This window comes from Trachurus japonicus, chromosome 8 (assembly GCF_045865225.1).
Source record: "Trachurus japonicus isolate A0001 chromosome 8, Traja_1.0".
Classification (NCBI taxonomy): domain Eukaryota; kingdom Metazoa; phylum Chordata; class Actinopteri; order Carangiformes; family Carangidae; genus Trachurus; species Trachurus japonicus.
In genome coordinates this window covers 4724886-4796974 of record NC_140914.1, presented here as the reverse complement: position 1 = coordinate 4796974, position 72089 = coordinate 4724886, and the positions used below count along the sequence as shown (strand labels likewise).

The following is a 72089-nucleotide window of genomic DNA, read 5'->3' as shown; positions in this document are numbered from 1 at the left end:
AGAGTTGCTGAAGAGTTTCTCTGATGACTTTAGGTGGAGGCAGGCTAACACTACCCATGCGCTTCCAGCATTTGAGCTAAGCTAATTAGCGGTGCGCCAGCTCTGCCCGTATCTCCCTTGTTACTGCACGCACAGTCGAAAGGATGGTGTCTATCTGCTTGTCATGGAACTCGGGAGTGAGGCAAGACATGAAAAAAAAAAAATGTTAGCGTATCCCTTTAAAAGATATTATTACAGCATTGCATTCACTCACTGCCATGTCTGATGATTGCTTTAAAACAACAGGCCATCAGGGGCGTAAAGGGTTTTTTTCTTTTAAAAGACTCAAATGTTCAGCAGAGTGATTTCATTTCCAGCACTCAAGGCCAGTTGTTGCTATGGAAGACAGCGCAATTATTATCGTTTTTGTCCTTTTTTTTCTTTCTTTCTTTAAAAACAAAAACATACAGCATTAAATACAGTTTTTAAAAAATCAGCAAGAAGTCACATCTAACATCATTTACTAGACAATATGTCTTCTTGCACCTGTACTTCTCAGTAAATAGGAGGCACCCAATTTCCAACGGGGACGATTAAGAAAATAAAAAATGAAACGTTCAGTTCTGCCAGCACATGTGACAAACAAAAAGGGTCTAAATGCAAATACAAATTGTCGGTCAGCCATCTTGTTTTTTTTTGTTTGTTTGCTTTTTTTTTTTTTTTTTTTGCTCATACAGGATGCGGCTGCCACGGTAACAGCAGAAGAAGAAGAAACAAGTCAATCACTATAACACATTTTGTCATCAAATTCAATAGGAAAGCAAAAAGCTGCTAAAGTTGGGTATAAACAAGTCAAACTATAAAACTAAAGGCGGGGGGGTCGAATCACATTTACAATATCCCGATTAACATGTTACTGGATTTTAACTCCCACCCTCCCACTTACCTCCCTTATTCCCTCCCCCCGAGCTAACCCCTCCCTAAAAGTAAGGAGAAAGAGAAAATGTTAATAAAAAATCCCACTTCCACAAATCGACCATCCCTCCCCCCTCCCCTTCCTTCCCCCCGACCACAGAGCCACTTGAGCTTCACCTTGATCCGACTGGGTTTGTTTGTTTGTTTTTTAACATTTTACATGAAGTATGAAAACGGCTCAAAGTGCTAATTGGATTTTTTTTATTTTTTTTATACCTCAAATAAAAAAATAAAATTGAAAAAACAAACAAAAAAAGTACGGAAGCGTATTGCATTCATTTGAAAAAAAAAAATTGTACTTTTTTGTTTTTCCTAGGGTTGCAATTAACGATTATTTTCATTATTGGTTAATCTGTCGATTATGTAAACGATTAATCGATTAGTTGTTTGGCCAATAAAATGTTGAAAAATATTGAAAAATGTCAATCAGTGTTTCTCAAACCACCAGATGATGTCCTCAAATGTCTTGATTTGTCCACAAACCAAAGAGAGACTCAGTTTATTGTCATAAAGGAACAAATAAACCAGAAATATTCACATTTAAGAAGCTGGAATCAGAGAATTTGGACTTTTTTTCTTTAAAAAACTACTCAAACCGAATATTCGATTATCAAAATAGTTGACGATTCATTTAATGATTGATTATTGTTCGATTAATCAATTAATTATTGCGGCTCTAGTTTTTCAGAGTATTTTTTTTCCCTTGACTTAAGAAAAATCCTGTGAGAAGAAGCTCCCACCTGCAAGTTTAACGTACTAGATCCATCATATAGATATGATATAGCAAAAATATTACTCTGAAAATCTTTTTTTTTTTTTTCAAGTGAATGCAATAATACGCTTCCGTAGAAAAGAGAAAGAGAACCGAGGAAGAAGAAGAAGAAAAGGAGGGCAGGAAAGAAAAGGGGGAAGGCCGTTCTATCGCTGTCCAACAGCAACCTCTATTGGCCAATGAAAAGCCCTAACGTCACTTTTTGTTCTCCAAAAATATACCCAGGACAACATTATTTACCCCCTGAACTTCAACTGGCAGTTCCCCCCCAGAATGATTAACTCTGTATTTTTTTTTTTTACATTAATATATATATATTCTTATAAATATATATAGAGATATATATATAATTATATAGATATATAATATGGCCCTTATTGAAGAAAAACATGAGTTTCACATTGACACGTTGAAAGTACCATAATCTCTATATAGCCAAGTAGAAAGTGTTTCAGTGTTCAAGTGAGCTGGCAGCAGTCGGTTCACTCATTCAACAAGTAACAAAACATCTAGAGAAACTTCTCTCTCTCCTCCTCTTCCACTTTTTCCTGAGTAAAATACTTTTTAAACCTTGTAACAGACAGACAACCACTTCCACCAGGTTTTTGTTTAGTTTTGTTTTCTTTCTGTTTTTTTTTTTTGCTATTTCCATTCTGGGCTATTCCCTGCCATTACTTCCTGTTTCATGTTTACAGTTGTAAAGTTGATTGCTCAAAACACTTCAGCTCATTGGATAAGAAAACAAAAAACAAAAAAAAAATACATAAAGACGTCCGGCGCTACTCTCAACTAACGCTTTACTTTCAGTTCATGATTAATGACTCAACCTAATGTCACTAATAATAAAACAGTCAATACATATTTAACTTAAAAAAAAAAGAAAAAAAAAAAGGAAATTGCATTTGCGAGGAGCCTTGCAGGCGTATTGTATTGGGAGAGGAGTGGGCATAGAAACATCAGTATATTTAAAATAAAGATGTCACTTAAAAAAAACAAAAATAACAATAATAATATTAATATTAATAATAATAATAATAAAATAGGAGCACTAAAAAATATTAAACAAGAACATCGGCTTGAAGGACAGTGTGTTCTCCTGCTCCTCCTCCTCATCTGTAGCTTTGGCTTGTTGGAGTTTTGGAACCGGTACTGACTGGCTCATTGACATCAGATAACAAACTGCTAAACCCTGAGAATTCGCTCACAGGCGTCCGTATCCTGTGATCCACCTCGCCGACGCCGTTAGAGTCCGTGCCGCCGCCGCCGTAGGAGGAGGAGGAGAGGCCGCGGCCGTCCGACTTGAAGCCGAACGCTTGGGCAAAGTTTTCGATCTGGTACGGCGACGAGGGCGCCAGAGCGTAGACCAGCGTCGTCGTCGTCGTGCCGTTCTTCAGCAGCGGCAACGGCGCCGACAGCGGTAGCGTTGGCGGCGGCAACGGGGGCTCCTTCTCCGTGTGGTGGTGGTGATGATAGGAGGAAGAGGAGGAGGAGGAAGAGGAGGAGGAAGAGTGCTGCTCGGTGAGCTCCTGAGACGGTGTGAGCTGCTGGTGATGATGATGCTGCTGATGATGCGACGGCGGAGTTTCCAAGTGGAAGACGTGCTGCGGCGAGGAGCTCGTCAGCATCGCAAAGTGAGACTTTGGCACGGAGGAGGAAGGCAGCGAGGGCGACGCCGCCGCCGCCGCCGCCTGGCCGAACCCGCCGCCGCCGCCACAGTCCAGCGGAGACGTGGTGGTAGTGTAGATGTTCTTGTCGGCGTAGAGCGGGCTGCTGCTGCTGCCGTTGCTGCTGTCGGTGGCGTGCGAGGAGGCAACGCCGCCGCCGAACGGGAAACCGACGCTGTGGCTGGTTCGCTCCAGCGCCTGCAGCAGGAAGCGCGAGTACTCGTGCATCATCACCGTCTTGTCTCCGGGCGGACTAACGCCGCCGTCGTCCGCGGAGACGGTGGTCAGCTCCACGTGCTGGCTGTGGTCGCCGCCGATGTCAAAGTGGACGTCGTCGTCGTGATGATGGTGATGATGATGCGAGCCGCTGCCGTCGGGTTTCTGGGCGTAGTGGTCCAGGAGGCTCTGCAGGACTTCGTCAGGGATCCCCGACTTGTCGAGGTCCAGCACGCCGCCGCCGCCGGACGCCACGACGCCCTGGATCACCGAGGGCTGCGAGGACAGATGGACCACGCCCACGTCGTACTCGTTGCTCCCGGCGACGACCGGCCCCTGCGGCGGCGGCGGCGGTGGTGTTGCGTTGTTCGCCGCGTGAAGGTAGCGCCGCTTCTTCAGAAACTGCATGGCGTCGTCGTAGTTACTGCTGTTGCTGCTGGTTACGGCGCCGACTTTGGGCCCGTTGCCCTGCATGAGCCCGAGTCCGTCCAAGCCACCGCTCGCCACCGCTGCCTGCTGCTGCTGCTGCTGCTGCTGCTGCTGCTGCTGCTCCTTGGCCATGGCGGCCTTGCGGTTCGCCTTCTTGAACGCCATCTTTGGAGCGCGGCCCTGGTGCATGCTGGGACCCGGCCCGTTCCCGGATGACGACGACACCGTCTGGAAGGGGTGGGAGAAAAAAATCGATTCACATGAGTATTGCAATATTTTTGGACAATTTTTTAATCGATTTTTTAAATATATATATACGTATATATAAATCAAAACAAAAAATCAATAGTTTATATATAAAATATATAGTTTTTTTTTTTTGAACCGCCACCTTACCGTGGTGGAGGGGTTTGAGCACCCGAATGATCCTAGGAGCTATGCTGTCTGGGGCTTAATGCCCCTGGTAGGGTCTCCCAAGGCAAACCCCTCATGAGTGGATTTATACCGAGGAAGTTCACGTCGCCCGGATCGGCGTCACCGGGGCCCCACCCTGGAGCCAGGCCTGGGGTTGGGGCTTGAACGCGAGCGTCTGGTGGCCAGGTCTTGGCCCACGGGACCCGGCCGGGCGCAGCCCGAAAGAGCGACATGGGCCCGCCTTCCAGTAGGCCCACCACCCGCAGGAAGGACCATGAGGGGTCGGTGCATTGGGCTCTGTGTGGCAGCCGTGGGCGGGGGCCCCGGCGACCCAATGCCCGGACAACGACTCTGGCTTTAGGGACATGGAATGTCACCTCGCTGGGGGGGAAAGAGCCTGAGCTCGTGCGGGAGGTTGAGAGGTATCGGCTAGAGGTAGTCGGGCTCACCTCCACGCACAGCCTGGGCTCTGGAACCCAACTCCTTGAGAGAGGCTGGACTCTCTTCCACTCTGGAGTTGCCCACGGTGAGAGGCGGCGAGCTGGTGTGGGCTTGCTCAAAGCTCCCCAGCTCAGCCGCCATGTGTTGGAGTTCTCCCCGCTGAACGAGAGGGTCGCTTCCCTGCGCCTTCGGGTCGGGGATAGGTCTCTCACTGTTGTCTCGGCCTACGGGCCGAACGGCAGTGCAGAGTACCCGGCCTTCCTGGAGGCCCTGGGAGGGGTGCTGGAAAGTGCCCCAACTAGGAACTCCATCGTTCTGCTGGGGGACTTCAACGCTCACGTGGGCAGCGACAGTGTTACCTGGAGAGGTGTGATTGGGAGGACTCCCCGATCTGAACCCGAGTGGTGTTTTGTTATTGGACTTCTGTGGTAGCCACAGTTTGTCCATAACAAACACCATGTTCGAGCATAAGGGTGTCCATCAGTGCACGTGGCACCAGGACACCCTAGGCCGGAGATCAATGATCGACTTTGTAGTCGTGTCATCTGATCTCCGGCCGTATGTCTTGGACACTCGGATGAAGAGAGGGGCTGAGCTGTCAACTGATCACCACCTGGTGGTGAGTTGGATCCGCTGGCAGGGGAGGAAGCTGGTCAGACCTGGAAGACCCAAGCGTATCGTGAGGGTCTGCTGGGAACGTCTGGCAGAATCTCCTGTCAGGGAGGTCTTCAACTCCCACCTCCGGGAGAGCTTTGACCGGATTCCGAGGGAGGCCGGAGACATTGAGTCCGAATGGACCATGTTCTCCACTTCCATTGTTGACGCGGCCGTCCGGAGCTGTGGCCGTAAGGTCTCCGGTGCCTGTCGCAGCGGCAATCCCCGAACCCGGTGGTGGACACCGGAAGTAAGGGATGCTGTCAAGCTGAAGAAGGAGTCCTACCGAGCCTGGCTAGTTCGGGTGACTCCTGAGGCAGCCGACGGGTACTGGCAGGCCAAGCGGACGGCAGCCCAGGCGGTCGCGGAAGCAAAAACTCGGGTCTGGGAAAAGTTCGGGGAGGCCATGGAGGAGGACTACCGGTCGGCCTCAAGGAAATTCTGGCAAACCATCTGACGCCTCAGGAGGGGGAAGCAGTGCTCCGCCAACACTGTTTACAGTGGAGGCGGGGAGCTGTTGACCTTGACTGGGGATATCATCGGGCGGTGGAAGGAATACTTCGAGGATCTCCTCAATCCCACTGACACGCCTTCCCTCGAGGAAGCAGAGGCTGAGGACTCAGAGGTTGATTCATTCATCACCTAAGCTGAAGTCACTGAGGTAGTCCAGAAGCTCCTCAGTAGCAAGGCACCGGGGGTGGATGAGATCCGCCCTGAGTACCTCAAGTCTCTGGATGTTGCGGGGCTGTCGTGGCTGACACGCCTCTGCAGCATCGCGTGGCAGTCGGGGACAGTGCCTCTGGACTGGCAGACCGGGGTGGTGGTCCCTCTCTTCAAAAAGGGGGACCGGAGGGTGTGTTCCAACTATCGGGGGATCACACTCCTCAGCCTCCCGGGGAAAGTCTATTCCAGGGGGCTGAAGAGGAGAATTCGGCCGATAGTCGAACCTCGGATTCAGGAGGAACAATGCGGTTTTCGTCCTGGCCGTGGAACGCTGGACCAACCAGTCCACATGTGTTTTGTGGACTTGGAGAAGGCTTTCGACCGTGTCCCACGTGGCATCCTGTGGGAGGTGCTCCGGGAGTATGGGGTCGGAGGCCCTCTGCTGAGGGCTGTACGGTCCCTGTACGACCGGAGCAGGAGCTTGGTTCGCATTGCCGACAATAAGTCAGACCTGTTCCCGGTGCGTGTTGGACTCCGGCAGGGCTGCCCTTTGTCACCAGTTCTGTTCATTATTTTTATGGACAGAATTTCTAGGTGCAGCCAGGGGCCGGAGGGGGTATGGCTCGGGAGCCACTTGATTTCATCTTTGCTTTTTGCGGACGATGTTGTCTTATTGGCTCCCTCGAGCCAGGACCTTCAGCATGCACTGGGGCGGTTTGCAGCCGAGTGTGAAGCAGCTGGGATGAGAATCAGCACCTCTAAGTCCGAGGCCATGGTTCTCGACCGGAAAAAGGTGGTTTGCACCCTCCAGGTCGGGGGAGAGTTCCTGCCTCAGGTGGAGGAGTTTAAGTATCTCGGGGTCTCGCGACCCGGACTCGGACACAGCGGATGAAAATGGATGGATGGATAGTTTTTTTTTCAAAAATCACACACTATATATATATATATATATAAATAAAAAAAATCAATAGTTTATATATAAAATATATAGTTTTTCTTTAGATTTTTTTTTTCAAAAATCACTTTTTTTTAATATATATACTATATATTGTTGTTTTTTTAGATTTTTAAAAAATATGTATATATATTGTTTTTTTTAAATATCTTTTTCAAAAATCGTTTTTTTTTTTTTTTATATTGTGCAATGTGCATTTGTTCGCCTTTTTTTACATCTAGAAGAGTCCAGGTTTTGAAAAGGGTTTAAGTTCACTTTATAATGGAGTATGTTAATTTATAGGCTCCTACAGTGTTTGTGTGCAGATAAATGTTAAAATGTAGCGGTTTACCTCGTCTATATCTCATTTTGTCAGAAAGGTTTCAGAAGCCTTTTTTTTCTATACTCTTTTATTTTTGCCTCTTTTATGCAGTCCAGGCTTTTGAAAAGAGAGTGTGTATATATATATATATATATATATATATATATATATATATATATATATATATATATATATATAAAAAAGCATATCGCATATCGTCCCAGCCCTACCGTCTGGTTCTCCATGGAGTATTCGTGGATGCCGTAGTCGTGGATGTGTGGCGGCGGCGGCTGCTGCAGCGGCGGCGGCGGAACCCTTCCTCCTCCTCCTCCTCCGTCCGCCGCCGCCTTCTTCTTCCGGCGCTCGCCGCCCTCGCCGCAGTTTTTGGACTTGCCCCTCTTCCTGCCGCCGCTGCCGGTGTTTCCCTGAGTGATTCCGTAGCTGCCGTGTCCCATCATGTCGACACATCCCAGGTCGATCATCCCGGCGTCCAGACCCTTCTTCATGGCGTCTCCACAGGTTCGCTTGTGCTTCAGCAGCCGGTCTGTCCTCGAAAAATACTGGAGGAGACAAACAACGGACAGAGTTTTAAAACAATAATACTTTTAGAATGAAGGAAAAACAAAAAAAACGGTACAAATTCTGACCATTTAAAAGATGCAAAATATTAATCTTTTATTTTCTTAATATTTTGTTTGTCTGCTTTTATTTTGAAGAAAGATTTGATCCTTTTTTTTTGGCGCTTTAGGAGTTTGATTGATTGAAAACTTTATTGAACAACATTAGACAAGTGTTCTGCTGTCAATCAAAAAACTCCGCCAATGGGGACACACCCCTGAAAAGCCCCGCCCACCTGAGAGGTTTGTGTCAGAACTGCAACCAAAATATTCATCAAAATGATTAAAAGGACCAATATATTTGTAAGTTTGTTTTCAAGTTATACATGAGATTACAGTTTTTCCCTCCTAAATAAAGTTTCTAAAGTTCTTTCTCAAGATCTTGTTTTTGTTTGACATTGAAGAGGTTTTGTTTGGATTGATTTGATACAAAAGTTATTCCATAATGTCCCCGACCTGCAGAACAGAAAGATTCAGGAGAGTCCACAAACTTTTACTTTGTATTTATATCATTTTAGGTTTTTTATTGCTCTTTGTGTGCATCCTTTATTTTGTCACGTGTTCTTGTTAGCTGCTAGACGACTTGAATTTTCCTCCTGGAGGAAGAATAAAGTATTTTTCTATTCTATTCTTTTCTAGTTGTTTCTTTGATTGTGATAACTGTCATGTTGGGTAATTCCTCTCCTCTCCTGCAGCTTTGTCTCTTCGTTGAGGATTTTTGCATAGATAAAGTCATGCAGCCTCGTATCAGCAGCACGTTGAACCTCCGTGATAAACTGTGACAAAGAATGAACTGAACTTTCATCCAGCTGCTTCTCCTTCTCCTGTTTGGATAATCTCACTCTCTTTTTTTATTTTTTAATATTCTTCAGCGCCAGATGACAGTGAACGCATCATTTCCATGTCAGAAGCACAAACTGGTCTGTTTGGGTGCATCACTTAATAAAGACGTCCTGAAACGTCTCATCCAGCTCCACATGATCACATGTTTCCTGGTAGGGAGGAGGGACTTGTCATAGACATTGATTGACAGCTTCAGCAGCCAATAGCAACAAACTCTCCATGTTAACTGGAAGAGTTTAACTTCAACATTTGAGAAACTGATTTAAATTAGATGCAAAATTAGGACGAGTGCAGGACTTATGAATTTGAGTTTGAACAGTGATGGGAATTACGGCATTATAAATAAACAGCCTTACTAACTAACCATCAAAAACGTTACTGTTTCCCCCGTGTTACTGACAATAAAATGCACCGTTACTTCCTGCCCTGTCACAGAATAATAATACACTTGTTGTACTGCAGTGCGCTATATACACATTTTTTTCAGACCATGAACTGATCAGAGAAAAGCTGTTTATCGATGAACAGGGTTTTAGGGAGGGCAAGTCCAAGTAATTTGACATATTTGAGCATTTTCTTTAAAAAAAAACTTTTCCTGGTAATTAGTTACTTTTATAGTATAGTAACTCGGTTATTTTTTGGGAAAGTAATGAATATGTTTAATAATTACTTTTTACAGGTAACATGCTCGACTCTGGATGTCAAAATGCTCCGATAATAATAATTTTTCGTGTTAACATTGTGGACACAGGATTAAAGCAGGAAAACACACATGTTTTAACTCTTCTATGTATCGTCTGTTTTTTTCTCTATCAGGCGTCTCAGTCTGGTTTCCTACGTGTCGAGGCAGCTCAGGTGTGTGGTTGTTGCTCCACAACAACAATCAGCCTCCAGGTGATCACAGGTCAACACATCAGATCACCTGATTCAACGCTGCAACTTCTCCTCAGAATAACTGTAATTATCTTCAACACTTCCCTTCTGATGTTGCACTGGGGTGTTGCTCAGGTTTTGACATTGTGTGTGTGTGCGTGTGTGTGTGTCCACTCACCTGTTGGCAGGTCTCACACCTGTACGGCTTCTCCCCGCTGTGCGTCCTCTTGTGTCGCTCCATGTGATACTTCTGGATGAATCGCATGTTGCACTGGTCGCAGCTGAATGGCTTCTCTCCTGTCACCACAAAACACACACAACACGGCCCGAGGTTCGTTATCTTTAATCAAAAACACACAAACACACACGCGATGACTCAACAGATTGCATCATGCAGCCGTTAGGAGCCGTTGAATCTCTCACCACTGTGGATTTTCTCGTGTCGCTGCAGCAGATACTTCTGGATGAAACTCATGTTGCACTGGCTGCACCTGAAGGGTCGTTCACCTGAAACACACACACACACAAACACACACACACAGAGTCAATGCATGTGCAAAATAACACAACCACCTGAACCATGCGGTGCAATGCAATCCAATCCAGTGCAATAATAACAATAATAATCACCATTTTATTGATCTGTGACGAACACACGCACACTTTCTCATTTCAGCCGGTAAAGCAGCGTGTTACACGACTATTGCAGCCGATTGCATTGTGTTTTATTTCCCAGGTGTTCAAAAACCACCATCTTTTATTCTCTCTCTGTTGCCCGTGGAAACAAAATCCAGACTCATAGTGAGAGAGAAAACTGAAGAAATGATCAAATCTAACTTCAGGCACCAAACTGAAAGATGATTTAAACCCTCCTGTGCAGCAGTTAAAGTTAATGTTAGGTGTAAAAAGAGAATAAATAATCATAATAAAACCACCACAGTCTGAATGTGTGAATGAATAAATAAAGTGACAGATGTTGCACGACCTTTTAAAAATCTATTTCAACACATCTCAGAAACAGGAATTACGTTATCAACTGAATTATCATGATTGTTGTTGCTGTTGTGACTCATCAAAAAACAAAAAAAAGAGAGACAAGAACGGACAGAACCCAACGCTCTCTGGTGCGTTTGGTAATAATCTGATCATCAACCAGGTTGAAGCTTCAATTTATCTACATGTATTTTTTTATTTTCATAAACACTCCAGATTGAACTGCAGTTAATTTCCCCTTGAGACATTTAAAATAATAGTCCATCAAACAAAAGCGCCTGTGTTTTTAATTGCACTTGTAATGCCCTGATTGTTTTCCATTTGTAACCCATTGTTTATTTTAATTTATTGTTTGTAATTGGTCTTTTGTACTGTAATAATTGTATCTTGATGTTGTGTTGCCGACCTCTCGCCTCGTGCAAATGAGATCTCGATCACAACGGGTCTTACTTGGTTAAATAAAGGTTTAACAAATAATAATGATAATAATAAAAGAACAGCGTCAAAGCAGCATGTTTAATTTAATAAAACCATATCTAGGATTGTTCAGTCCTGCAGCTGCCACACATTTACACCGTCATGACTCAGTCTATTCTAACCTGGTCAACACTAGGCTGCATCTCAACATCATTTCAGAAGTCGATCAAAATGTTTTGCAATGTACGCAACTGGACGGAGCTCAAACCAATCACAGCAGCGATCCAGAAAACATGTCAATAACACATGTGTGAAAATAGTGGGATGATGCAGTTAATCATCTACAGCAAATTTTTTTTTTACTGCATTGCCAAAGTATCGGACCGGGACTCGGTATCAGACATCCCTAGTTTCATCACAGCATGAGAAGTTGCAGCTCGGCGCTCGTCCTCTGAGGAGCAGAGCTGACGTTCAGTTATTTCTCTTTCACACAGAAACGTCTCTGTGGGATGAAGCTGAATTAACTGTACGAGCTGTGATCACCACAAACCGACGGCGTCAGCGTTTTGCCTCCTCGGGACGATGGGGCAAAAAAAAAAAAAACCCACAGGAGAAATATGACGGAGGAAATGAGGAGGAGGAGAGGAAGAAATGAGGACGATGTGGAGGAATAAGAGGACAAAGAAGAGGAGGAAGAAGAAATGAGGATGATTATGAGGAGGAGAAGAAGAGGAAGAGAGGATGAAGAGGAACAGGAGAAAGAAGAGGAGGAAGAGGAAGAGGAGGAAGAGGAGGAGGCCTCCTGACCTGTGTGGATGAGGACGTGTCTGCGGAGGTGGTAGGAGCTCCTGAAGGAGGCGCTGCAGTGTTCACAGATGTGAGGTTTGTTTCCAGGAGACAGACTTCCTCCTTCTGCATCCAGCATCAGAGACTGAGACAGAGAGACAGAGTAATAAATCAATAAATAATTGTTCAGTTATTGGTAATATAATAAAAATAAATATGTTTTTTACAGTTGTTGAGGATTTATTGTGTAATAAATCAACAAATTGTTCAGTTATTGGTAAAATAAAGATGGTTTTTACAGTTGTCGAGGATCAATTGTGTAATAAACCAATAAATAATTGTTTAGTTATTGGTAAAATAAGAAAATAAAGATGTTTTTTACTGTTGTTGAGGATTTATTGTGTAATAAATCAATAAATAATAGTCGAGTCATTGGCAAAATAATAAAATAAAGATGGTTTTTACAGTTGTTGAGGATTCATTGTGTAATAAATCAATAAATAATTGTTTAGTTATTGGTAAAATAATAAAATAAATACTTTTTTACAGTTGTTGAGGATTTATTGTGTAATAAATCCATAAATAATAGTTGAGTTATTGGTAAAATAATAAAATTAAGATGATTCATTAGACAATTGATCCTCAACAACTGTAAAAACCAACAAGTAATCGTTCAGTTATTGGTAAAATAATAAAATAAAGATGTTTTGTTTTTGTTTGTTTTTTACAGTTGTTGAGGATTAATTGTGTAATGAATCAATAAATAATAGTTGAGTTATTGGTAAAATAATAAAAAAAGATGGTTTTTACAGTTGTTGAGGATTAATTGTGTAATAAATCAACAAATTGTTCAGTATTGGTAAAATAAAGATGTTTTTTACTGTTGTTGAGGATGAATGAATGAATAAATGAATGTATGATGACAAACCTTGGCCTCGCTCCTCTTCTTCCTGGGTTTACCCTCCTGTCCGTCACCGTTCGACCTTCGGCCTTTCCTCCCGCTGGGCTCCTTTCCTAACTGACTCGGCAGCTGTGAGGACGACAAAGGGACAGAGACGGGGGAGAGGAGGGAGGGGGAGGGAGGGGGAGAGGCGTGAGAGCGGGGACACACCAGGAAACCACTTCACTGTCTCTGACGTGTTGAAAACCCTCAGTCTGAAAATATCACACACACACGTTTGTTTCTCCTGAAAACAAACACACAAACAGATGAAACAAAGAAGAAGGCGACGATGCAGTTGTCTGAGGCTCCGGATAATAAAATAAAATTTACGACTCCTTTATGGAGCAGCAGCGTTTCTAAACAAAGACGTACTCAAACATCTCACCACAACTACAAAAACAACAACAACTAAACATTTACAATCAGAACTTCAGCTCAAAGAAACTCTGAAGGGTTTTAATCCTGGACGGAGGAGAACAGACTCTTCATCCCTCCTTTTTATTCCTCTGTTTACCTTCCTCTCTCTCTGCCATATGCTGCTGCTGCTGCTGCTGCTGCACCTGCTGCTGTTTGACAACCAGCTCAGTTTTGTTGTGGGTTAACAAAAATAAAACCTTCCCCGGATAAAATAACAAGAGTTATACAAAACAAAACCAGCTGTGGCCTCAGCGTTTTGAAAAAGTGCAACAATTTTTGAGGAGAAATTTTTTTTAAAAAACCAATGACTGTGACAGCTGCAGCGATTATTACCACAGAAATCAATCAACCTTTTCGATAATCAATACACCATTCAGGTGACTTTTTTTTTTTAAACGTATAAAAGCTGAACTCTCACTGGATCCTTGTGAAGTAAATTGGAGCCACAGCGATGCGTCAATAAATTGATTGACAGCAAAATAATTGCTGACCTCTTGGATCAAGTCATCGTCATTTTTATGTCAATATTTAAAGCTGAATGCAAAATAAACTGAAGCTCTAACCCTCTTTGTGAAAAATTAAAACAAAAAACAGCCGATATAATAATTTCACTTGATATTTGTCTGTTTTCCAGCGATTTGTCGACCAAACTATTTAATTTATAAAGGAAATAAAAGGAAATCAATCGTCTGTTGCGATAAACTTCAGTCAGATAAACTTTAAATCTGTGGTTTGTGCAAAGTTCAAAAACATTTTTAAAACGTGCAATTGTCCATTTAAGAGAAATAATTCAGCAAAGTCTCAGTGGAGACGACAATTTTGCATAGTTCCTCTTTAAAGCTAAATGCAAAACAGTTAAGGACGCTATTCTCAGTCACATGTAATAAACCGAAGCTCCAACCTTCTTTATTTGGGGAAAAATTTAATAATTTCACTTTATATGTATCTGTTTTCTGGTGATTCGTCGATCAAACTATTTTATTTACTAAAGAAATAAAATGAAATCAATTGTCTGTTGCAGCCTCACAACTAAGAATAAACTGAACTCATATAAACTTTAAATCTGTGGTTGTTAAGGCTCTTTGTGCAGAGTTCAAACAAAAATCTTAAAACATGAAATTGTCCATTTAAGAGAAATTATTCAGCAAAGTCTCGGTGAAGATGAGACGAGAGTTAATCCTGCTTTCTTTCTTTCTGTTCCTTTTCTTTAACAGACTCCTTCCATCCACGGCCTCTGTTGACCTGCGACCAGCGGCCATTGTTTAGAGTGTGTGGACGTGTATTTTCTATTCTGAATGAACACAAAAGACGTCTGAAATGAATTGCGAGCTCAAACAAGACAGCTGTGTCCTCGCCAAGACGTTTTCATTCACGGCACGCCGCCGAGGCCCGATGACATCACCGCTCTAACCAGAGAGAGAGAGAAACAGCAGGAGGAGGAGGAGGAGGGAGCGCTCGTCTATATTTTCATTTCAAGCCGTCAGTAGATTTATGTCGACAGGCTCCTCCCCCCTCAGGCTGTAAAAATATGAACCGTCTGAAAACAGCACTGGGACAAATTCACGGAAAAATTCATTAATTAAAGTGAAAAAGTGAATAATGATGAATATTTGTGCTTTGAATAATATAAAGCACACATTAGATCTACCTAGTTCTGTTTAACATCTGACGGCTGCTTTTTAATTTCAGTATTTTTCCTTTATATTCAATTCTTCATTTTGATTTGATTTCATGAACCCGTTTCACCTAAAACGTTGGAATAAAGTTGTATTTGTGTGTGTGTGTGTGTTTCTAGAGCTGATTGTCATTGATATTTTCATGTTTTCTAAATTGGTTAATTGATTCTTTTGTCTATTTAACACAACAAAACACTGAAAAACTCCCATAAAGCCCAACGTAACATCATCAAAAGTCTTGTTTATAGATTTAATTTACTATAATGAAAGGACTGAGGTCTGATAACTACTTAATGCAGGTTTAAATGTGATAAATTATCTATATTGAAGCTAAATGTGTTTATATTTCACACATTTATATATTAGATATAGGTAATGAGAAATTTGAACTTTCATTAGTTGATGTTCTGATAGATATAAATCATCTATATGATAATTTGTTGTTTTATAGATTATTTAAAAAGCAAAAACATTACACCTGCAGGAATAAACAACATTTAATTATAAGTTATGAACATTAAAGCAGAAGTAAGCGATCCAGTCGTTTTGGCTAATGCTGCGTTCCAGGCACACTTTTGAAACCGTAAATTACAGCTTCAAGTCACAACTTACGACTTTGTGGCGTTCCAGGCAACCCACTGGTGTTTTTCCGACCTGTTTTACCTGTGAAAGTCACAATAACGGCCACTCGTAACTTCCGACCTCGTATCAGATCGAACTGGTACGACTTCACAGGTCGGAAAAACACGAGTTACGAGTTGCCTTGAACGCACCATAACGTCTTGTCAGCCGATGGAGTTAGCAGCCCCCGCCCTCGTCATGGATCTATTGGTCCTCGTCCCTACGTCACCACATTCACGCGCATCCCTTGGCTGCACACACAGAGAGGACCGCCCCTTTATGCCGTTCTCTCTCCTCATTGGATAAAGGTTGTAGGATACAAGGAAAGTTTTCTCCTCGGCTCAGAGCAGAGCAGAGGGACTGAGAGACCCGTGTTTCGGACCAAACACTCTATATAAGTGATTGCTGTTGGAAGATATAACTATTTAAGACTTATATTAACACAAAAATATCGCTTACTTCTGCTTTAAGGATGAAGAAGAAACGGTCAAAAGCTTGAGGAAACTGTCCCCTTCTTCATTTCCTGTCTGTTACAGATCAAACAACTGATCGATCTGAAAATAATAACTGGCACATTAACTAACGACTTGCAGCTCCAAACTTTCTGATTATTAATGGTCCCAAAAACCTTAAATATATTTTATATTTAATTACCGACTCATTTTCTTCAGATCTGAATCTCGAGTTTGATTTGATTAATTGATTGACAGGATAATTATTCCTGCTCTGTGATCGATTAGAAAAGGGAAAGAGAGGTGAAATGTACATTTTTAAGGAACGGTAGAGTGATTTATTCAGAGTCACAGAAGCTGCGTTTCCATTGCAGGTTTTTGCAAATAAAAAGCGATATTTCTAAAATTTCAACAATTCCTACAGTATTTGCAGTGTTTCCATTGAAAGGTGTTTTTTGCGAATGAGCCGTAACTCTCGTAAAGTTTAGTCTCGCGGCTGTAACAGTAGGAACTGTTGTTTGGTTATTCACATGGACATGTTATTGTGTGACATCGCCTGAGTTGAATGATTGGACCTCGCACGCCAAAGTTTCATTAAAATAACCCGGTTGGGTGGAAACGGTCCACAGTTTGCTTTTAATACTTTTAAATGTTGCCTGTTTTATTCTTAATTGTTGTAATGCTCCTGATGTTTTAATGCTTTTCTATGCTTCTTGTGTTTCTTTTTACTTCCTGTACAGTGTCTTTGAGTTCTTGAAAAGCACTTTATAAATAAAATGCATTATTATTAAAACAGACAGGAGAGCAAAGGGAAACAGAAAAACATGACCAACGGGATCAGACCTGGAGTAACGTGTAAAAAAGTGCTTTCATTACACTTTAATATCGACACGTCTGGAAAAAAAACACTTCACAAGAGTTGTTTCGGCGATATCTGAGAGGTTTGAGTAGGTGTTTCCATTACCCTCTTTTAAAGCTGCATTTCCAGTCGTAATTAATGTTTACCTCAGATATCAGGTCACCTATGATGAGTTCATTTCATACCATCCATTCTCCCAACTGCAGCGTGTGGACGTTTATATTAGTTTTTGTTCACGAATCTATTGTTTTTTCAATGTTCATTAATGGGCTAATTTCATAATTGTTCTGTGGTCACAAGTAACGTCCTTTTGACCATCATTTAAATTTTAAAATTCGCTTTACAATTTAATTTAAAGGGACAACGAGGAGTTTTGGAAAGCGAAGTGTTTTCACACTACATTTACCATGAGCCTCTGCGCGCACCATGAAATTCTTGGACCAGCGCAAGACGGACGAAAGCGAACATTTGCCCAGAATGTTTGTGAAGACCATCAGATACCGTCGTAGTTCCGACCATAAACGGCGATTCGGCGGCGTTATTCTCATGACCCGCCGGGCAGCGTCCGCAAAACCGAGAGTAAGAAAACGCTGGTCGGCTCGCCCAGCATTTCCACCATTAATTAAAATAACAAAATAACGATAGAGACAAAACGATATATTTATCTAAAATGGACCCATTAACAAGTGTGGGTAACGTAGATTCATCCACATTAATATGAGACTTTTTTATAACCAAATAGAAACTCCTCATTGTCCCTTTAATTGAACAAAAACGAATATAAACGTCCACACGCTGCAGTTGGGAGAATGGATGGTATGAAATGAACTGATCATAGGTCAATTGATATCTGAGGTAAACATTGATTACGACCGGAAATGCCCTTCATTGCATTTCTAGGGGGAAACGGGAACGCACCCACTGCGCTGCTCGGTCACCGTGACGACGCCGTCAGATACTCACGCTGCCCATGTGGAGGTCGTGTCCCATCATCAGGCTCTGGTTGTTGCTGACCGTCACCTCCAGCAGCTCCGTGCTCTTGTTGCCCTGGCCGCCGGGGTAGAGCGGCAGCCGGTAGTCGTGCTCCGACAGCTTCTCCTGCTTGATGCCCATGGCGTGGACGTAGTCTCCCACTCCCACGCCAACACAGCCCAAACCGCCGCCGCCACCGCCAAGAATGCCACTTCCCAGGGCGTCCAGGCTGCAGTCGGGCGAGTCGCGCTCCTTCTTCAGGATCATCATCTCCTGCGGCGGGAGCTCGTGCATCACGGAGTGCGCGGCGGCGAGCCGGGTGAAGCTGGTCACCGGCGGGAGGTGGCTGAACATGATCATGCCGGGGCCGAAATTAGAGTCCATGACGCCGCCGCCGACACCGTTGACACCGCCACCGCCGCCGTTGGAGCGCAGGAATTCATTGCCTAGTTTGTCTTGAATGATGTTCATGGTGAAACAACGCCGGACAGGGCAGGAAAACTATGGGATGGCAATCAGTGTCATCCTGGGAGGAGGAAGAGGAGGAGAAAACAGGTGACTGGAGGAAACACAATAACACACACAGTAGGGCTGCAACTAACGATTATTTTCATTATCGATTGATCAGTTGATGATTTAAACGATTAATCGATCAGTTGTTAAGTCAATAAAATGTTGAAAAATGTCAATCAAATGTCTTGTTTTGTCCACAAACCAAAGAGAGACTCAGTTTATTGTCATAAAGGAACAAAGAAACCAGAAATATTCACATTTAAGAAGCTGGAATCAGATAATTTTGACTTATTTTCATTCTAAAAAACTACCGGTACTCAAAACTGATTATTAGATTATCAAAATAGTTGACGATTGATTTAATGGCAATCAGTGTCATCTGGGAGGAGGAAGAGGAGGAGAAAACAGGTGACTGGAGGAAACACAATGGAGGATGCACACACAGTAGGGCTGCAACTAACGATTATTTTCATTATCGATTGATCAGTTGTTTGGTCAATAAAATGTTGAAAAATATCAGTCAATCAAATGTCTTGTTTTGTCCAGAAACCAAAGACAGACTCAGTTTATTGTCATAAAGGAACAAAGAAACCAGAAATATTCCCTTTTTTTCTTCGACTCAAACCGATTATCAAAAATAGTTGACGATTAATTTTATAATTGATTACTGTTCGATTAATTGATTCATTGTTGCAGCTCTAACACACACACATACACGCATACACACACGCACAACAACAACAATGATGGAGCCAGTTAAGCTCAAGTCTTGGGGAATCAGTGTCACGGCCTCTGATCTCACAACTGCAGCGCTTAGTCGGATTAAAACCGACGGTTTGTGGGTCAACAAAGGGCCACAGTCTGGCACCATCATCACCACGACAACCACGATGATGATGATGATGGCGATGAGTTGCATCGTGTGAAGAAATTCACACACACACACACACACACACTGACACAGACACAAATACACACACACGCACACAGTGGTTTACAGTGGGGAAAGGTCAGCGTGAACCGCGGCTGTAGACACAACATGAGACGAGGAATGAGAGGATTGAAGTTGTGTGTTAATCTGTTTGATGGGCCTGTCTGACTCAGTCATCCTATTTGCATGAGCTTATCTGCCAATGAGAGAGCACACACACAGACACACACACATATAACGTATGCACACATATACACACATTACAAGCTGCATTAGAAAGACTGCTGGTGTAATTATGAGGCTTGTGAATGAACACAAATGCTCTATAAATGATGCTCAGTGCTTATTATTATGTAATTATTAATTACTAAAGCTGCTGTTTTAACAAGGTAATATTCAGAAATTAAAAATGTGCAATTTGGGAGAAAAAGTCCTGTATTCTTGCATTTTTCCCCCCACCTTTCCACCACATGAACGACTCATCCAGCTACATGAGAGCTCAGATGTTGTTGCTAACTCCCTCAGCTAACACAAAAGCAAACTTTAAGGCCAAATCACACAAAAAAAAACATAAGAGAGCACACACATACAAAAATATAAACAAAACAAACACATGAGAGCACTCACACACACACACACACACACACACACACACACACACACACACACACACACACACACACACACACACACACACACACACACACACACACACATTAAAAAGACTGCAGTGTAATTATGAGGCTGGTGCATGAACACAAAAGCTCTGTATTTGATGCTCAGTGCTTATTACTATTATTAAATAATAATTATTATTGATTATTAAAGCTGCTGCTATAACATGTTGGTATTCAAAAATGAAAAATTTGTAAATAGTCATGTATTCTTTCAGGTTTTTTCTACCTTTCCACCACATGAGAGCTGTGATGGTGTTGCTAACTCCCTCAGCTAACACAAAAGCAAACTTCAAGAATAAAACACACATACACACACAAAATATAAACAAAACAAGAGCACAACTTGAGCCACCCTAGGTCTTCTCTATTGTGTTCCTCTTCCTTTGCAGACAATAAAACCGTGTGAGCTCTTTTTGTGGTGAAAACTAACCTTGCCAAGCTTTTCAGTTCTGTGCAATTAGCCACCTAGCTCATCGCCAGGCAAAACCAGCTGCACTCTCTTGCATTGCATTGCATTGCAACGGGGCCCTTCTTCTCCTTCTCCTCCTTTGTGATGCAGGATCAAGCAATAATTAATATGGCCATGCAATAATAACAGCCGCCGCTGATGATGAAGAAGAGGAGACCGAGAAACGTGAAGCGGAGCAGGGAGAGCTCTGTCCCGGGGAGTCACAGAGATAAAGTCGGAGCCTTTTTTCTTTTCTTTTTTTTATCTTTACCATCCAAAGATAAAAGTTAGTCGTGCACACTTTTTTTTTTGAGTCTTAAGATTAAAGATTAGGAGATTCAGTTGAAGATATCACCACACACACACACAGACACAGACACACGCCGCTTCACAACAACAAAAGAGACGCGGTTTGTCTTGTTGTCTTTTGTCCCACACCGTCCTCAGACTCAGTTTCTTCTCCCCGGTGTTTTTTTGGTTTCGTTTAACCGGCACAGTAACGGGGAATACACCGCAGCATGATGACCCCATAAACAAACTACCCCCCCTCTGTCTGCCCCCCCCCCCCTTCACGGTAGCTACAACTCCGGTGAACAATGATGCTTGTCCCAACGGCGGCGGCGGCTAGGCTAGGCTAACGTTAGCTGCTAACTAGCTGCGCTTTGTTGTCTACGAGGAGAGAAACTGAACGGAGCTGCGACCCCTAGAACCCCCCCCAAAAAAACAACTTTAACCCGCTGATTCGTCCTCGTCTTACCGGTGCAGCAGGAGCATGGCCCGCCTGCCGGTGTGGCTCGTGTAGTTAGCCCCCCTCAGCTCTCCGTGTCGACATCTAGAGCCAAAACATTGTTTCCCCGCAGCTGCTGGGCTCCTCCATCTTGGCTCCGCGCAGAGGATTCTGGGTCCGACCGACCGACTTTGGCACGAGCGGTCCCGTCCTGGCTGGTGCTGCGTTCGAGACAGCTCGGAAATCGGGGTTTTTTCCGAACTGCTGGGAAAAAAGTGTAATGTTGAGCTCCCACTCGGGAAAGTCGGAGGAAAGAAAACGTACTTCTTCGAGAATCAGTTGTAAGCAGGTTGTAAGACGTCACACAACAATCTGCACCGGTGCAACCATAGCCTCCACACCGTCAACGGTAAAACGTTAATTAAAATGCATATAAATTCCGAAATACATTAAAACGTTCTTTTAAAAAAACGTTTTTGTGCCATGTGTAATGTTTTTTAGGCCTTAGCTACCCGAAGCACTTTGAATGCAAAGTTTTTCCCGGACCGCTATGTTTTTGGTTATTCTGGCGTGATGCGTCTTGAATGATTTGAGGTCCGAACTCGGAGTTTTCAATTGGGAGTTTCCGAGTTCCGAGTTGTCTCGAATGCAGCATGAGCACGGGGCACAATGATAAGAAGTAGCCTAGTATGTTAATTACAACATCAATTACAGCTTCATTATAACAACAATAATAAAAGAAAGTAGTTTTTAAAAAATCTAACCACAGCTTTTAAGAAATTCTGAGTGAGGAAATAAATGTGTCTGTTTAAACAACAGGAACTGCAAAAAAAAAAAAAAAAATCTACCAATAAACATAAAGGACATGCCTTTACCTATGGCCTTTACACGTAGATTATCAGAGAACAGTACAACAGAAGCACAGTGACCCTTAGTCTAATAGAAAAAACATGTGGTGTATAGGCTACTAGTCCTTTGTTTTACTTTTGCTTCTCTTTCTTGCATCACTTCCTGGTCATTTTGAGGCTGATTTAAAAAGGAAGAGGAAGAAGATTTATTCCTAGGGCACATTTCATGCACAAAGCAACTCAGTAAGTATATATAAATCAAACAAACAAAAAGCAAATAGGCCTAAATGTATGCATGAATGAATGCAGAAGGAAATTAAAATGCGTAGTTGTTCGTTTAAAAGAGAAGGTGCAGGTCAGTGCATGGAGATTATCCAGTTCAATAAAAACAAAACAAACCTGTGCTAAACCTTAAAAAGAAAAGCTGTGTGTATGTTATTTAAAACAATAAACATCTACAGTGACGAACCAATGCTTTTCTAGTACAAGAGGAACAAATTACAGGGAGTTTCATGTTGAACTCACAGTTTTCTATTATGTGGCAAAGAAGGAAAAGAAGAAAAAAAACGTTTTTCCCAACAATTTAATTTCAAAATCTGAATATATTTTGACAGATGTGACTTAAGAAAAGAGGAAAAAGATAATAAAAAACATGTTTAGTGATATTATGGAGAAAATGACTGCAGTATCGTGGTCAAACAAACCCATTACATTGATTCTCTAAAAATTATTCATATTAAAAAAACGTGTGCAGGCTTTCTCTGAGAAGTTTTACAGATATTTAGTGAACAATATTATTTTATACTTTACTTTATTTTTATAATGTAACTATAGCCTACTAGAAATCCCATCAGTGTTGCTGGTGCATGTGCAGCCTGTAAACACAGGTTGTTGTGGTTTGCGGTGCAGCTTGAGGCAAAATTATGGGTTGTATAATTAGACATTAATGTGATTGTTTAAAACAGAAAATGAAGATTTTCCTAGTAAAACATAATATTACCATAATATTAGTCCTGTGTCATGTGGGTTTGACTCATCATCTCACGTCTAATGGTCACTCTCTTTTCTTTACTTCTTATTTTGTCTGTAATGTTTGAGGAGGAGCAGACGCATCCTAAACTCTGTGAACAGCAGCACTGAGCCACAAAGACTCAGACATCTGAGGTCGACTGTCGGCATCGCCGGGACGACCGAGGCCGACCCACCGACCCACCAGCTTAGATCTGCTGGATGAATGACTACGTATACGTCTAAAAGCACATCAGAGTCAGATTCTGCACCCCCACACTCCTAATTGCTTTTTGCTAATGAACCAATTAATTCAGAAAGCAGAGCATAATTGAAATGCAGACAGTAGAGTAATGCAAAAAAAAAAAAGGGTCAGTGAGTGCATTTTTGATGTCCCAGCTCCTTTCATAAGTCTGTGCTGACGGCCGACATGCAGACATCTCATTCAGCGGTGGTTAAATATGTATGTTAGTGAGACGACATGACGGCTGCCTGATTAACTGAAGGATTATGAGTCGAGTTGAAGGAGTCGGGCAAGAAAAGTTCATTATATCAGAGCTTCAGGGCGACGGGGAACTGACATCCATCAAGATTCACTGCTGGAAAAACTGAAAATGAAGCTGGTGAAGGACTGTTAATGTTGATCTCATTTGTTTTATTGATGAAACTTGATCAAGAACTTCTGCAACTGACCACAGTTTCAGTCAGAGGAGATCACCTGGTTGGTTTAGCTTAGCATAAAGACTGGAAACAAGGGGAAACTGATTGGTGCAAAGGCAACATTTACAATGAGTTGTGTTTTTTATGGGGGATATGTTGGGTGCTCTTTGTGCCGATTATTGATCTGTAGTGGTATTGATCAGAAAATCAATGTTTATATGTGAAATTGAAATGCAAAAATGACTTTTACAACAGAAAAGGCAGTGGTGACTCGTATCTTGTTGCAACACCTGACAAAATAATGACTTTTACTCCTTTTACTCCACCAGTATCCTGTCCATGGTGTAAACACATCTGTCAGGAGCGTGCAATCCACTGCAAAAACTCAAATATCTTACCAAGAATATTTGTCCTATTTCTAGTCAAAATGTCATTTCTAGTCAAAACAAATCTCATTATATTTAAAATAAGACTCATCACATAAAAAGTAGCTTGTTTTTAGACCTTTTTTACTTCTTTCAAGCAAATTTTCACTTGAAATAAGTAGAAAAATCTGATAGTGGAGCAAGTTTTTCTTCCTTATTACAAGCACAAAAAACTTGCTTTCACTGGCAGATTTTTCTACTTATTTCAAGTGAAAATTAGTTTGAAACAAGTGAAAATGATCTAAAAACAAGTTAATTTTTAGGTGATGAGTCTTATTTTAAGTGGAAAGAGATTAGTTTTGACTAGAAATGAGACATTTTGACAAGAAATAAGACAAATATTCTTGGAAAGATTTTGAGTTTTTGCAGTGTAGTTGTTTTTGTGTGTTTTTTTAATAAAATCTCTGTCTTCCACACCGTTTTATTAGTGCTGCACAGAGGTGAGGTTGTTGTGTGCAGTGCACACGGTGGTGAAACTCTGTCCAACACGTCTCTGACAGCGCTGGAGACAAAGTGGAGACATCCTGTTCGTCTGCTGCTGCTGTTGTTTCTGTTTCAATGTCAGTCCCCCTGAATCGAACACCTCAGTTTTAAACCCAGGCTCACGAATGTCAATGCACGGCTCAGTTTTCCATCACCTGCACCCCCCTTAACCCCCCCCCCTCCCCCTCTATCTATCCATCCTTCTTTGAGACACTATAAGGTCGTAGACATCAAGACTCCTGCTGCACTGGAGGTTGTGTCATCTGCCGCCGCTGGCTTCACTTTGAATGGAGGAATCTGCCTTTATTATATGGGGGGGGGGGGGGCACACACACACACACACACACACACACACACCTACACACACACACACACACACACACATTCATTTTGTGTTCTACTGTCCTTTTTATGACTCTATAAGACAAAAATTGTTTAGTAAAGTAGATCCAAATAACGAATTTGTGTGGTTAGACGATGCCGAGAAGCTAAAACTTCTTTTTCGTTTGAATATTTTTGCATTTTCTTTATTTCTTGAAAAGGCTTGGGCAATGAGACAAAGAGCAACATATAGTTGAGTACTGAAAGTAATGTCACACCTGTGTGGCAGGTAACACCAACAGGAAGGACTGTCTAGTCTTTGTTTTTGTATTTGTTATTAAATGTCTCTTGTAATCTCATATGGGATGGGCCACAGTGGTGGCATGACACGAAAATAAAAAATTCATTCATACATTCATTCATTCATTCATTCATTCATTCATTCATTCACACACCTCATGGCTCTATATGAACAAAGGTAAAGTGCACAAACATCTTCTTGTCTGCATCACATGACTGAGATGGTTATCATTTCTAACTGCTCATTAATAATTCAGAGTGTGCAGCCGCTCTTTGTTCCCTCAACCCCCCCCCCCAACCCGTCCCAATGCCACACACACACACACACACACACACACACACACACACACACACACACCAGTAATTTGGACATGAGATGAATTTCCCTCCTTGTCTAATAATAACAAATGCCAAGGAAACTGTGAACGGTCGGGAGCCAGGGTTCAGTGACTGGTCTGTGTGTGTGTGTGTGTGTGTCTATGTGTGTGTGTGTGTGTGTCTATGTCTATGTGTGTGTGTTGTTGTGTTGATTTGGATTCGTCTCACTGGGAGAAATCCTGATTCTTACACACAACAGATGGCGAACCTGGCTCTCCTCTCTCTAATCCTCCGTCGTCCGTCTCTTCCCTCCATCAGGACACCGGCCTCTCTCCTCTCTCTGTCTCTCTGGTCTGGTTTCAGAGACCTGAGGTGGTGTGAGTTTGCTATTGGAGGTGAAATTAAACATGGGTTTTTGGGCGATGGGTTGAATTTGTAGCGGATGCACCAGGTGCCTCTGCTACCCGAGAGAGAAGATAGTCGTAGAAACACAAGGCGAACAGAAAGTCGTCACAAAATTGCTGGAAAAAGAAGCTAAACTACCACAGAGATGCACAATGACAACTAAAAAACACAAAAAATGACTAAATTTTAGTCATTTTTTGTGTTTTTTGTGTTAAATGCAAAATGATCAAAACAAGCCACCGATGATGCCAAATGATGCCAAACGATGCCACACAGATGCAAAACAAGAAGATAAACCACCACAAAGATGCCAAACGATGCTATGAAGATGCAAACTGACAACAAACGAACACAAAACAAACAAAAAAGGCTAAAAGATTGATGCAAAATGATCAAAACGAGACGATAAACCGGTCACAAAGATGCCAAACAACCATGAGAAGATGCATAACAACCACACAGAAAAACACAAAACAACAGAAAAAAAGATGCAAAATGATGAAAAACATAAATATAAACCACCAACACAGACTAAAAGATTAAAAAGAAAGATGAAAAGCAGAGAGAGAGATGCCAAACAACTGTGAAGAGATTTAAAAACACAAAACAAAATCAGCTCAGTGACGCAGAACGACCACAAACTGATGAACAACGACAACAAAAGCAACAGAAAAAGACACTGAACGACCACAAAGGGACAAAAACAAAAGCAGGATTAATTCTACTGAACATAACACACAGAGCCAGGACTTTCAACTTCAGCCTCAACACCTTGTCAAGCTGCGTCTCTCAAAACTTTAAAGCCTTATAGGGTGAGAGGTCGAGAGGGAAACACGACAAACGACGACTCTGAACTCTGCTCAGCTTCCTCTGTGACCACGGCAACAGTGAGTCTGAGTCTGCACAGAGGTGAAACTTCCTCTTCTTTCATCTCTGCGCTCACTCGCCCAAAATGTCAAAACAGTTTGTTTATAGATGCAACATCACGACGCCTTTGATTAGATTTTTTTGCAAATGCAGTGTCATTGAATATATCAAGTGCAGCCGACTGCAGAGGAGAGTTTATACTCATTTCACTGCTTCTGAGTCAATGAACACAGTTATACTGTAGGTTAGACATGTGAAACTGTGAAACTTTAAACTTTTCTTGTCCTGTACGGTGGCCCTGAGGGCTCAGTGCTCTGCATGCACATGCACAGTCACATCACTATCAAATAAAATAAAATAAACACATGCATAATACTGCAGATCCAGTCCTACATCACAAGTGGAAGTGTTTCCAAGGGGACGATAAAAAGTGATGGACCTGGCTGAGTTTAATATCTCCTCTGTTGTTTATGTGTCTGAATTAAACCTGTGTGAGTGTGTGTGGAATGATTGAATTGAATTGAACTGAAACTTTTATTTCTCCCTATACAGAGAGATTCAGGTGTCTGGAGCAGCAAAAGAAGAGACAGAAGACAGTCATTACAAAATATAATTAGTTAAAGAAAGGCAATTAAAGCAGAAGTAAGCGATCCGGTGGTTTTGGCTAACTTCCTGTCAGCAGATGGAGTTAGCAGTCCCCGCCCTCGTCCCTACGTCACCACATTCACGCGCATCCCTTGGCTGCACACACAGAGAGGACCGCCCCTTTATGCCGTTCTCTCTCCTCATTGGATAAAGGTTGTAGGATACAAGGAAAGTTTTCTCCTCGGCTTACAGCAGAGCAGAGTGACTGACAGACCCGTGTTTCAGACCAAACACTCTATGTAAGTGATTGCTGTCGGAAGATATAACTATTTAAGACTTATATTAACACAAATATTCTGCTTACTTCTGCTTTAATTAATAAAGTTAATATGAGGACAGACCCCCTCCCCCAAAAAAAAAAATAGAATTTGGATTTTTTTTAGAAATAAAGTGCAACGCCAATTTCTTTTGGAAAACATTATCGCAACAAATCAAGATAAGGTAGAAATGCATAACAAAAAATGTGAAAAACTTACGTTTGAGTAAATGTATATTAAGTAGTTACTGTAAATTTAATTCTAGGAGTTTCACATCCCTTTTTTTCCTCTTTCTTTTCTATCCTGTTTTGGTCCTGCTTTATTATGTCGTCAGGTTTGTTCTGTCCTTTGTTTTCTGTTTGTCTGCTTTTGGTCAGTGTATTGTCAGTTTATAAATTGTGTATGTCATTGCCTGTTTCAATTAAATAAATAAATAAATAATGATAATAATAATAATAATAATAGTTATATATATATATATATATATATATATATAAGGACAGCATGAGAGAGGTGAGAGGCATGGCCAGATACTTAGTATTAAAAGTATTAAAGTGCCAAATCATAGTTAAAATAGCTTAGTCTGTGCAAAAGTGCCAAAATTACAACATTTACTGCTCACAGCACCAAGATTCACAATCAGTGTCAATAGCCTATCAATCAATTTATAGACGAGGACGATGTGCTGAAAATACACTAAAAGAGAATGAGAGGAGCTCTTCATCAATAAATGATGCGACCTAATGAACTGATTCTGGAGAAACTGAGTGTCGCTGCATCTCAACACAGACAGAGAGATTGGAAGCTGCATTAGCTAATAATAGGATCACTTACATTTAACATATTCTATATAACACAGAGCCTGCATAGAGATCCATAAGGGCGAGTCGTCCCGTCCCTTTTTACGATCCAGTCGTCCTCTGGGAGAAAACCCTGCTGGTCTGTAGCAACGACCACGTCTCAATCAATAAGAAGAAGTCTTGACAGGAAAAGAGGAGAAGCACAGATTCAATGTCCCAAGACACTGAGTGAGTGAGTAAATGAATCTGGTTAGAGCAAAGCAAGTGGAAGGACTCGTCTCGTGCGCACTTTTGTTAATCCACTAGAGCTCATTAGGTAAATTTAATAAACTTACAATTTGACACAGGTTTGTGCAGAAAGAAAGAAAGAAAGAAAGAAAAAAGGCATTAGGTCATGTTACAACCTGCATCAGGGCAAATATGCACATGGCCCGTTCCTCCAGTAGGTGGCACAGTCTCACTTGATGCTCCAGCCTCCTCCTCCTCCTCCTCCTCCTCCTCCTCATCACTCATGGGTCTTTGATCAGATCAGGTCAGATGTAAAGAAGGCGACATCAACAACTGTGAGAAAATTAATCAATGCATCAATCAGGGGAATTAATTAATGTATCAATTAATGATGTAAAGTGGCTAAATGAACCACGGTGAGGAGGACTCAAATTGCCCACATCATCCATCCATCCCCCCCGGGCCGTTGCTAGGAATTATGGGCCCCTTTAAAGATTAAAGAATACTAAAGTGGACCCCTACCCCCTGACTTTTCCTTTTTTTTTTTCTTAGACTACATATGTATTATCATTTTTTATTTAGCCTACTTTGTTTTGATGCTAATGCAGCATTACTACTAGTCAGTCTTGCTCTGACTAATATGTGCCGCTGCTGACCTAGGGAGCTGTCTTGTATTATCATGTATTGTTGTGTTGTGTATCTGTTTGTGTGTATATTTTTTGTGTGTGCGTATGTGTGTTTTATGTTGTCTTTGAACATGGATTGTATTGTATAGGACATAAATTGCATTGATACACTGTAAATATGTTGTATGGACCCCGGGAAGAATAGCTTTGGCATTGCCATAGCTAATGGGGATCCGAATAAATCAAATCAAAGTCTTATGCAGAATAAATCAGTCATACAAAGATTACTGGGGGTTTTTGTGGGCACCTAGAGTTATCATCACCTTTCTCCCCTATACAACTGCCCTGATCAGGGGAATTAATTAATGTATCAATTAAGCTCCGCGCTGATGTAAAGTGGCTAAATGAACCACGGTGAGGAGGAGTCAAGTTGCCCACATCATCCATCCATCCCCCCGCTCCCTCTCTCTCCACACACACAAGCGCAGTCTTGTGTAACTCTCCCCTCCTCTCTTCCTCTCTTCCCTCCCTCCCATTTTCTCTCTCATCTCTCTCTCTCTCTCTCTCTCTCCCTCTCTGTGTGTGAATGGTCCACGGCTGCTCGTAGACTCGTAGAGTGGAGAGTGGAGAGCAGAGGGAGCAGAGCAGAGCGCGCTGCCAGCGGAGACGGTGTCATGTAGAGGAACAGGAGGAACCGGAGGAGAGGAGCAGAGCTGTTCTTCATCAATACCTCACACACACAAACCTCTGTTTTGTTGTGTTTTTTTTACTCTTTGCTTTGTTTCGTTGGATTTTTTCCGGTGCGCAATGAAGTGTCCATGGCGCATTTTACGCACTGCAGGTAACTGAAGCCAAACCAAAACCAGAGCAGCAGAGAAAGACACGATGGATTAAAAGAGGAGAAGGAGAAGTTCTGCTGCCTTCACTTCACTTTCAGGAAGAAGAAGAGCTTTCCAAAATCAAATGGCGGCACTTCGGAGGAAATTCGGCGAGGACTACCAGGTGGTGAACACGAACCGCGCCACCACCTTCTCCTCCGCTCCGGTGAAGAAGAAGCGGCAGCGCTTCGTGGATAAAAACGGCCGCTGCAACGTGCAGCACGGGAACCTCGGCGGGGAGACGAGCCGCTACCTGTCCGACCTCTTCACCACCTTAGTGGACCTGAAGTGGCGCTGGAACCTGCTCATCTTCATCCTCACCTACACCATCGCCTGGCTGGTCATGGCTTCGATGTGGTGGATCATCGCCTACATCCGCGGGGACTTGAACCACGGCCACGACGCGTCCTACACCCCGTGCGTGGCCAATGTTTACAACTTCCCCTCCGCGTTCCTCTTCTTCATCGAGACCGAGGCGACCATCGGCTACGGCTACCGCTACATCACGGAGAAGTGTCCCGAGGGCATCATCCTCTTCCTCTTCCAGTCGCTGCTGGGCTCCATCGTGGACGCCTTCCTCATCGGCTGCATGTTCATCAAGATGTCGCAGCCCAAGAAGCGCGCGGAGACGCTCATGTTCAGTCAGGACGCGGTCATCTCTCAGCGCGACGGGAAACTGTGCCTCATGTTCCGCGTGGGAAACCTGCGCAACAGCCACATGGTGTCCGCGCAGATCCGCTGCAAACTCATCAAGGTAAGAAAAGAAGTTCACACACGCAGATTGACTCCTCTGGTCTCTCTGCAGCCTGGAGGAGCGCTTCTTCTTTTCTTCTTTATGCAGATGTCACTCAGGCTCTTTTCTCCTGACTGACTGACTGACAGCTCACATCAATGGTTTTAACCTCCTGTTGTCCACCTGGGTCAAGGTAGGAAGGAAGGAAGGAAGGACGAAGAGAAAGAAGTAAGGAAAGAAGGAGGGAAGGAAGGAAGGCAGGAGGGAGGGAGGAAGGAAGGAAGGACGAATGGAAAGAACTAAGGAAGGAAGGACGAAGGGAAATAAGGAAGGAAGGGAGGAAGGAAGGAAGGAAGGATGAAGGGAAAGAAGTAACTAAGGAAGGACAAAGGGAAAGAGGGAAGGAAGGAAGGATGAAGGGAAAGAAGTAAGGAAGGGGAAGGAAGGAAGGACGAAGGGAAAGAAAGAAGGAAGGAAGGAAGGAAGGAAGGAAGGAAGGGAAGGAAGGCAGGCAGGAAGGACGAAGGGAAATAAGGAAGAAGGGAAGGAAGGAAGGATGAAGGGAAAGAAGGAAGGAAGGAAGGCAGGAAGGATGAAGGGAAAGAAGTAAGGAAGGAAGGAGGGAAGGAAGGCAGGAAGGACGAAGGGAAGTAAGGAAAGAAGGAGGGAAGGAAGGAAGGACGAAGGGAAAGAAGGAAGGAAGGAAGGAGGGAAGGAAGGCAGGAAGGACGAAGGGAAAGAAGGAGGAAGGAAGGAAGGAAGGGAAAGCAGGAAGGAAGGAAGGAAGGAGGGAAAGAAGGAAGGACAAAGGGAAGGATGGGAGGAAAGAAGGAAGGAAAAATAGATGGAGGGTCAATTGGATCAAAAGAGGAAGGAAGAAGAAGAAAGGACGAAAGAAAGAAAGAAAGAAAGAAAGACAGAAAGAAAGGTAGGGAGAAAGGAAGGGAGGAAGGAAGGAAGGGAAAAAGGATTGTGGAAAGAAGGAAGAGAGAAAGGAAGGATAGAAGGAAGGATGGAGACAACAAGAGCGTTAAAACGAACCTGCTTCTTTTTCTTTATTCCAAGTGTAATTGTGAGCAGATCCCTCAACGCTCTGCTGCTGAACAAAGACCGGCTTAAGGTGGTATTACCCTAATCCTGCTCCAGCTGCAGGAAGCTGCAGGCCAGCGAGCTGCAGCTCCTTAACCACACAGGTGACAGAGAGGAGGAGCTGCAGGTGTGTGGATGTGGAGTAGAGACAGAGAGAAAGAGAAAGAGAAAGAGAAGAGAAAGAAAGTTGGACTGAAGTGAGTGAGTGAGTTGCCCTGGGAGGCAGCGAAGTGGATTTACGAGAACCTTAAAGAAACGCATTACTCTGCTTCCTGTTTTATTGGTTTCCTTCTTTTTATTTCTCTCTTCCCTGAGATTTAAAGTGTTTCACAAAGCACCGCAGGATCTGAGCGCTCCTCACACACACACAGTGACACACAGGTGATGTTCTGCTAATGAACCTCATGCAACAACGAGCACAAAACAGCAGCAAGGTGCACGTTCCTCTTCTTTCTAATCATCATAATAGAAGAACTGAAGCTCCATTCAGCCTCGTCCGTCCGTCCGTCCATCCGTCCGTCCATGTGTTCAACGTGCACAATGGGCCATAAAGAAGACAAACAGCATTAGTGTGAGGTGCTTGCAGCTTGTTTATGTCCGTGTTCTCCTGCACATCCAGCTCAGAGATGGTCAGCTTAATGATGCATGCAACCAGAGAGAGAGAGAGAAAGACAGAGAGGACTGAACTCTTCCACAGCCTCCAGTGTGGAGGAGGAAGTGAACAGGAAGTATAATCTCACACTCGTCTACGCTGATTTCCCCGGTCAGGTTTAAACTAAAACCCCCAACAGCAGCAGCAGCAGCAGCAGCAGCAGCAGCGTCTCAATTAAGTCTCTGTCCATCTGTGCAACAACAAACCTGATGATGATGCTGTGAAGTGCAGGAGAAAAAAATCTTATTCTAAGAGCATGTGAAGTGGTATTTTCACCCAGAAGTGGAGCAGCAACAAAGAGAAGAAGCAGTATAGAAGAGCAACAGGAGAACAACCACAACCACATCAGCTTTATAAACTCTCATGCAGCCTCCCTTCACTCTCTTGGCTCTGCTCTTTAGTGTGTTTTGTGGTTTTTCCGCTGCAGGGCTCTGTGGTCTAACCTCGTTCTTCTTACGCTTCAAAGACTCTCTTACCCAGAGAGCTTTGTTATTATTTCTTTATTTTTGTGTGTGTGTGTGTGTGTGTGTGTGTTGCTACTGCAGCTCCAGAGCCAAAGCACAGGAGAACAAAACAACACAACAAAAAAACTATAAAAAATAAGTGACTCATCATGAGTGAAGCATTGTTTAAAGCAGAAGGTAGAAAGCTGGAGTGGAGTGGTCAGTGGTGCAGTCCCTGTGTGGAGATGTTGGTGGTGCTGTTGAGCTGCAGCCCTCTTCAGCTCGTCCCTCATCTGAAGTGGCTCAGACGTCAGCGGCATCATTTCATTTCATCTCATCTCATCTCAGGGAGTTGGAGAAAAAAAAGAAGCTTCTGCTGATGACTCGTTCGTGAAGCTGCATCTAAAACAGAGTGAATGAGCAACTTAGAAAAAAAACCTCGGCCACATGAACTCAAATGTTTTTTCATAAATCAAAACTGTGAACGTTAAGTTTTTCTTCCCCCTCAGCTTCATTTCTCCCGACTGGGAGAATTAGTTTTTTGGATTATTCTCAGAAACTTTGACTGCATTTTAATCACTGGTCCTTTTAAAAGTCGTCTCCTGCCACCGATGAGCCTGAAACCTGCAGCGCTGACTGAGCATCTGTTTGTTCACTGTTGGAGTTAAAAACAGCTTGAATGGAAACACGATCTCCAGTCGAACCTTCGTCATGTTGTTTCACTGTCCATCGTCTCACAGCCTCCACTGATGGAGAAGTTGGAGACGCTTCATGTCTGACTCGCAGCACAGTGGTTTAAAGGAGACATTTTATGGAAATATCACTTTTTGAAGGCTGTTTAACATATATTTAGGTGTTTGTTTTGCCTTCCTGACCCCAAAATGTGAGAATTGACAAATAAATCTGTAATTTACAGGCTCCCTAGATTGAAATCCATGCGGTTTTACCAGCTGTTCCCTCAGTTGTCTTCCAGTGATGTAATTAGTTTTCAAATTTGCATAACCCCACCCCTACCTGTGAGTACAGGTAGAGCACTGGAAAAGAACGACACCACCATTGACTCCCGTGGTAAGGGTTTTGCGCCCCTAGTGGCAGGATGTGGGTATTGCAAAAGCGCCCAGAAAACCCATTCACTATGTGTGTTGCCCACTTGCCCATACTTATAATTTGTTTATTACAAAATGTAGATTGAAACATTAATGTAGACAACTGTTTTTTTTGTTTTTTTGCCTATGTGTTAATGTTTATCTGTAAGGGGTCCACGATGATGCTATGATCTATAAATGTCCTTAAATTATTGAAAATACCACACTCGCTCATTCACCAATAATGCAGAGATGTCAGTTCTTGGGCGCTTTTGCAATACCCATATTCCTCCACCAGGAGGCGCTTCCATTGGACCAATGTGTGTTGTTACTCTCTTTTCCAGTGCTCTAAGTACAGGTACCAGTAGAAGGGGCGGGGCAAGCAGTGGCTCATTTGCATTTAAAGGGACAGGCACTGAAACCAGCTGTTCTGAACAGGGCTGTTTAGAGAGGATGAAAAGAGCTGTGATTTTTGATCCTTGGGGTATTTTGACTGAAGTATGTCACAGACATGTTTTTAAGACACCTGGGAAATATTTTAATTTGTGGAAAAGGGGCAGAATATGTCTCCTTTAAGATGAAACCACAGTTACCCACCACTGCTGTGTTGGTTAAATGATCCATCGCAACACGTGTCTGGTTGAAAAGTGTTGCTCACATTTTAACTTGCCAGAGGTGTTTCTGGAGGACACAATAAAACAACGGAACTGGCTGAAGACTATAAGCTAATAGTGCTTATAATCAATGAATCATGTGATATTGATAAACCAAACGAACTCAGTAAACACAATAAAGCAAGGGACCCTCACTTTATCGTGTCCCCATGGAACACTTCAAGCCCATTTGTGTCTTTGCAGTGCGTTGAGCCCTCGGGGCCACCGTAGCATTGCCAGTAAAGTATCCACCTGAGTCTAAAGAAAGATGAGAGGGAGGAGGTTTTTTATTTTTATTTTTTGCGGCTGTTTGAACATCCCATCCATGGTGCACTCCTGCTGGAGCGCAGCAGCCACTTCAGTCTCGGGCCCATTCATGTGTTTGGGGATTTTTCAGACACAGAACTGCTCTTAGTGCAGCGCGGGGGTAAGATGAAAGAAGCAGCCTTTTCCTGAGTGCAATAAACGAAACCCGCTGACCTTTTGGTTAGAAGTGGGCCTCTGGCCATCTGCCCGCGCACACGTGCACAATATTTTTGGTCTTTTTCTGCGGTGATGACGGCTGCAGCTTCACCGTGGTGGTGAGAGGGGGAAAAAAACAAAAAAACAACATGCTCTGTACATCTGCACCAGAAGGAAAAGGTCAGCAGTGTAATCAGTGTAATCTTTGTCAGATAGAAATCATGTCTGGCACCTTTCAGCAAACGGCGGCTGCTGGACACCTGCAGCAGCACAGGTGGCGCTCAGCGTGGAGTGCCACGCGTACAGTAGATGGAGGACGGCTGCAGAGAGAACCAGAGGTGACAAAACTGTTATCGGTGCAGAAATGAGCCTTAAAATAGTTCCCAGGTGTCTTAAAAACATGTCTGTGACATGCTTTGGTCAAAATCCCCCAAGGATCAAACATCACAGCTCTTTTCATCCTCTCTAAACAGCCCTGTCCAGAACGGCTGCTTTCAGTGCCTGTCCCTTTAAATGCAAATGAACCACTGCTCACCTGGCTCCACCCCTTCTACCTGTACCTGTACTCACAGGTAGGGGTGGGGTTATGCAAATTTGAAAACTAATTACATCACTGGAAGACAGCTGAGGGAACAGCTGGTAAAACCACATGGATTTCAACCTCAGGAGCCTGAAAATTACAGATTTTTTTTGTCAATTCTCACATTTTGGATGCTGGAAGGCAAAACAAGCACACTTAAATATATGTTAAAGGGACAACGAGGAGTTTTGGAAAAGCGAAGCGTTTTCACCATAGACTGTAAAAAGAATGGACGTAGCGTCCGTGACGTCACCCATTGGTTTTGGGGAGTCGTTTTTGTGACTCAAATATGGCGGCCTGAACAGCGCCATGTTGGATTGGCCGGCCGAGTTCCCGCCCACTGGCCTCGAAGCAGCTGTCCACGGAGCTGCTCGGACCTGTCACTCAACGTTTCCGCGCTCTAATTGGCCAGAGTTTTAACCTTATAACAGTAAAACGGCAGAGTTAAAAAAAAATTCACCCCCCTCAGAGTGTGTGCGGGGGTAGAAACTATCGATTGATACGAAAAAACGTTCTGACACCAGGCTTTTAACATGTTTACTGAGGATGTAAAGTCGGCGATTTTAACATGGGGGTCTATGGGGAATGCTCCCTTCTGACACCAGCTCCCAGAGGAATCCGAGGGGATTGCAGTTTTTTGAACGCGGAAGTGAGCTTCACTTCTCAGACCGACAACTGCCCCCTTGGTTTTCACACTACATTTATGAGCCTCCACGCGCACCGTGAAATTCTTCAACCGGCGCAAGACGGACTCATGTTTTCATTCATCAAGAATTAAAGTCAGAGGTTCAAAGAGGTTCACATACCGTCGTAGTTCCGACTATAAACGGCGATTCAGCGGCGTAATTCTCATGACTCGCCACAAAACCGAAAGTAAAGAAACGCTGGTTGGCTCGACCAGCATTTCCACCACCACTAATAATAACAAAATAACGATAGAGACAAAACGATATATTTATCGAAAATGGGCCCATTAACAAGTGTGGGTAGCGGAGATTCATCCACATTAATATGAGACTTTTTTATAACCAAATAAAATAAACTCCTCGTTGTCCCTTTAAAGAGCCTTCAATAAGGGATATTTCCATAATATGTCTCCTTTAAACCACTGTGCTGCGAGTCAGACATTAAGCGTCTCCAACTTCTCAAACAGTGGAGGCTGTAAGACGATGGAACAAACCAATAGATGCTCAGTCAGCGCTGCAGTTTCAATCAGGCTCATCGGTGGCAGGAGACGACTTTTAAAAGGACCAGTGATTACATAAAATGCAGCCAAAGTTTCTGAGAATAATAAAAAGAGTTCATGTGGCCGAGGTTTTTTTAAGTTGCTCATTCACTCTGTTTTAGATGCAGCTTCACGAATGAGTCATCAGCAGAAGCTTCTTTTTTTTCTCCAACTCCCTGAGATGAGATGAGATGAAATGAAACGATGCCGCTGTGAGGACGAAGCTACAACATCATCATGTGACTTTGGAAAAAAGCAGAATTGGTTCGGCTTCTGACTGGCTGAAAACCAACCTTGTAAGATCAGAGCCTCCGACCCGGTGTCCCAGCTCTCGTCTCCATGGCAACACCGTCACACAAACGTAACGCGCTAACCCGTAACCCGCAATCTCTTGTTTATGACAAATAAGACTACACAGATATACACATGCTAACATGGTAGATGATAAATAACGTTATCCAGCACTCCATGGATTGATTTCTCACCGGCTTCTTTGTTGGAAACAAATGCACATGGAGGAGAGGAGGGTTAGAGACACAGAGGAGGAGACGCCAGACCTGGAGAGTTCATCTTTAACAGACAGTCTTTGCACCCTTGTTCTGGCTTCCAGTTAGTTTTATGATTGATTTTAGGATTTTACTGATCACATTTAAAGCTTGCACTGGTCTGGCTCCAAGCTTTATATCTGAACTCCGCCTGAGATCCTCCTGGTCGCTCCAAAGTCAGGGCTGAAATCCAAAGTTGCCATCAGAGCCCAGCTTTGGAACAATCCGCCTGAGGAGATAAGGCATGCGGATTCAGTGTCGGCTTTTAAAACAGCTTCTTAAAACCCCATTTTTACACACTTGCTTTATGTGATCCTTTTCTTTTTATCGTCTTTTTATTGTCTTCCAAGGCAAATAACCAAGTCCAGTTGCGTTTGATTTAAATTTCCTTGAGATAACTATGACCTGGATAAATGAGAATATTCACAGGCTTCTTATTGTTTCCTATCATTTTTATTCCCCTATCTTACGTAATGTACCTTAACTCTCCTAGTTGGTTTAGCCCCCATCCTACTTTTAGATTTACTGTCATTGCCCCGTCACTATTGCCCTATTTCATCTCACAGTTTTACTCAGCTGCTCTTAGCTTTAGTTTTACACCTTCTTCTGTTTTAACTCTTTTATACCATTTTTTTTAATCTTATCATATCTCATCTTATCTTCTTTTATCATGTATACCCCCGCCTCCTTTATTAATTTTATCTAATGAACAGTTGTTGCTGTATTGCTTTTATGGCATTTGTTTGCGACTTGTCTCTTGATATGTTGTTTTATCAAGCGAACCTACTGCTATGACTATAGGGATTATGGCAATGGGCCAATTTGCCAAAATGTTGATCCCTTTATCCATTTAAAGGTGCTATATAAATGAAGTTATTATTAGCTGTCAGATACACACTCCACTGACGATGATGAAGCCGGTTTAGAAGTGAACAACTTGTTGGCGCTGCCTGTGATTGGACCGTGTTGTTCCGTCCGTGCAGCAGCAGAGCTCCCGCCGAGCTGTCGCACATGATTACTGGGTGACAGCAGACGGCAGAGAGAAGGGAGCGACAGACCAATGGGAGCTGTCAGCCAGAGTCCTACCATGAGCAGCTGAAATGCAGCTTTGCAGGGCGTCCGTCCGCTGACAGGCTCGCGGGGCATCGTGGTGGAACATCCTGGCTGGCAAATATCACTCTGGTATTACTGGGAGAGGGTGGGAGGAAAGGAAAAGGAGGAGGAGGAGGGAGCGTGGAGGAATTGATTGAAAGTGATGGAGAGTGGTGGCAGAGAAGCTCAGAGACATAAAAACCAGTTGGCGACAGATTTCTTTTAAAAACATTTTCATTGTGTGAGTGGTGTGAGAAATCCTCAGGGTCGTATAGAGCAGTGGTTCTCAACTGGTGGGTCGGGACCCAAAAGTGGGTCGCGGACCCGTTCTGGATGGGTCGCAGACAGCTGGTCAAAAAATTAAATAATATTTAATGCACATCTGATGTTGGACATGTCTTTTATTTTGAAAAATAACTTATTTTGAAAGGCACACGAGACACGTGAACACATGCAGTTAATGGTCCTCTTCAGTTTCTTATTATTTGCTCCATTAAGGCAAAGATATCAGTTTCTTATTAATGTGGCCTGAATGCAGTGAAAATACCTTGTTTTGTGGGTCTTTATTTTGTGCAATTTGATATTTATTCACTTTTGTGAATATGCTCTGAATGCAGAGATGCATTAGAGGTCAAATATATCGTTTTGTTGGTCTCCATTTTGTGCAGTTTGATATGTTTTTTATTCACTTCCGTACATGCAGTTGTCATGGTCCTCCTCAGCTTCATTCATGTGCTCTGAAATGCACTTTGCTCAATAAAGAGCACAATGAGTTTTTAAAGGCTTTAAAAAAATTCTTGGTTTGAATTCTATAAAAGTGGGTCGCGACTTAATGACCATGGGAAAATGTGGATCCCAGAGTGAGACTAGTTGAGAACCCCTGGTATAGAGGAGCTGGGTTACATACCAGCCAGGTGGGAGGCTGAAGCAGCTACCAGTGGAATTGATTTCCATTTCTTTCCTAATAAAAATAGAGGCAATTATACAATTACGTTGTGGTTGAGCTGTGGAAACGCCTCCAATCCCTGCAGCCATTGATTAGCATTCCCCACAGCCAGGAAGCTCTGGACTGGGTCTCTCTGCTTTGTGTCCTACTCCTGAATAATTCAGAGTCTTCACAGGTGTGTATGAGTGTGTATGAGTGTGTGTGCTCTCAAATAAAAAAAACACAGAGAGAGAGAGAGACAGAAATTGTCTTTACAGTGTCATATTTGGACTTAAATGTGATTTGTAACGTCTGAGCTCAGAGACTGAAGTCAGAAATCCACAGGCTGTAAAATATTGCATTAATATTTTTCTTCCTCTTCCTTTTCTTGAATGAACACAACATCTACAAACCCCTGACAGTGATTATGCACAAGTGTTATTACAGTGTTTCCACAGCCAAGTAGAAATTTAGAGGCAGCAACAATTTTTTTTTCACATTTTCCGTGGCCAAGAAGAACATCCTGACATGAGTCACTAGGCTACATCTCACACCGAGGATTTAAAGGGATAGTTCACCCAAAATTCAAATTTCACTCATTATTGATTGATTGAAGTGTTTATTTCGAATATGAAAATAAAATAATAAAAAAAGAGAATAAGACGAAACATTTAAACATGAGATATAGAATACATATTTGAAAAGGAGTGAGAAGAAGTAAAACTTATAAACTCCCACCCCCTCTCCATATGACTAACTAAGATCCTTGTCTAAACATATCTTATGTTACGAAATCATGAATATAATTTACTTATACACACTAATTATACATACATACATGCATACATACACATGCCCACATACAGATACATACACAAACACACGCGCACATACATACAAAATTATCTACTCCCCCTCATGTGGACTAAGGGCTGGGAGAAGTTTCAGAGACCTCCGTGGCTTCTCTGAGTTACAGTGGGGCTCCGGGCAGCACTGCATGTCCATATGACGGTTAAGAACGAAGTTCACTTTTCTTCGTCCAAAAAGACACACCAAAAAACATCCAAATACCTCCATAGTGCTCGTCTGTAATGTCTGTCTTGTATTGAAGCCCCGGCATGAGAAATTGTTCAGAAAAAAATTAAATAAATCTGTATTTTAAGCTTGTTTATAGCGGAAGAGAGAGGGACATCACAGACGAGCACTATGGAGGTATTTGGATGTTTTTTGGTGTGTCTTTTTGGACGAAGAAAAGTGAGCTCCGTTCTCAACCGTCATATGGACATGCAGTGCTGCACGGAGCCCCGCTGTAACTCAGAGAAGCCACGGAGGACTCTGAAACTTCTCCCAGCCCTTAGTCCACATGATCAGGGTGAGTAGATAATGAGTGAAATTTGAATTTTGGGTGAACTATCCCTTTAAGAAAACACATGAAACACACAGCAGCAGCTCTGTTCCCTACTTCCACATCATGTCTCTGTGTCTCTGATTATTATTTCTTATCCTTGGTTTGGTTTAATCCGCCTCCACAGTGACATGATCAGGATGATTTCACAGTAATAAGCCACAGAAACCATCCTCATGTGATGAAGTCGTGCAGCTTTTTAACACGTGAGCGAACTTTTAACGATTATATCTCATTTTACCTGCAGGAGTGTTGCTCCAACATCTTGGTTTGACATCACTGTGTTGTCACATTTGTCACATTTGTCCTGTGGGCACTCATTGGTCAAACTAAAAAATAAAAAAAAAAACCAAAAAGGGGCGGCGGTGCAGACAGTTTGTCCTCTGGGGCGAAGCCTCAGTTTGTGAACATCTGTCCCATTAGTGCACATAAACATAAACCTGAGGAAAAACAGCTACCAGCCTTTGTTAATGTGCTCGCCCAAATCTCTCTGTCAGCGCATTTAGGAGTGTTAAAAATACAACAACAACAGCAACACAACAATGTAAAAATATCAAAGGTAAAGTCGGCCTGAGGTCGGCTGTGGAGCCTCAGGTCGACAGAGCTTTTAGTGGATGTCGATGTGAGTGCGGTCCATTTACCAAAGGATGTCCACATGAAGGCATCAACACACCGGGGAGGGGACGGACAGAAGACATGAACATGAAAATATTCACCAGCGAGTATTTCACCTCCAAGTCCGAGGCCATGATCCTTGACAAATACACAATCCAACAACTCCACAACGCTCTGGTGGACAAGTTGTGACCTGCACATTCACCACGCTATGAGATAATAACACAACGTTACCAGACAGAGTTGTTTTAGAGGTAAATTCATGCAAAACTGCTGATGCATGTTGCCTTCAGGGACAGTTTTTCATCAAGCAGTCTCTGTATTTTCCTCTAAAACAACTCTGTCTGGTAACGTTGTGTTATTATCTCATAGCGTGGTGAATGTGCAGGTCACAACTTGTCCACCAGAGCGTTGTGGAGTTGTTGGATTGTGTGATGAGTTTGATGAGGGAAACCAAGAAATCCCATGAGCCTCCGTAGTGTAGCTCTGATCAGCTCACGGCTCTGCTCCGCCGTTCTAAAAATAGCTTGCACCGACAATTAAAGGTAACGAACCTACTGCCATGACTATAGGGATTATGGCAATGGGGCAATTTGCCAAAATGTTGAACTATCCCCTTAAATCTGCAGCATTTTTCAGTTCCAGTGCTCAAACTGCAAGAAAATAACAAACCTGTGTATTAACAGTCAGTCTCAGTCTCTACACTAACGAGGAAACCTTCTGAGCCTCTTCACGACACTTTAAACGTCTGTGAGGCTGAGAGAGAGACGGAGAATATTTAAAATTAAAATGAGGCCTGAGAACAGTCACTGCCTCTTCACTTCCACTCTTTACCAGATGTTGAGGAGGAGGAAGAGGAGGAGCAGGACAGATGTTTGTGTGGACTGTGACCTTTTCAAAAACTCAGCCGTCGTCAGTGTTGGGCAAGCTACTTGGAAAATGTAGTGAGCTAAGCTACAAGTTACTCTACATGAAATGAAGCTTCACTACACTGAAGCTACCCACCAGAGAAATGTAGCAAGCTGCGCTACGATAAAATGACAAAAGTAGCTTAGCTACATCAAAGCTTTTTTTTTTTTTTACATCAAACCAACTTCATTCCAAGTCATTGCTCTCTAGTGATCAATAAAACTTTAAGACAAACAGATCGGCAAAAAATGTTCATTTCAATAGTTAAAATAATAGCTAAAATAATATTTGAGTAACAGCTTCTCTCTTGTCATTTGTCCTACCTCTTCCTGCCTAAATGCCCTTCCACACACACACACACACACACACACACGTTTTCTGACTGAATTGTGAACTTAGCTGGCGATTGTTGTGTTAGCTTCGGGAAAATACCTTAATGTGAATGTGTCCTCAAACCCCTGTTTGGCGTGTTGGACGCTGAGCGCAGCTTCATTTTTGGGTTGCAGAGGAAGTGTGCAAACGTGTAACGTTAGGTAATTGTTCTCTGAGGACTCGATTAGAAACATAACGTTGTCCAGCTACGGCCCTGATTCACGGACTTAACTCGGAGTAGGCTAGGCCTACACCTCTCTCCCTCCTCCTCTGTCACCTGCTGCGTGCTGCTCCGCTGCAGCAGACGGGCATCAGCAGGAGGATACGTACATGACGTCACTTGGAAGCGGTGCGTTTAGGGTCTAGAGATGCCTGGGGAAATGTAGCTTCTGTAGACGCTACCGCGTTATAATAAAATAGCTTAACCACTGAAAAGCTATTTGATGTAGAAAACAGCGACGCTACGACCACGCTACTGAGAAATGTAGTTTGTAGCGCCGCTACGTGTAACGTCGCTACTGCCCAACACTGGCCTTCGTCACGTTCAGCTGCAGCTTCACAGACACTTTAGTCGGTGCACATTTACATTTCCACCGCTGAAGGTGGGAAAACTGCAGCTCATTCCAGGTCCCATCGACCGACTTGTCATTCCACTGGATTTAATTTGAGCAGTTCATCGTTCACACAGCCGAGGCCAGATTAGATTCCTCTCGACGTATGTAGAGGTGTTAGAGCTGCACGATCCTGCAGACCTGATTGCATACATACATACAAGCCCCTCATCCACCCCCATCCCCCCAACTCTCACCCCTCCAGCTTGATTGATGAAGGCTGAGGCTGGCAGAGCATGGAGTGGAGCTGCAGGACGACCAACTGGCCACTTTAGCTCTAATCAATTTTTATTTGTCACCTGTCTGCATCCATGAGCATCACTCAGAAACGACAGAAACACGCCGAGGCCGAGACAAAACCACGCACGCAAAATGCCTTTCTAATGATAATGAACACCTGACACGTCGTCGAGTCGGCTGAATATTCAGGCGTGGAGGAGGCGAGGGAAAGGAGGAGAGATGAGATTTGATTTTCCAGCAGAAAACCTCTCTCTCTCTCTCTCTCTCTCCCGAAGCGATTCTGCTGTACCACCTCCCCAAAAGGAAAGAATAAAAGCAGCGCTGTCTGAATCCGTCAGAGCTCAGGGAGAGAAATCTGTTTTATTTGTCGGAACAGGATGTCACATTTAGAGAAAGACACTAGACAAGCCCAGCTATCTGTGAATCTTCGTGCGAGAGGAGAGGAGGCGTAAGGAGGAGCAGCGCCAACGGGGGCCTAGCTGGTCTGTTGTAAGGAGCTTTGCCTGCCAATGTTTGCATACACTCATCCATCTCTTTAATCTTAAGCGACAAAGACGGGACGTGAAAGGCAGAATTTCCCTAAGCTAGCATGAGATAACCCACATAGAGGAGCCATGCCAGCCAGGCAGCGTTCAGTGGCCTGTAAGCCGCCAACAAGTGAACAACAATAATACCCCCCCTCCCCTCCGCTGACATGAACATCGCCCTGCAACATGAATCCAGAGGAGCGTCTCATTGATATTCACAGACGATAGAAATAGAATACAATGTTTTCTGGCGATGCAAAGCCTGTTTACTCACACTTCATTCACTGTGTGCGTCTCGGCTGAGCGATGAGCTGTGGGGCAATGTCACCGTGAGGTCGGACCGGGGTCGAGCCGAGGCCGAGGCTCTGACGTGTAGCAGCAGCAGCAGCAGCGAGCCAGCGAGCCGGCGGTCTGGGTGGGAGAGGAAGCAGAACCAAAGATACAGCAGCAGCGAATGAAAATCATTTGAAACTTTGACTTAAATCCCTCTTCAGTTGTCCTCCATCACTCAGAACTATATAATGAAATACACTAAATCCCCTGTAAATATAAAACCAGAGCAGAACTTCTCTCTGACATTTCTTCAAAACGTTTGTGAAAGTATAATCTCATTATGGTCAATTTTCTGCTCAAATTTGGGGTTTTTACAGACATTAAAAACCATAAATTGTCCAATTATGACTTAGCAGCTGTAAGTAGGCTGTAATGCAGAGGTGGTGAGACCATAGACTGTAAAAAGAATGGACGTAGCATTCGTGACGTCTCCCATTGGTTTTGGGGAGTCGTTTTTGTGACTCAAATATGGCGGCCTGAACAGCGCCATGTTGAATTGGCCGGCCGAGAACCCGCCCACTGGCCTCGAAGCAGCTGTCCACGGAGCTGCTCGGACCTGTCACTCAACGTTTCCGCGCCCTAATTGGCCAGAGTTTTAACCTAATAACAGTAAAACGGTAGAGTTAAAAAAAAAATTCACCCCCCTCAGAGTGTGTGCGGGGGTAGAAACTATCGATTGAGACCAAAAAACGTTTCTGACACCAGCCCCCAGAGGAATCCGAGGGGATTGCAGTTTTTTGAACGCGGAAGTGGGCTTCACTTCTCAGACCGACAACTGCCCCCTTGGGTGAGACACACACTCTCTGTCATAAGATATTTTTGGCCAAACTGCTTCGTTAGCATGACCAACTAACTATCCTGAAAACGTTCTCGTTTAATGTTAGAAGTCGGTTGTTTGCAAAAATTTGCAGGTAATGCTGCATGCTGTCACATCCTAGTCAACCAGGCTTCAGGTAGTTGTTAGCATTGTTGTTGCAAAATTACACAGTAAGAGTTTGGAATGAGCTTCAGAGGAGATGTGTAAGCTCCGTCAGTGAATTCTTTTAAAAATAGATTTAATTCTGGTCAAAAAAACTTTTATATAATTATATTATGACTTTGCAGACTTTGATTTTTTATTGATGGTTTGTTTTGAGGTAATGTGGAGGATTATTTTTGGATTATTTTGATATCCTATTTAAATGATATGGATTATAAATTTTTAATGGTAAGCTTTATTTGTGTTTTGTTCTTTTACGTTGCCATTAACTTGATATATAGAAGATTTCCTGTAGCTACCCAATGTATTTTCATTAAATTTCATTAAATTAATGACACAATAAACAAGACGAAGCAGCTAATAAAGAGTTCTGCACTGTTAAACTACAGGGCAGCCATCTTGGATTGTAAAGTCAGGGTTATTGAAATTTCGACTCCAGGGAATGTTTCTGATGACCGAGCTGATTGAGAACTTGGAAAAAACTCAACTTCTGGGTTCTGATGAAACACAGAAATAGTATCTGACAAAACAGTTGTCCTAGATAAAAAACCCACAGGACATATCAAACACCAACAACTGTTTTCTTTTCATGCTGTTGCAGTGATAAAACATTTATGGGTTGTGAACGAAGCATTAAATTGTAAACAAAGACACTTTTTCATCTTCTGTCTCCGGCGCTGTACATATGAAAACAGCTCTGTTCCTAAAACACATCATTAACACAGCTAGGCCTGGCTGCCTTAACAGTAGCCTAAAAAACAACAACACAAGAACAACTCCAAGTCTTTATTTCCACATATTTTTGCTTTAATCTCCAACAGTCCGTCTCCAGCAGAAGAAGTGCTTCTCTTTTTTTTTATCACCGCTTTTACAAGATTCTTGTTACGACATCCTGAAACACTAAAAACCCAGACAGTACGAGCTACGAGCGGAAGGAGGAACAAGCAAACAGTGAGTTACTGGGTTGTAATGATTAAAAAAAGAAAAAGAAATGATGTAATTATTATAATTTCCAGTGCGCTGGAGGCGAATACGACTTTATTATCAGCTCATTTTTGGGGAGGAACAAACACATGTTCAGAAAGGCTGAAAGAGGAAATAATGCTTTGATTATTTATTCATTTTTTTTAAATTTTACAACAAGAACAGAAGATCCAGAAATGGAGTGTGTGTGTGTGTGTGTATGCGTGTGTGTATCTGCGTGGGCGATCATTATGAAGTTGTGTTTGGTGCAGGAAGAGTCAGTGTGTGTGTGTGTGTGTGTGTGTGTGTGTGTGGGTGGGTGGCTGGTGGCTGACACATCCAAATTATTGGTTGGTGGTGAAACAATGTGGAAAAAGAGAAGAGGGTGTAAAGACTTATGGAGGAAAATCATCTTTTTTTATGCTAATTAACTCAGAATAAGGCAAAAAAAAAAGAAAAAAAGAAAGTATTTTTGATGCTGTTCAAGAAAGATTGTGAGTGTTTTAGCTCAAAGGAACTCGATCCTTCTCATTATCTCTAAATGTGATGATTTGCATAGAAAATCTTAACCTTTGAAGGTCGTATTAAAAAGTGTTTTAGCTCTGCTGCTGGCCATTAGATTATTGCATTATTATTATTATTAATAAAACATTAAAGCTGCAAGTCTCTTTTCTCTGGGAGAGCAGCAGGATGTGAGTTCAACTGGCTGTAAATCTGAGGACATGTGTGGAAACGAGTAAAAACAGACTGTTAAGTGAGGGAAGAGGAGGAGGAGGAGGAGGAGAAAAGGACGTGAACAGGCTGATTAAACAGAATGAGACAGGAAAAGGAGAAAATACACCCCAGTACCTTGGTGCCGTGCTCCTCCAACATCATCTGGGCAATTAAATGCTTCCGCACCGGTTCACACTCTGTAGGCAAAGTCCTGTCCGAACACGCTGCTGCAAATCAATGTGAAGTGCCAAGTCTGAGGATGTTCAAGAGAGAAACAGAGAGAGAAGCAACAGATGGAGGCGCATAGTACACACCAACCAGGAGGATGATTGATACAGGTCATTTTCAGAGACTCAGAGAAAAAGAGAGCCTGGTGGAAATGCTCTTGTGTTTTGATGTGGAGCTGTTTGAGCTGCAGTTGGTGTTGGATCACCCGCAGTAGATTTAAAGGATCAGGAAAAGGAGCTGAGCGATGTGTTGACCTGTGGACGAGGACGAGGTCAACGGAAAAAAAAGAAAGAAAGAAAGAAAGAAAAACACCTTAAGAGCTGATATCAGTTTAGACGGTGTAGGTTTGATCTTCTAGCTCTTTACTACTCAGCTGACCTGCTGTGTGTGATTCAGCGTGAGGCCGAAGTGTGAAATTCAACGGTTTAGGACGTAGCACGGAGAAAAAAAAAAATTGAAGATACCTCCAAATATCACTTCACTGCAGCGTAGAGACCCAGATCTACCACAGATACTGAGTCTCCAGTCCAGATCCTGTTATTAGAATAACTATACCTTATGTATGTTTCTGCTTTAGGATGTTGGCTTGAGCTGTACTGTACCGTTTTATGGAGGTTTTTTGTTGTTGTTGTCACTTTGTTTTGTTTTGCCTTTTTATTTTATAACCACTGTACACTGGAGTGTCATATGTATTGTTTTTTAATTTAGGATGATAATTTATCTGTATTGTAAAGATTTAATGTAAATCATCGAATAACCCAAACTATCACCTTTAGAGTCCTGGACTAAAAATCTGAACCTGTATTTTAATTATACATAACTTCAATCCTTAATCAACGGTGACGACCAAAGCTGTTTCTGTACGCTATTTAAAGGGATAGTTCAACATTTTGGCAAATTGGCCCATTGCCATAACCCCTATAGTCATAGCAGGAGGTTTGTTTCCTTTAATTGTCGGTGCAAGCTATTTTTAGAACGGCGGAGCAGAGCCGCGAGCTGCTCAGAGCTACGCTACGGAGGCTCATGGGATTTCTTGGTTTGATGGGGACGAGCATCAGTGGTTTTGCATGAATTTCCCTCTAAAACAACTCTGTCTGGTAACGTTCTGTTATTATCTCATAGCGTGGTGAATATGCAGGTCACAACTTGTCCACCAGAGCGTTGTGGAGTTGTTGGATTGTGTATTTAATGAGTTTGAAGAGGGAAACCAAGAAATGTATCCATTAAGCTCTGTTGTGTAGCTCTGAGCAGCTCACGGCTCTGCTCCGCCGTTCTAAAAACAGCTTGCACCGACAATTAAAGGTAACGAACCTACTGCTTTGACTATAGGGATTATGGCAATGGGCCAATTTGCCAAAATGTTGAACTATACCTTTAACACGTTGAGTCTATGGAGACTGACTCACTGTTGGAGACTCACCCTAGTGGTCAGGAGAGGAACTGCAGCTGCTGGTTCTTCTTCAGTGATCAGTTGATGCTTCAGCTTCAGATGTTGACGCCTCAGTGAAATGAGCTCTTTAACCTCTGACAGTGAACACTTGGTTTTAGTTTTCCTGAAAACAATTTAATGAGAATTTAATGAGCTTCTGTTAAATATCTTTATATGTGTCTTTTAGGACATGCATCTAACCCTCCCTTTTCCTTTCTTCTCCTCCTTCTTCTCCATCTTTGCTTTCCTTCCTGTGCCTCAGTCCCGTCAGACGCCCGAGGGCGAGTTCCTGCCTCTGGACCAGTGCGAGTTGGACGTGGGATTCGGTACAGGCGCCGACCAGCTCTTCCTGGTCTCCCCTCTCACCATCTGCCACGAGATCAATCCCAAGAGCCCCTTCTTTGACCTCTCGCAGCGCTCGCTCATGAACGAACAGTTCGAGATCGTCGTGATTCTCGAAGGCATCGTGGAGACGACTGGTGAGGAATCTTTTTCCTTCTTTCTTTCCATCCTCACAGTTTCTTTCCCTTCGCTGCCAATCTAAATGTAAATTCCTATATTAATATCAACCCACACAACATTCCTATCTAATAGATACTCGTAATCTAGACCGCGAGATCTCATTTCCCCCCGCCCTCCCAGTTTTCCACATTTGGAGAAAGTGAGAATGAGAACAACACATGAGAATGAGAATGACAACGTGATTGAATTATGAGGGATATTTTATTACTCCAGAATCGGTTTATGCCCACTCTATGCATAATAAAAGCCTGTGGTCATAGATGCACGTGTCACTTTGATGAATGAGGCAGGTTTTAGTAGAAGTTCCACTACATTTTTCAGTAGAAGCCGAATGTAAAGCAGCAGCAGCAGCAGCAGCAGCAGCCATGGTCAGGGCCGTTGTATAGGGGAGAAAGGTGATGATAATTCTAGGGGCCCAGCGCCCAGTGGGGCCCATAAAAAACCCCAGTAGTCTAATCTTTGTATGACTGATTTATTCTGCGTAAGACCCTGACTAATACTCATAGTACACTGTAAAAACTCAACATCTTTCATCTTTCTTGTCCAAATGTCTCATTTCTAGTCAAAACTAATCTCTTTCCACTTAAAATAAGACTCATTACCTAAAAATTAACTTGTTTTTAGATAATTTTCACTTAAATTCACAATAAATAGAAAAATCTGCCAGTGAAAGTAAGTTTTTTGTGCTTGTAATAAGGAAGAAAAACTTGCTCCACTATCAGATTTTTTCTACTTATTTCAAGTGAAAATATGCTTGAAAGAAGTAAAAAAGTGTCTAAAAACAAGCTACTTTTAATATGATGTGCCTTATTTTAAGTATAATGAGATTTGTTTTGACTAGAAATTACATTTTGACTAGAAATAAGACAAATATTCTTGGTAAGATACTTGAGTTTTTGCAGTGTAATGCTGCATTAGCATCAAAACAAAGAAGGCTTAATAAAAAACGATTACGTAGTCTAAGAAAAAAAAAGGAAAAGTTAGGGGGAGGGGCCCACTTTAGTATTCTTTAAGGGGGCCCAGAATTCCTAGCAACGGCCCTGGCCATGGTGGAGGACTCTCAGAGGCAACGCTGCGCTCTCTGCTGTATATTTAACACAATGATGCTTCCCCAAAGTCCAACACAAATAAATCCATCTCCCTCTTTTCTTTCCGGCTCAGCTTCTATCCATCCGTCCATCCCTCCATCCTTCCCTCTCCAGCCTCTGTGGAGGAAACCACGGAGCTGAATAGGCTTATAGCAGGAGGGAGGGATCAGCGGGGAAGCGTGTAGAGTCAGGCCGGCTACACGGTCTGTGCTCTGTTGATAAAACCATTAAATCAGGGAGCAGCCAGAAGTTTAGCGTCGCAGAGAGAGTCAGTTGAGTAGCCGAGGAGTGAAACTCTGGCAGGGTCGCCTCCCGTCAACGTCGTGGACTCATCCCGTCACATCCAGCCGCTGACACAGATGCTCAGCCTGTTGATTGTCGCTGCAGCTCGTTCCCATTATGTCCAGATTAACTCCCTAGAAGGTTTCACCAGACCTGTCTGAGACGTCATCCACAGGGTTTAGAACTTAAAAACATCATTCAGTTTCTTCACTTTAAACCTGTTTTTCATTGAGCAAGGATTAACGATCAATTTCAAACCACTGTCACATCAACCAGGACGATTCAGTCTTGAAATCCAGAAGATTCTCATCTGATTCAAAATTAGTTCATGCAACATCTAGAAAAACCCGACGTGAATAAATTAATTTTCAAAAACCACAACCGCAATCTGAACATGTGCAGACACTACAGTGTAAGTACCAAACTGAATCTATCTCTCACACACAAAGTTTAGTTTCATTTTGATAGTCACAATTATTTTATTTTCTATTTATTTTATATCAGCAGTAGTTTCTATATATATCATATACAGATTATTTCAGAATAATTATGTGTTGAGTGAGGGGCAGACAATATAAGATGCATCTTCTCCCTGCTCCTTTCCAACCAGGGAATAAGAAAATGCTGTGATTTGCTATGTTTACTGTTAAAGTTGTGAAATTACCTTGGTTGAACAAATAAAAAGAAAGAAAGAAAGAAAGAAAGAAAGAAAGAAAGAAAGAAAGAAAGAAAGAAAGAAGGTAGCACTACATAATACGGCCCGCGACTTACAGCGTACCTACCGCTCTCTTGCCGCGTAGGTTGCCGCTTATTTCACACAAGTACTGAGTAACTGCAGCTCACTTTCCCCCTTGTTTCCCCCGTGCATTTACAGTGTAACTAGGCTGCGTCTTAGCGCGTAACTTACATCCTGCTTCACACCAACTTCCACAGAAGTACAGGGTAACTCTCGCTGTTTTACAGTTTAACTAGGCTGCGTCTTGGCACGTAACTCCTGTCCTACTTTACACCAAATTACACAGTAACTCTCGCTCACTCCGCCACTAATTACCCCGCATTTTACAGTATAACTAGGTTGTGTCTTAGAGCGTAACTCCCGTACAATTACGTCCTACTTTCCCCGGACTTACAGTGTAACTCCTGCCAGGCACATTAGAAATTAAATAGTCTACTGTACAATATGAGCACAGTTGCAATCCATGTTTTCCAAAAGTGTCAGCAGCGACATTTCACCTCTATTTCAGAGATTTATTATTCATTATTTAATTGTATGGTTTGGAATAGGTGAGAAATGGGTATAGAGTGTGGACATTTTCCAATACAGTAACAGGCTGGCTGGTAGCAAACTTACCTCTCTAAAATGCACATCTATGAAAGTCTATTTCTGTCATCCAAGGGCAAAACACAAACTATACAGTAATACATCCACAATAATGAGTCATTCGGAGAGTTAGAAAATGTTTTTATTATTTATTAACCAGAAAACACATGACACATCCACATCCATGATCATTCATAAACTTTAAGTACAGTAAGTACCCTACTGTAAGTGAGCACTGTTACCCCTCCTTAGTCTGCACCTATACAGTAGCTGTCATGCACCTACACACTACTTGTCTTAGAGTTACCCAGTAAGTAGAGGGTAACGGGCTGTATTATAAAGTAATGGCTGTTACTCCCTCCTTACGCTGCACCTATACAGTAGCTGTCATGCACCTACACACTACTTGTCTTAGAGTTACCCAGTAAGTAGAGGGTAACGGGCTGTATTATAAAGTAATGGCTGTTACTCCCTCCTTACGCTGCACCTATACAGTAGCTGTCATGCACCTACACACTACTTGTCTTAGAGTTACCCAGTAAGTAGAGGGTAACGGGCTGTATTATAAAGTAATGGCTGTTACTCCTTCCTTACGCTGCACCTATACAGTAGCTGTCATGCACCTACACTGTACTTGTCTTAGAGTTACCCAGTAAGTAGAGGGTAACGGGCTGTATTATAAAGTAATGGCTGTTACTCCCTCCTTACGCTGCACCTATACAGTAGCTGTCATGCACCTACACACTACTTGTCTTAGAGTTACCCAGTAAGTAGAGGGTAACGGGCTGTATTATAAAGTAATGGCTGTTACTCCCTCCTTAGTCTGCACCTACACAGTAGCTGTCATGCACCTACACACTACTTGTCTTAGAGTTACCCAGTAAGTAGAGGGTAACGGGCTGTATTATAAAGTAATGGCTGTTACTCCCTCCTTAGTCTGCACCTATACAGTAGCTGTCATGCACCTACACTGTACTTGTCTTAGAGTTACCCAGTAAGTAGAGGGTAACGGGCTGTATTATAAAGTATTCTTTGTTATTCCCTCCTTAGAGTGCAAATACACTGTAATTGTCCTGCAACTACAATGTAGTTGTCCCGGAGTTACCCAGTACCTACAAAGTAGCGGGCTGTATTATAAAGTATTCTTTGTTATTCCCTCCTTAGTGTGCAAATACACTGTAATTGTCCTGCAACTACACTGTAGTTGTCCTGGAGTTACCCAGTACCTTCTACTGCAGCTGTAACTACTGTCTAAGTAGAACCAGTAAGTTAGAACACAGTTTATTTCACGAGATAACATCATCTGAAAGTACAGTAATACAAAGACAAAACTAACTGAAGTGTCCCTGACATCATAAAATAACAGATTTCTACTGGCTTTTGTTATTTACATTAAAGTTCAGTTTTGTTCCTTCTGTTATAAACTGTTTCATTTAGTTTTGATCCATCTGTCTGGTCCTTCTAGGTCTAAAATAGTCAGTCAAGTCAGTTTCATTTGACAAAATGTACTTTCTAAGTTAGAAGAGTCAAGTTGAAAAGATTGTTGTGATACTACTATCACACCGGAGTGTGACACTCAGTAATGGAGAATGGATGGGCTCCTCCATAAAAGGTGATCTTGATCTTGATCCAGCTCCTTGGGTCAAGGCAGAGATCAGGGTCATGGGTGGCGTGCCATTTCCCTCGTCAGGCACCATTTTCATGGCATCTCAAAAACCTCACCTGTGTAGAAACATAATTATATATTGTATCATCAACTTCATCACATAAATGCATCACTGTAAAACAAAGTGAGAAAATTAATAACTTTGAACGGTACAGTTTTTCTCATCATGGAATACTTAATCCCGGTTTTACCTTTCACATCATAAATCATTAGCCTTTTAAACCATAACTTGTGATTTTTTAGCATATTAATCAATTACAAATTATACATATTTTTTTCTTTAACTATTGAGTAAATATTTTAACCATTTAAAAATCTTCAATTTTACAAAATCAATGCTATGACCATACTGTTTCACAACTGTAGGCTGCACCAGTACATTATTGTTACTCTTGACTGTATTCATCATACCATTCATTACCAACAGTAACGTTAGCTAATGGAGCTAATGTGGACAGTACTAACACAAATACAGTTCCCGGTTAGCTGGTGCAGGGGAAAACACACACTATTATCTTTAGCACAAGCTAACATTGCTAGCTGCGTTAGCATAGCTACTTAACTCACCAAGAGGTTGATAACGCGGTCAAACTGCCGTCGCACAGGTCCTCGGTTCATCCCTCTCGTCTCCCGGGGTGTTTGCTCTGTGTTTATATCAACATATCACATCGTAGACATTGCATCATTTCCCTCATTTCTCCACTTCGTCTCCTCCTGTCGTCCCTGGCTGTGTCAACAAGCTCCGTCCTCGCTGTGAGGTGGGACTTTCTACCTTCTCAACAGGCAACCAATGGCAAGTGAGCAGCTTCTGGTCTGACCAATGACAGATGGTCAAATCTGAGAGACTGTGATAGTCAAATAGGATGAAATAAGTCGTCAATCACAGTCACTCACCTTTGACCATCTGTCATTGGTCAGACCAGAAGCAGCTCACTTGGTTGCCTGTTGAGAAGGTAGAAAGTCCCACCTCACAGCGAGGACGGAGCTTGTTGACACAGCCAGGGACGACAGGAGGAGACGAAGTGGAGAAATGAGGGAAATTATGCAATGTCTACGATGTGATATGTTGATATAAACACAGAGCAAACACCCCGGGAGACGAGAGGGATGAACCGAGGACCTGTGCGACGGCAGTTTGACCGCGTTATCAACCTCTTGGTGAGTTAAGTAGCTATGCTAACGCAGCTAGCAATGTTAGCTTGTGCTAAAGATAATAGTGTGTGTTTTCCCCTGAACCACGCTAACCCGGGAACTGTATTTGTGTTAGTAGCTACTGTCCACATTAGCTCCATTAGCTAACGTTACTGTTGGTAATGACTGGTATGATGAATACAGTCAAGAGTAACAATAATGTACTGGTGCAGCCTACAGTTGTGAAACAGTATGGTCATAGCATTGATTTTGTAAAATTGAAGATTTTTAAATGGTTAAAATATTTACTCAATAGTTAAAGAAAAAAATATGTATAATTTGTAATTGATTAATATGCTTAAAAATCACAAGTTATGGTTTAAAAGGCTAATGATTTATGATGTGAAAGGTAAAACCGGGATTAAGTATTCCATGATGAGAAAAACTGTACCGTTCAAAGTTATTAATTTTCTCACTTTGTTTTACAGTGATGCATTTATGTGATGAAGTTGATGATACAATATATAATTATGTTTCTACACAGGTGAGGTTTTTGAGATGCCATGAAAATGGTACCTGACGAGGGAGATGGCACGCCACCCATGACCCTGATCTCTGCCTTGACCCAAGGAGCTGGATCAAGATCAAGATCACCTTTTATGGAGGAGCCCATCCATTCTCCATTACTGAGTGTCACACTCCGGTGTGATAGTAGTATCACAACAATCTTTTCCACTTGACTCTTCTAACTTAGAAAGTACATTTTGTCAAATGAAACTGACTTGACTGACTATTTTAGACCTAGAAGGACCAGACAGATGGATCAAAACTAAATGAAACAGTTTATAACAGAAGGAACAAAACTGAACTTTAATGTAAATAACAAAAGCCAGTAGAAATCTGTTATTTTATGATGTCAGGGACACTTCAGTTAGTTTTGTCTTTGTATTACTGTACTTTCAGATGATGTTATCTCGTGAAACAAACTGTGTTCTAACTTACTGGTTCTACTTAGACAGTAGTTACAGCTGCAGTAGAAGGTACTGGGTAACTCCAGGACAACTACAGTGTAGTTGCAGGACAATTACAGTGTATTTGCACACTAAGGAGGGAATAACAAAGAATACTTTATAATACAGCCCGCTACTTTGTAGGTACTGGGTAACTCCGGGACAACTACATTGTAGTTGCAGGACAATTACAGTGTATTTGCACTCTAAGGAGGGAATAACAAAGAATACTTTATAATACAGCCCGTTACCCTCTACTTACTGGGTAACTCTAAGACAAGTAGTGTGTAGGTGCATGACAGCTACTGTATAGGTGCAGACTAAGGAGGGAGTAACAGCCATTACTTTATAATACAGCCCGTTACCCTCTACTTACTGGGTAACTCTAAGACAAGTACAGTGTAGGTGCATGACAGCTACTGTATAGGTGCAGACTAAGGAGGGAGTAACAGCCATTACTTTATAATACAGCCCGTTACCCTCTACTTACTGGGTAACTCTAAGACAAGTAGTGTGTAGGTGCATGACAGCTACTGTATAGGTGCAGACTAAGGAGGGAGTAACAGCCATTACTTTATAATACAGCCCGTTACCCTCTACTTACTGGGTAACTCTAAGACAAGTAGTGTGTAGGTGCATGACAGCTACTGTATAGGTGCAGCGTAAGGAAGGAGTAACAGCCATTACTTTATAATACAGCCCGTTACCCTCTACTTACTGGGTAACTCTAAGACAAGTAGTGTGTAGGTGCATGACAGCTACTGTATAGGTGCAGCGTAAGGAGGGAGTAACAGCCATTACTTTATAATACAGCCCGTTACCCTCTACTTACTGGGTAACTCTAAGACAAGTAGTGTGTAGGTGCATGACAGCTACTGTATAGGTGCAGCGTAAGGAGGGAGTAACAGCCATTACTTTATAATACAGCCCGTTACCCTCTACTTACTGGGTAACTCTAAGACAAGTAGTGTGTAGGTGCATGACAGCTACTGTATAGGTGCAGCGTAAGGAGGGAGTAACAGCCATTACTTTATAATACAGCCCGTTACCCTCTACTTACTGGGTAACTCTAAGACAAGTAGTGTGTAGGTGCATGACAGCTACTGTATAGGTGCAGACTAAGGAGGGGTAACAGTGCTCACTTACAGTAGGGTACTTACTGTACTTAAAGTTTATGAATGATCATGGATGTGGATGTGTCATGTGTTTTCTGGTTAATAAATAATAAAAACATTTTCTAACTCTCCGAATGACTCATTATTGTGGATGTATTACTGTATAGTTTGTGTTTTGCCCTTGGATGACAGAAATAGACTTTCATAGATGTGCATTTTAGAGAGGTAAGTTTGCTACCAGCCAGCCTGTTACTGTATTGGAAAATGTCCACACTCTATACCCATTTCTCACCTATTCCAAACCATACAATTAAATAATGAATAATAAATCTCTGAAATAGAGGTGAAATGTCGCTGCTGACACTTTTGGAAAACATGGATTGCAACTGTGCTCATATTGTACAGTAGACTATTTAATTTCTAATGTGCCTGGCAGGAGTTACACTGTAAGTCCGGGCAAAGTAGGACGTAATTGTACGGGAGTTACGCTCTAAGACACAACCTAGTTATACTGTAAAATGCGGGGTAATTAGTGGCGGAGTGAGCGAGAGTTACTGTGTAATTTGGTGTAAAGTAGGACAGGAGTTACGTGCCAAGACGCAGCCTAGTTAAACTGTAAAACAGCGAGAGTTACCCTGTACTTCTGTGGAAGTTGGTGTGAAGCAGGATGTAAGTTACGCGCTAAGACGCAGCCTAGTTACACTGTAAATGCACGGGGGAAACAGGGGGGAAAGTGAGCTGCAGTTACTCAGTACTTGTGTGAAATAAGCTGCAACCTACGCCGCAAGAGAGCGGTAGGTACGCTGTAAGTCGCGGGCCGTATTATGTAGTGCTACCAGAAAGAAAGAAAGAAAGAAAGAAAGAAAGAAAGAAAGACAAATGTTCATAATAAATGAATTAACTTTTTTTTTCTTTTCAAGCTGACCCTCAAAAAACTGAGCCGTGAATTCAGAAACTGAACACGCACCGAACCGAAATTTTTATTTACAGCCCCGGCAGACACTGAAATTAAAAAACGCTCTGACGATTCCCAGGATCAAGAACCAATAGAACGACGAGTGTCTCAAACAGCAGAGCAGAACCTGTAGAAACAGAGGAGTTCCTCATTAAAACCTATATATAAATATCGTTAGAGTTCGCCAATATGCAGACGACACCCTCCTCTCTCTCTGTGTGTGTCTGTGTCCTCGTTTAGCCTCCTGCTCTGTAACAACAGCGAGGTCGAGCCCAACAGAAAGAAGGTGAAGCATCCCCACAGTGCACTCTGTAAACAGTGCCAGGAGTTTTACATAAAGTCCTCTTCTTCGGGGGACGCCCTGCTCTCCGGCCGCCATGTGTTTGCATATCGCTGCGCCAAAGGGCTTTATTCAAGATGCAACTGAACATTAAGCAGCTGGGTGAAAACCCACATGATGCCAGAGTGATGAAACAAAGCTGGCATGCCCGTCAGGCTGTGAACCCCACAAGCCTCCACTGTGCACTGCCGGTGCTGGTGTTTTCGTCTTTAAGCATCTGCAGTCAGAAGAAATACAGTCACAGAATGATCCCAGACGACTCAGCCTGGTGATTCCAGCCTCGGGGCTAATTAAGAACAAAAATGACCTTTGTGCAGATGTAGGACTGCTAAAGGTTTTTTTTTTTTCTTTCTGTGGATGGAGATGAGCAGGGAGCCTGGAATAGCATCAGGCTCTGACATAACACTGCTCATATCGTGGCTCAGAGGGACGAGATCAGACTCCTACTCTAGAGCTGTATAGTGTTTAGTGAGCAGTGTTTAATAGAAGAAAAAAAAAGCTCAGGAGGAGGCAGAGCCGCTGGATCAGAAGAAATATGGACTAAGTGCTTATTGATTGCCGCGGACCTCGAGCGAGCATCCAAATGTCAAGAAAATTATTTTACAAGAGCCGAGGTCAGACAGGGGAAAACAGTGTTTAGGATGTTTGCAAACTGCTCTAATCCTGCAGCAGCATCTCTGCCTCTCAAATGATGAACAAATATACACAGTAATAAACGGCTGCCAAAACAGCATGACACCGCTGAGTCAATAGGTAATTGTGTTTCACAGGAGACGAGACGATTCACAACTGGCAGCAGCAGCAGCAGCAGCAGCAGCAGCAGCAGGGTTTACAGTGAAGAGACGTAAAGACAGGCCGATGCAGCTCGGTGCGAGGCGGCTGCTAATTATGTTAATCAGACAGCCAATTATCACAGGCAACACGCGACACACAGACAGACACGCTGAGGACAAGCGTGAGTCACCTTTCACCTACATTAACAGAAAAGGTGCAAAACACTCAGCAGCTGCACGGGAACATGAAACAGAAACAGAAACGGGAACAGAGGCACTTTGCACCCTGGGAGAGACCTCGCTTCCCTTTAATTACTCTAATCAAAGTTCTACATCAGAGCCGACATGCATGGAATATGGGACGGCTATTAGGTTGTGATAACAGTCAGTGGTGAGCGCTGGTTTTGTGAATTATGGGATTTTCCTGCTTTGAAATGGTTTTTAAAGGGATAGTTCAACATTTTGGCGCATTTTGCCATAATCCCTATAATCACAGCAGTATAGGTTTATTACCTTTAATTGTGGGTGCATGTTGTTTTGAGATCAGCGGGGAAGAGATGTGAGCTCTGCACGGCACGCGGTATTTTCGCCTTTCCCTCATCAAACTCATCAAATACATTACTCCAAAACGCTCTAGTGGACAAGTTGTGACCTGCACATTCACCACGCTATGAAATAATCACGTAACATTACAAGTTATGAGTTGTACAAGTTGTTTTAGAGGCAAATGCAGCCGGAACTACATTCCAGACACGACTGCTGAGCGGAGGGATTTCAAAAGCGCAAGTAGTTCAGAGTATTTGCTTCACGTGTCGTAATGTTACATGATTATCTCATAGCGTGGTGAATGTGCAGGTCACAACTTGTCCACCAGAGCATTTTGGAGTTGTTGGATTGTGTATTTGATGAGTTTGATGAGGGAAAGGTGGAAATACCGCTCGCCGTGCAGAGCTTGCGTCTCTTCCCCGCCGATCTCAAAACAGCTTGCACCGACAATTAAAGGTAATGAACCTACTCCTATAAGACTATGGGGATTATAGCAATAGGAGAATTTGCACAAAATGTTGAAATATCCCTCTAAGTCTCTAATAGAAGAAGCACAAAGCTCCTCAGGTAGAGCAGAGTGGAAGAAGAGCTAATGTGCAGGAGCGCTGGCCTTTCACACTGCACACTAACTGAGTCGTTCAGAGTCGCTGACAGAGTTTCTCCGTGTGTGTGTGTGCTGCAGGGATGACGTGCCAGGCGCGGACGTCGTACACGGAGGACGAGGTGCTGTGGGGCCACCGCTTCCTGCCCGTCATGTCCCTGGAGGAGGGCTTCTTCAGGGTGGACTACTCGCAGTTCCACAGTACCTTCGAGGTGCCGACGCCGGCGTACAGCGTGAAGGAGTACGAGGAGAAGAACTCTCTGCCCTCGCCTCTGTCCACCCCGACGCCCGCACTGACCGACAGCCACGGCATCGGCGGCAGCGCGGCCCGACGCAACCGGGTGTTCTCGGTGGATTGCATCAACACGTCTTCGGACGAGAGGGGCCGGCAGGGACTAGGCGGCGGCGGCGGGGGGACGATGGGGGGCGGCCGGCTGCCCAGCAAGCTGCAGAGGATGAGCTCGTCGGGGAAGGAGGACCTGCAGAGGAAGGTGCTGCTGCTCAGCTCGCAGCACTCGGAGAAGGCGTGCAGCACGGGGGATCTGCCGCTCAAGCTGCAGCGCCTCAGCTCCTCCTCGCCGGGGCCCGAGCCCGAGAACCGGCTGCAGCTCAAGCCCTTCAAGGTGGGATTCGACCCCATGACGCAGTCCACCGGAGACCTGTACCAGCACAGCCTGCAGCAGCAGTCCACGCTGTCCCCCCCGGCCCCCCCGGCGCCCATGCACAGCCCGCTGCTCTCGGCCGGAGCGAGGCCGGAGGACAACCTGCCGGCCAAGCTGCGGAGGATGAACGCCGACCGCTGAGCACACGGCCAAAAAAATCAAATATCTTACCAAGAATATTTGTCTTATTTTTAGTCAAAATGTCATTTCTAGTCAAAACAAATCTCATTATACTTAAAGGGATAGTTCAACATTTTGGCAAATTGGCCCATTGCCATAATCGCTATAGTGATAGCAGTAGGTTCGTTAGCTTTAATTGTCAGTGTAAGCTATTTTTAGAACGGCGGAGCGGAGCAGCAGGCTTCTCAGAGCTATGCTATGGAGGCTAAAGGAATTTCTTGGTTTCCCTCATCAAACTCATCAAATACACAATCCAACAACTCCAAAACGCTGTCGTGGACAAGTTGTGAGCTGCACATTCACCACGCTATGAGATATTAAGGGAACGTCACGAGACAGAGTTGTTTTAGTGGTAAATTCATGCAAAACCGCTGATGCAAGTTGCGTTCAGGGACAGTTTTTCAGCAAGCAGACTCTGTATTTCCCTCGAAAACGGCTCCATTTCGTAACATTCTGTTATTATCTCATAGCGTGGTGATTGTGCAGGTCACAACTTGTCCACGAAAGCGTTTTGGAGTTTTTGGATTTTGTATTTGATGAGTTTGATGAGGGAAACCAAGAAATTCCTTTAGCCTCCGTAACGTAGCTCTGAGCAGCTCACGGCTCTGCTCCGCCGTTCTAAAAATAGCTTGCACCGACAATTAAAGGTAACAAACCTACTGCTATGACTATAGGGATTATGGCAATGGGCCAATTTGCCAAAATGTTGAACTATCCCTTTAAAATAAGACTCATCACATTAAAAAGCAGTTTGTTTTTAGACACTTTTTCCTTCTTTCAAGCATGTTTTCACTTAGAATAATCTGATAATGGAGCAAGTTTTTCTTCCTTATTACAAGCACAAAAATTTGCTTTCACTGGCAGATTTTTCTACTTATTTCAAGTGAAAATGTGTTTGAAACAAGTGAAAATTATCTAAAAACAAGTTAATTTTTAGGTGATGAGTCTTATTTTAAGTGGAGAGAGATTAGTTTTGACTAGAAATGAGACATTTTGACAACAAATAAGACAAATATTCTTGGAAAGATTTTGAGTTTTTGCAGTGCAGAGCAGAGCAGACAAACAGAACAGAACAGAGCACTGACAGTTTCTATTTACAACCTTTTACTGGAATTACTGTGATTTCTGTGCTTCATAGCAGAGGCATCCACGCAGGCTTCATCACACACACACACAACGAGAAGACAGCAACACAGATTTCATGCTTAATGCGAACTTGATTATTCTGCAACAGATGTGCATGTATACACTAAATCCATTGTTTAATGTATGCACCACTACTCTTAATAATAGCTCTTCTTAGTTTTATCTAAATATAAATTATATTACGATGATAATAAATGATGTTTGATCCTTCTATTGTTGGTGTTTTTATTAAAAAAATAAATAAATAAATAAAAAGTCAATGTTTGGTTTATAAACTCATTATGTTTGTTGGTGCTGCAGCAGTTTTGCCAAATCCAACAGTGCAGTTTTAATAAGCTGTTGTTAATGCCTTAATTTTGCCCTCCAGCAAGCCATACTTAATGTAGGAACAATCCCATAATTCAACAGTACATGAGAGGATAATGAGCCGCGCTGCTGCTGAGAGGGAAATATGAAGAGTGTTGTTTTTACTGGAGAGAGAACCTGTTGTTCCAGACGAAGCTTCATCGTGTCCAAACCAACTCACCCAAACACCCAAACACTGCAGCAGCAGCAGGTCAGACTCATGTTTCATCATCCAATATTTACAGTCCAAGTAAATCAAGATCGATGAGAAATGAGATCAGGGGCCGTGTTTATCAAGCTTATTAGAATTCCTCCTAACAACACTGCTATGAGTAAATTTTCTGCGCTGACAGCTGCACTTAAAAGTTATTTATCAAACGTCTTACACTTTTTACGTAACAGCATGTAGGACTGAATCTAAAGTGTCAGTCTCAGAGCTGAGTTACTACGGTACTATGTGTGATAAACTGAATTTTAGATGACGTCATTTCCAAATTTATAGCAATGACCAATCGCTGAATGGAATCCCTTCTTTAAGAATATAGAAGTAGAGTGTGTATTCAACCGTAGTAAATCTACAAAATAATACAAAATACATTGGGAATTAATCAAAAATGAATGTTTCCTAATATTTCTAGTTCATTCATTCATGTTACATTGTTGGTGAGTGACAGGGATGAAACCTGCTCTGTCCAAACCAATGATATTGTCTGATCAACTGTTCATCATTAGACAAAACCAGAACGTTCATCTGGAGGAGGAGGACGGATTCTTAGACTGGAGGAAGTTGATAAATAGCTTTTAGTCTTCAAGGGATAGTTCAACATTTTGGCAAATTGGCCCATTGCCATAATCCCTATAGTCATAGCAGTAGGTTTGTTACCTTTAATTGCCGGTGCAAGCTATTTTTAGAACGGCGGAGCAGAGCCGCGAGCTGCTCAGAGCTACGCTACATGGGCTAATGGGATTTCTTGGTTTCTCTCACCAAACTCATCAAATACACAATCCAACAACTCCACAACGCTCTGGTGGACAAGTTGTGACCTGCACATTCACCACGCTATGAGATAATAACAGAACGCTACCAGACAGAGTTGTTTTAGAGGGAAATTCAGAGACTGCTTGATGAAAAACTGCCTCCAACGGGAACGTGCATCAGCGGTTTTGCATGAATTTCCCTCTAAAACAACTCTGTCTGGTAACGTCCTGTTATTATCTCATAGCGTGGTGAATGTGCAGGTCACAACTTGTCCACCAGAGCGTTGTGGAGTTGTTGGATTGTGTATTTGATGAGTTTGATGAGGGAAACCAAGAAATCCCATGAGCCTCCGTAGCGTAGCTCTGTAAAAACGGGCTATACAAATAAAATTGCCTTGCCTTGCCTTGCCTTGCCTCACGGCTCTGCTCCGCTGTTCTAAAAATAGCTTGCACCGACAATTAAAGGTAACGAACCTAGTGCCATGACTATAGGGATTATGGCAATGGGGCTAATTTGCCAAAAATGTTGAACTATCCCTTTAAGTTTGACTAAATTCCACAAATTCTGGCGCTCGAGCAGCAGGAAGCAAAATGAAAACGAGCTCCCAGGTCCAGGTTCAGATATCTGGATGTGAATAGTTGCATCTTGAGCAGAACGCCGAGCGGTCGGAGCATCTTGAGCCTAACTCACCGCTGCAGCAGCACAAAGACGGAAAAATCAATGGAAGAGGACGATTCTTCCTGCTTCAGCTGCAGAGACCCCCACCCACCCCCACCCACTCAAAACGATTCAGCAGCTTTGACCACCCACTCGGTTTACACACCATCTAAACTCCATCCCTCTAATCTAATCTGAGCAGCATGTGTGTGTGTGTGTTTGCACTTTACACTCGTATGATTTGGAGAATAACACAACACTGAATAGAAATGAGTTCATTACGAAGCAGAAAACACACTGTGATGATTCAGTGCAGTGGTAAGAAAAATAAATAAATAAATAAATAAATAACACTTGATGTGAGAGACTCTGAAGTTAATTATGTGATTCACAGCCATAATAAAGTTGAAGAGCTGCAGGTTTATGTTCTGAATTAGACTCGTCTTCTTCACGGTCGGGGGATTTATTATTCCATTGTCCGAAACCAGCAGCAGCTCAGAAACACTCAGTCTCACTCTGGATGTGTTTATTCTCAGTGTGGCAGCTCCGACGTCAACACAGAGAAACCATCCTCCAGTTCCATTCAAACTGAAAATGTCCATAATTACTGTATCACGGTGCTCATTCTGACACTCAAACTCAAAGTATTAGGTTGTTTCGCTTCATAAATTCAGCCGGATGCTGCGTTAAGGTTCCCGTAGTGTAGCTTAAGCTCCCTTAAAACCTCTTAACCACCTTTAACTGGTTCTTAAGCGATTTTTGCAACCAGAGAAATGAGAATCACTGAAAAGAATCACAACATCTGTTTTAAAGTTTCTATTTCAGCACTTTGAAGAGAGTCTCTCTGTCAGCGACTGAAGTGTAAAAAACAAAATCTGATCCGTGTCAGAGTTTTTTACAGTGTAGATGTGATGGGAAAGAATTAAAACTGTTAATACAAAGACTGTGCACAGGGAGCTGCACTCAACCTAAGAGAATATTATCATGTAACAAGCAGAGAAAATCTATTTACAAGCTATTTGAAATGAAATGAGATGAGATGAGATGAGATGAGATGAGATGAGATGAGATGAGATGAGATGAGATACAATATACTACACGATAAAGTGAGCTTATATAAAATAAGATAACATAAGGTCCAGTGTTTGCAGCAGACATCAATTAAAAGGAATAAAGAGCACAAAGAATAAATACAAAGAATAAAAAAGCCATATTAATCAAATAAATATCTACAGTCCAGTGATGAGTGGTGACAATTATACACAGATCAAGTGATTATTTATGTATTAATTGTGTAAATTAATGAAAGAAAAACAACTAAAGGAGAGAGGTTGTACAGAAAAACAACAGGAGAAGAGGGCAAGTCTCAATACATCTCAACATCTGGACAGCTGTGCACTGACCTGAGACCAGCACAGCTGTAATAAAACAGTGCACTGGTCCTTTAGCAGCAAAATGTGTTTTGAAATGAAATGAAAAGAAAACAGAAGAACACTTTAGCTTTAGCTGCACATGTGGAGAAAGAGAAAAAAACAAATGTTTGCAGAAGTGGAGCTGTGACAACTTCACTTTACACTTTACTCTCCGTTTCATATTAAACAAACATCCTCAGTCGTATCTGGAGGTGTTTTCAGCTCTGACGTCTCCACAGGTTAAAAATACCTGCAGCATGAAAACTTAATAACAAGACAGAGGCTCATTAGGAGCCGTCCGTCCGTCCGTCCGTCCATCTGTCTGTCCGGCTCAGATCTGACATATGAAATTCATACGAAGCCCCCGATGACAAAGAGCATCAGTCTCACCTCAGTTAAAAGATAAAAGGATTTATGATTTAAAACGGATTCATTTTCCAATTGACAGGTGAATGAATATGTCACTGTTGTTGTTGTTGTTGCTGCTGCTGCAGCGGCTGGATGGATAATGAGGGAAACACATCTCACTAAACCACCTCATTGAGATACGGTGTGTATGCACGGATGCAGATGCAGATGTGTCAGGCGTCAATCAAACACAAGCCACTGTTTTTCTCCGTCACAGTCACCACGGCAACATGGGAACCTCTCTGCCCGGCAGCAGCAGCAGCAATGGGGGGAAACACGACAGAGAGAGAGGGAGAGAGAGGAGGGGGGAGGGATCATCGTTGTGTTTTCCGCTCCTCACCTTCACTCACTTCTATTTAGCCAAATCAAATACAGCATTTCAAATATGTGTGTGTGTGTGTGTCTCAGTGTGTGTTTCAGTGTGTCTCAGTGTGTGTGTGCTGATCTAAACAGCAGATATCAAGCGTCGCATCTGCAGCTCTGTGATTTATTCCTCCTGTGGGACTGAAGGAGGAGGAGGAGGAGGAAGGAGGAAGACGACAGCAGAGCTCATCTTTCTGTGTAGCGTTTTAATTTCAACTTGTCTGCTTTACAATGGACACACACGCACACATACACACTAAAAAATGTTGGGTTATCTCTGTAACCCAATTTCTGAGTTATTGGTGTTGAGTTAAATTTTTGGGTTATTTTTCCAGAGTGTAACCCATTTTCAGGGTTATACGGCTATGAATTTAACCCAATTCCTGGGTTGTTCAAGTCATTGGGTTATTTTTCAGTGAGTAACCCATTCATTGGGTTAAGGGTTGGGTAATTCTGTGACTTAACCGGCCGGTTAATTTGAAAAATGCTGTCCGCGCACTGTCTGTCTCCGCCCGCCACCACAGCTACCTGTGAATATCCGTTATTTCCTCTTTTTTTATGCGACATCACAACCGGAAAGCTGCTCTGTTGTTGGAGACAGACCCTCACACTCTGTCATATCGCCCCCAGCCGGAGAGGACATCAGAGTAGTGGATTCATTAATCGAGCAAGCGCTTTATACACGACCCAATAGTGGGGTTAAAATAACCCAACGTTGTAGTTAGCATAACCCAACTCTGAATATTCAACCCAAAAGTTGGGTCAAAAAAATAACCCAACCTGTTGGGTTAAAATTAACCCAAAAAAGGGGTTCGTCCTTATTTGAACCAGCAGTTGGGTTAAAATTGGGTTATTTTTTAACCCAACTGTTTTTAGTGTGTACACACACACACACACACACACACACACACACACACACACACACACACACACACTCCACCATCTCCACTTCAACACTTCAAGCTTTGAGTATAATTAACGTCTGACTGCATTGATTCTCCGGTGCATACATACATTTCCATAATACTTTGCCGGTGGCCGTTTGTGGGGGAATGTGTAAATATTGGTGTCTGTGTTGTGTTTGTCTCGGGGAACAAAGTGCTCCCAGCATCCTCCTGGGGGGAGGAGGAGGAGGAGGAGGAGGAGGGGGGCAACACCTCCATCCTCTGCCTAAAGATCCAAAGACCAGATCAATCTCCCTCACTGTGACCTCTGACCTTTGACCTCCACAGCCTCGGACGGCGGAGGGAGAAGTTTGGTGCACGGTGATGACCTCACCAACATAATCAATATCTGTGAGCTCTATTAATCACACACACACATGCACACTCGGACATGTGCCACTTCTTTTTAACCTTCGTCTTGTGTTATAGGGTCGGTTTTGACCCAAGTCTTAAAGGGATACTTCACCTCAAAATCAATAATTAATCTACTCACGGTCATGCCAAGGAAGGGTTTGGAGATATAGAGAGGCTAAGTGGAAGCAGGAAGTAACGGTCGCCATCGGTCCTCAATTCGGAAAAAGTCTCCATAGAAGTGAACGAGAGTCAAAATTTTATTTCATGATCCGATTGAATTGCGCCATGAGAAAAAAATATGACCTCTACCTGTTTAAAACATCACGTTTCATGAAGAGAAATCAGCAGTTTGTTGTAAAACGGCAACAGAAGAATGTATTTAGTGTGAAGACGCTCTACGGACTACAGATCTGGTGTCCCACTAAAAATACGTCACCAACTGACACGGGAAAGAAAGGACCCCATGTGGTGACGACACCTACGCCACCTGGAGTCTTTCTGGTTACGGATTCTTCTGAGTTTTATTTTACAATAGTTTTACAACAAACTGCTGGTTTCTCTTCATGAACCGTGGTGTTTTAAACAGGTAGAGGACAGAGAGTTTTAACATCACACTATTCAATCAGATCACGAAATAAAACTTTGACTCCCGTTCACTTACATGGAGACTATTTCCGAGTTGAGGTCCCATGGCAACCGTTACTTCCTGGTTTCGCTTATAGGCACTCTATAATGGCGGCGGATAGAGTTCAGTTTTGAATGGTCCAAAACACAGACTATGAAACATCCAGATACCTCCATACTGCTCGTCTGTACTGACCCAAGTGTCCTGAAGCCGCCACATGGAAAAGTTGTTCGGAAAAAACTAACGTGATCTCTGTTTTTATCCTTGTTGTAGCAGTAGCTCCCAGTGGCTCTGTTGATGTTTGTGCGCATGCGCGAGATTTGCTGCGAGATGTTCGTCGTTGTAAACCATTGGATGTTGGAAGAACATCTCACGCAGCCACTGGGAGCTACTGCTACAACACGGATAAAAACAGAGATCGCATACATTTTTTCCCAACAACTTTTCCATGTGGCGGCTTCAGGACACTTGGGTTAGTACAGACGAGCAGTATGGAGGTATCTGGATGTTTCATAGTGTTTTGGACGATTCAAAAGTGAACTCTATCCACCGCCATTATATGAAAATTCTCCTAAAGCATTTTGATGAATCTGAAAGTTCTCCAAACCCTTCCTTGGCATGACAGTGAGTAGATGATTGGTGAATTATCAACATCAATATATCATCAGCTCATGCTTCAGGACTTTTCCTTTTCCTCTGAACTTAAACTGAGTCGAACCCAGAGTTCATGTGTTGTTGTGGTGACTCAGACTGAGACTCTCAGGACGTCGTCACGCGTCAGAGAAGGAGAAGTCAGAGCTGTAATCACGCCGCCTGCAGCCTCCATGAACCTGTTCCCCTGTGACTTCCTGTCTCCAGTCAGTGTGACCCCAGGGGGCTGATGGGAAACGGAGGCAGGTCTGAGTTCAGGGCCGAGCCCCCGACGTGAACCCAACAATCCTCCTCCTCCTCATCCAGCTGCTGAATCACAGCTGAGCAGCAGCTGATGGGAGCTGACAGCCCGTCTGCCTCCTCCCCCCCTCCTCATCCTCCTGGATATGCCGCATGTCCTGACTTTCACATCGTAATGTCGAGGTCAGAGGTCGAACCGAAGCAGAAAACACGCAAAGGCTGCAGACGGCGGCGGCACGAAGCAGGAAGGATGGAGCTGCTGCACTAACACAACATCCACCGTCCTGCAGTTTCTATCCACCAGCCTTTTAGTCAGTAAACGTCTGCTCATCTTTCTTCCTTCTTTTTTGGGCAAATTGAATCGTAGGCAACTGGACTTGTATTTGTCTGGGAATATCCATAGACTCCTCCTCCTTGTTGCCTGATGGACGTCGCTCAGCCATAACCCTCTCCTCTCCTCTCCCCTCCTTCTTCCTCTCCTCTCCTCTCCTCTCCCCTCCTTCTTCCTCTCCTCTCCTCTCTCCTCTTTCTCCTCTCCTCTTTCTCTCCTCTCCTCTCCTTTTTCCTCTCCTCTCCTTCTTCCTCTCCTCTCTTCTCCTCTCCTCTCCTCCTTCTTCCTCTCGTCTCCTCCTTCTTCCTCTCTTCTCCTCTCCTCTCCTTTGCTTTCCTCTCCTCTCCTCTCCTCTCCTTTGCTTTCCTCTCATCTCCTCTCCTCTTCTCTCCTGTCCTCCTCTCCTCCTCTCCTCCTCTCCTCTCCTCTCCTCCCCGACCCGACCCGACTCGACCGTGCAGTGAGTGATGTTGCTGCTCTGACATTTCCAGTTGCTGCACCAACTTCAAACCTGGAATAAAACCTTCAGAGCACAGAGGAGCAGAGCTGTGGTGGAAGCTTTAAACTGATATCACACCTGAACACGAAGCTGCTGCTGCAACGAAGGGGGAGGAAAGAGACAAAGAAAGAGACACAAAAAAACCTCACTTGCTTTATTCTTTCACTTTCAGAGTGAAAACTAAGAAGGAGCTGAAGTTCATTCGTCTCCAGAGGAGTCTTCATGTCTCTCTCATCCAGACCAGATATGTTTCATTATTATTTAAATTTTATTACTGTAAATATGATCTGCAAAGAGAATGAATCCTCCTCTTGACTTCTCAGGGACGAATGGATCAATGTTTTTATGCCAGAATATTTTTGTTGCGTGCCCCTGAAGATGAATCGTAATAATTTAAGTGTTCGTGCTTTTTCGTTCGTTTATCACCATCATGAGGTCAGATCGTTTCCATTATCCTCAGTCCAGGATCACATATAACATGATATTTTTGTCTTTTTCACGATGCTCATGTGTGTGATGCTAGCAGTCGTTAACTGGACACGAAAAAGAGAAGGAAGTAATACTGATTGTTGGGTGTCGTGAAGAGGACAGTAAATAATGAGGACACATCAAATCCATTAACTCACACCGAAATGAAATTGCTGTTATTTTTCTCAAGAACTTTCAGGTTGTTCATGATATGCTCTGTAAAAGGATCATTCATTACCTGTAAACGCCTTAAACCTGCACTGAAACAAAGGGAAAAGTTTAAAGGGTTTAAGGTTTAATTTACAGGCCATTAATTACGTGATAATAAATAACAATTAATTGCATAGTACTGTCCAGAAATAGCCTAGAAATAACGCCCAATTTCATAGTAATGTCATGTTTTTCATAAAGGCAAAAGAGTACACATGCTTTTCATACTTTGAATTTTTTGGGAAAGGCCAGAATTTTTCTCCACCAAGTCCTTGTAGCTGACTGATATTTCTGGGCTGCTTCTATGCAATCCGTTGTTCGTTTCTTGGCGATATTTCTCGACATTACTATGAAATTGACTGTTATTTCTAGGCTATTTCTAAACATTATGACGTAATTAACAGCCTGTAAATTAAATGGTTACGTTATTGTTGTTATTTGTTATTTTACGGGTCCGACCCAAATAAGATCAAATTGCCCGAGCTAACGTAGCTTCACTGTGTGTAAAGTTTAACAATGTGTCAGAGTGCTCTGTCATCCTATTGGTCAACGTCAAGGTTGTTTTGTTCATTTGTTTATTAATTAGGATCCCCATTGGCCATTACTTCATTATAGGAGCAATGACTTTTCTTCCTGGGGTCCCAAAGGTCTCAGAATCGGGTCTGACGCTTTATTCTGTGTCGTTTCATCTCAGCATGAGTTCCTCAACACTCAACAAACCTTCACCTTGGTTCACTCTCTACCTGCCCTGTGTGTAAATAATGTAAAATGTTGGCGTTTGGAGTGTTTTGCAGCAGCCTCAGACGTCGGTGTCGTCGACCCTGCTGCCCTGCTCGACGGCGGCGACGGTGTTGGAGCAGAACCAACGTGTGGATGTCAGAGCGGTGAAGGAACAGTTGAAGAAGAACAACAATAAGAAGCAGAGCGAGGAGAGCGGTAGAGGAGGGGATGGAGGCGTCATGTGGAGAAGGAGATCTGATACGTGATGTGGAATGACATGCAGCTTTTATGTGACGGTGCAGCAGTGGCAGCGCCCGACGGCGGGACGACGCCCCCGCTGAGCGCGAGGTGTTTGTTGTTGTGCAGGAAGTCGATGTCGTGGTGCAGCCACAGAGTCGAGTTATCTTGTTTTAAAAGTCGACATCTATCTGAATCACAT

General features: G+C 43.0%; 2 protein-coding genes across 2 annotated transcripts; one reads left to right on the top strand and one right to left on the bottom strand.

Moving 5' to 3' along the window:
* Positions 1-2327: 2327 nt before the first annotated feature.
* znf281a (zinc finger protein 281a) lies at positions 2328-21410 on the bottom strand. The gene is made up of 8 exons (XM_085783384.1): positions 21259-21410; positions 17924-18458; positions 12921-13022; positions 12014-12137; positions 10220-10303; positions 9975-10093; positions 7694-8023; positions 2328-4263 (listed from the first exon to the last, which is right to left on the bottom strand). The coding sequence occupies exons 2-8, from the start codon at positions 18401-18403 to the stop codon at positions 2836-2838; spliced, it is 2667 nt and encodes an 888-aa protein (XP_085639510.1). The 5' UTR covers positions 18404-18458; positions 21259-21410; the 3' UTR covers positions 2328-2835.
* An 8627-nt stretch (positions 21411-30037) lies between these two features.
* Positions 30038-61266, top strand: kcnj19a (potassium inwardly rectifying channel subfamily J member 19a). Its single transcript, XM_085783387.1, has 3 exons — positions 30038-31051; positions 49369-49585; positions 60538-61266. Exons 1-3 carry the CDS (start codon positions 30383-30385, stop codon positions 61257-61259), a joined length of 1608 nt encoding a protein of 535 aa, XP_085639513.1. The 5' UTR covers positions 30038-30382; the 3' UTR covers positions 61260-61266.
* Positions 61267-72089: the final 10823 nt, after the last annotated feature.

Coding starts and splice junctions, on each gene's coding strand:
- kcnj19a (XM_085783387.1), top strand. CDS start 30,383: ATGGCGGCACTTCGGAGGAAATTCGGCGAGGACTACCAGGTGGTGAAC. Junction 31,052..49,368: donor TCCGCTGCAAACTCATCAAG/GTAAGAAAAGAA, acceptor CCTGTGCCTCAG/TCCCGTCAGACGCCCGAGGG. Junction 49,586..60,537: donor AGGCATCGTGGAGACGACTG/GTGAGGAATCTT, acceptor TGTGTGCTGCAG/GGATGACGTGCCAGGCGCGG.
- znf281a (XM_085783384.1), bottom strand. CDS start 18,403: ATGAACATCATTCAAGACAAACTAGGCAATGAATTCCTGCGCTCCAAC. Junction 13,023..17,923: donor ACGACCTCCACATGGGCAGC/GTGAGTATCTGA, acceptor TCGTCCTCACAG/CTGCCGAGTCAGTTAGGAAA. Junction 10,094..10,219: donor ACACGAGAAAATCCACAGTG/GTGAGAGATTCA, acceptor TTGTGGTGACAG/GAGAGAAGCCATTCAGCTGC.